The following is a 72089-nucleotide window of genomic DNA, read 5'->3' as shown; positions in this document are numbered from 1 at the left end:
TATTTGCACTATGAATTGTTTTTTTTTATTAAAATATATGATTTCTCAAAAATTTAAATTCTCAAAACTTGAAAATGTATATTTTATTATTAGTTTAATAGTTTAAAAACAATTATGGAAGAAATGTAAAAACAAAAATAACTATTTTTTTTTATAATTTCTTAAAAAAATTATGTCTTTCTTTATTTTAGGATATTAACAGAAGCTGTTAAAGTCACTTGTGAAAACAAGTTTGACAAAAAAAGATTTTAGTTTAAACAAAAATGGCAGTATATGAAGAAAAAAATTATAGTGTTTGTAACTGTGAAACTAAAAGAAGTAAGATTAAAATAAATTTCAAAAAGTGTTAAAATTTTATAAGTTCTACATAAAATATTTCGTAATAATACTACTTCATTGATTTATTTTTAAATGTAAAGAGTATTAGTATAGTTTTTTTCATTTACATGTGTTATTGTGCAACAAAAAACCTTAAATTTTCTTGTAAAGCTAGATTAAAGTTGACAAAAAAAACTTTAAGGATTTTATAAAACTAGACTGACTAAACTATCAATTATGTTTATTATAACTAATTATTTCGAATCTAAAATACTAAAAGTAAATATAACACTTTTGTTATTATATCACTTAGATTTTACTTTAAGTTTTTATATGCCAATTGTAAACCTTCTTTTATAGATTGCTGTGTTGACTACTGAATTAGGGGGAATTAAAATTTGTAATTTTTGAATTTCAATAATGTTTCAATTTATTGTTGTAGATTATTTTAAAAACAACAGTTACTAACTGTAAATTTTTCAATAATAGCTTAGATTTGTCTAGAATTTCAGACTAATAAAATTAATTTTAACTCCTGATCCTGAACTTATACAAACTTTCCGTTTTGTTAAGGCATTTTTAATGCTTTTATTATTTTACTCTTATTTCTATAATATAATGATGAAGGACATGTAAGAGTTTAACCCTTTTTTAAGTAACATCATTGGTTATATTTAAGTTAATAGTACATGAAGTAGAGAGAATTTCAAATATAAGCTTTAACTTATAGTAAGCAACGTGTAATATTAAATGTAAATGTATTTATAGCAATTTGTTTTTGAAAACTTACGCAAAAATGTTAATCTAAGAAAAAATGTATTTTCTCTACTTTAGAAGTATATTCATAAATAAGATATTTTTTAAAGCTTAAATTGCATAATCAAAATATTATAAAACTCTTAAGTATGCGTTTGAATAAATCAAAGCTAAGTTGTTAACAACTTAGAACAAGGTAGGCAAACTGCAGCCTTCAAAACCAAAGTCTGCGGTCCGCGACATACTTTTAAGCTCAAAATATATCTTTAAAAAAAAGCTAATAAGAAAAGTTTTTGTGGTAAAAGCTTACAAAAGGGACTTTAACTTAATAAATACTCATTATTAGTGCTCTACTATACCATCTTTTAGTACATTTTTACTGAAAAGTAGGGACTTAATGTTGATTACTATAAATATTTAAAAGTAACTGCGGCCCGCAGAAGACTCTTATACACAGTGACTCGTGAGCAAGTCATGGCCCGCGACTTGTAAAAGGCTGCCAAACCCTTACTTACAACTATTCTTATAGACTGATTGAAGTAAAATGTACTAAATTAATTATCTAAGGTAAAAAATAATATATTTTGCAACAAACATTTATTAGGTGATTATTATTCGAGCATCTACATTCCAAAATGTTATCCGTGGTAATGTGAATATCTTTTTACATAAAAAACTTGGAAAAAATTGAACATAGATATCAAACTGAAAGCAATTTATGTCAACTTATGCTATTTTGAGGTTTTGTTTAAGACTTATTTTAGACAAATATTTACTTTTCAGTAAAAAAACTAAATGCCTGATAAATTATATATAAACTTTATTGTTCGACTTTGCTTGCGTGTTTAAGTTCATTTGTTTAAGTATTATAAATTTTCGGCTGTTGTCTAATTGTGTCTTATATAAGTGTCAGTTTTGAAATTAAAATTTTTTTTCAGTTGTAATTTTTTTTTAATAGTATCATACTTGGAACTTAGCTGTATGTATAGACAATAAAAGTATTCCCAACTGTAAATTTTTCTTGTTGTTATTAAAAAAGTTGTTAAGTTTGAAAGGTTTAAGGGTAGTTTTATTTAATAAAAGTTATAATCCGCCCATTTATTTTATAATGTTCTAATTGCGCGGTATTAACTTTTATTAAACAAAACGCAACTCTTTAGTTTATGTATTACTTGAAGCCACAGCCTTCACTTTTCCTCAATGAAGCTGTAAATAATACTTTCAATATAATGTAGGATCAAACTTATGGCAAATTTTGATGCTACAAAAGTTTTAAGAGACTAATAATATTATTATATGTGCATATATTCTATCTATGAGGCTATAGTTTAATTTAATGAAAAAAAAAAAAGAATTTACACATTATTTGTATTTAAATTGTAAATTTAAATAAAAATAATTTAAACTTTGTAAGCTCATCATAAGTACTTTCTTACAGTTTTTTTAAATAAATACGTCACAATTGTTATCAAAATATTAAGATAAAAGTTACAGAACGTCTGTCATAACATTTAACATGTTTCTGTAAGTATTTGCTACAAAGGACTAAACTACTAGAACTTAATTCACTCAATTTAGTCTATAACAAAAAATAATCGAAAAGGTTTATTTTTTTTTTTAAATGATACGCAGTAAAAACAAACAGAAACAATAATTTTAATCTAAAATAAAAAAAACAGGGTTATCTTTTTTTAGTTTTGGAGCCATTCATGGCTCACTATTTTCTCATATGTGATATTGTCATCAATTATTCCTTTCAGCACAAAATACACAAAATTTTCGAAAACCCGTGAACCATATTTTGTGTTCACCGTAAAACTCTCTCGAACGCCTTTGTCAATATCGAACAAGTCTTTGCCTTCAACTATTTTGTACATAGTCAAAACCAATGACCACAAATCTGAATTTTTGTAAGTAGTTTTTGAAACAATTCCCGGTGACTTGAGTCTCGGAGTGCCAACATGCCATCTTTTGTTCATCTGTTAATTAAGGTATTGTTAAATATTTAAACATAAGTTTAAATTGGTGAATAAATATCACACATAAGTTATTAGTAATTATTTTTTTCAAGTCTTATTCGAATATAAAGCAGAATTAGAAAAAGTATCGAGTTTTAGTGCTTCAGTACAGTTTTTTTATATTGATACAATAATATTACATTTGCTTAATATTATTGCTACAGTACTGTTATACATACTGCTACAATAGTGTTATTTCATTAAGTAAATTACATTTTAAGCTTATTTCTTTCAACAATTATACAAAGTCCCTAAAACTTACGCCAATGTTTTCGCAGTAAGTGTGTCCGAAGTCTATAATTTTCACATCAACGTTTCCTTTTGTTTCTTTCATCATCAAGTTTTCTGGCTTTATATCCAAGTGGTAAACTCCCTTGTTGTTTAAGTAATCAATTGTTTCATAAACCTAAATATTCAAAACAAAATTTGTGTTTATTTTCGTATATTCGTTTTTTTGAAAAAGATTTAATTAGCTTAATTAATTATGTATAAAACATAACTTCTTAGTTACATATTACTTGGTATAAAACCAACTATTGGCTTCACCACTTATTGAAAGTAAAATAATGTAACTAATTCTGTTCATTTTTCATAAACGTTGCATATAAAATTGACTAAAACCTTTATGAATATCTGCTTTGCATTTTTTTCATCAAATAACCTATTCTTATGTTTGATCCAACTGAAAAGGTCCTTGTACTCATCTAAGTAATCCATAACAAACACGTAGTAACGATCAAACTGATACCAGTCAATAAGATTTATTATATCTGAATTAGTGAAAGTAGATAAAACATGTTGATAATTAATTCTAGAAATTTTGTAGTTATTCATTAAAATTACCATTGCTTACAAAAGTTTGATCATGTTCTAAAAACTTATAAGTTGCAAACTAAATACTCAGTAGTATCTAGCAGACTAAAGAATTTTGAAAACAATAATTAACGTTTGTCTAAATACAAACGTCCCAAAATTAAGTAAACATTTTAGTTAGTTATTATAGTGTAATCTTATTAAAAATAGTTACTAATTAATTGCTTAAAACAAATAGTGTCTTAGAATTGAATATTTGCGTTTGTATAAACTTTACTTAATTTTAGTTAAAATACCAAACAAAACTATACTTTCAGCATATTTCGTTGTTTTGACAACTTCTAAAACTTTTAAGTGTGCCTTAATTTCATTCTCCATTGAACTTCCGTCTTGCAAAGAACGTTTTTGATCATCTGTATTTTTGCTTGTAGAAGTATTTTTATTATACTTTATTGAAACTTTAAGGTTTCCATTTTTGTTTCTTCCTACAAAGTTATTTATTTGTTTTAAAGTAGTTAAATGAACTTACAGTTTCAAATCAAGAACAAAAAGAAAACTTTTTTGTACACTAATTTTGGTTGTATTTAGTGTTATTTATTTAGTTGTTGAAAATACGTTATTATTTATATTTATTGTTTTTAAATCAAAAAACATTAATATATATATAAAAATAGTTTACCTTTAAACACTACTCCATTACCACCTTTGGCGATCAAACTTTTAATGTCATAAATTTCGAAGAACTTTTTTTCAGACATGGAATTAACCAATTCGTCATCATCTATAGTTACGCTTTTATTTGCGTTGTTTGAAAAAGTGTAACAAGTTGTATCTTTCTTTTTGAACTTCTCCTCAAAAAAACTAATTAAGGATCTTACTTTATTTGGCATTATAATGTCTGTTTGTGCATCAAAAATAAAAAATGATTTATTAACTAAAAGTGGAAATCGACAATCAACATTAAGATAAAAAAGAATTATATTCTTTAAAATACAAAAAAAAAACTTTAAGATTAAAAACATTTTTCTTGGAAGAAAAAAATATATTAATGTTTAAAAATACAATACAATTTAAACATAGTATTATTGTTAACCCAAAATAACTTAAATTCTAAAAAAAAAGATTCTAAACTGAAGTGTACTTCTTTACTGTAAGTACTTGTTTTAAGCTTCAAATGATGAGTAAACTGTATAACATGTTAACTTCTTTGTGATTATCAAAATAAATAGAAATATCAATAATTGTATCCTATTTTAATCTAACAGTAGGTGTTCGATATGAATATTTAAAATCTTTATTGAAGTAGTAACAGGGTATAAAAAATGTTTCAGCCTAAACTCAGTAGTTAAAAATAAATTATTTATAATAGCTATAATTTATAAATAGTTTACTTTTTACGTCACTTATAACCTGTGTTTAACAATAAACATAGAAAATTTTATTTTTTGTTTAGAGTAAATAGTTTTTAAATATCGTTTCATACAGTGTACATAAAATTTATTGATGAAATTATAAAAGATACTTGAAGTATTTGACTTTAATCCAATAAAGTTTATTTCGTAATATTTTCAGTAGTTTTAGTTAATGAAATATATTTTAGTTTATTCAAAACTTCGAGCTTAAAAAGTATATTAAAAGGTCAAATAGATGAACTTAAAGGTTTTGTTAAAGTTCATAAAATAAGTTCCAACTTAGCGTATAATTAGTTAATAATGTTGACCCTTAAATATTTTTATTGAAATTGATATTATTAGATTTCGATAATAAAACAACCAAACAAAAGTATAAATGATAATTAAACTATAAATTTTGTTTATTTACGAATCAATAGAAAAAATTCTTTATATAAATACTTAGTGTAAGTATTAAACAATTGCTTTTAACAATAAGATTGTAACCACAATTTATAAATCTTAAAAAAACAAGTCTTAAATAAAAGCTTTAAATTAGCTAAACTCTTGATAATTTTGAAAAAAATAAATAATCTTATAATATAAAAAACTTTCTGGAAGTGTATTATGATAAATATTTACTGATTTTTTTTCTTCAAAATACTTTAACTTAATGAAACTAGGTTTAACTACTTAGCCAAACTAATTCGGACGAGTTAAAATAGTTTTTGTAATCAGACTTCATTACATTAAACTGTCAATTGTTTCATGTTTTAAATAGTTTTAGATCTATACAATTATTAAATTGTAAGTTTGTTTATCACAAAATTAAGGTTATAATAAAGATCAACTACTTATTAAGTTTAAAACAAATAAATTTACGAATAGTGAATTTGTGTTAGTAGAATTTAAATTGCATTAAGCTATCGATTTTTTAGCTGAAAAACCATTCATGTTTCAACACATTCTCGTAGGATATACTTTTACTGAATACACCTTTCAGTACATAAGTCACAAATTCTTTGAAAGCAAAAGACCCGTGTTCTCCACCCAAAACAAAATCTTCACTGACGTCATCATCCGTTTCAAACAAATGTTCACCTTCCACAATAGAATATATAGTGAGAACTAACGCCCACAAGTCTGCACATTTGTAAGATGTTTTCGAAATTATTCCCGGCGACCGCAAGCCATCTGTACCAACATGCCAGCGCTTGGTCATCTGAAGTAGAGTAAATAAAAACTCCTGATTCAATGTTTTTTTTTTGTTTAACGTAAAAACTAATTAATATGTTTTTTAAATCTAAGACGTTCATTATCTAATTGTTAAACAACTATAATAATTCTTAAGAAAAAATATATACTGGATACAAACGACAGAAATAGAGTTAAATAGTTTTTTGTTTTTAACTAACTAGCTTATTAACTCATGTTGTCTTAGATAAGCAATAGTTTTCTGTGTTATAAGTTGTAAAAGTTGTATCACTTAGTTTAACTTAAAATTAAAGTTATTCAAACCATGCGATCAAAAGCTTTTTCAATTGTAACTACTAAGTAACTGAATGTAAAAATATATTAGACTATTCCTTAAATTTATAGCTTATAACTTTTCACTTGACATAGTTTTTTTCGGAATTTTTTATATGGTTTAATTTTAATTGCTATACTTGTATTCTCGTTGACATAAAGTTTCTAAAAACTTTTAATTTCATCAAAAGGTTTAATTATCACTAAAGTATTGAACTAAAAACATAAAGATAACATATGATTTAGTATAAAATAACCGAAAACTTTCAAACTAACATTTGTATTCCAACAATAGCTGTGTCCAAAATCAATAATTTTGACGTCAACTTTTCCCTCCGTTTTTTTAACAAGCAAGTTTTCTGCTTTTATATCTAAGTGATAAAATCCTCTAAAATTGAGATAATTAATAGTTTTGAAGACCTAAAAATAAATACAAATACTGAGACTTAGTTAATATATATTTTTAATACTTGAATTCCTTAAGTATATTGTTAATTTCAGAAAATACTGGCATAAACTAATGAAAAGAAAAAACAAAATAACTTCAATTTTTTAAAAGTAATACAAAAATTTAGCTACATTTAATATACAATAAGTGTCAACAGTTTGCTATTACTATTATAAACAATTTTGAAACCTTTTTGAAAATTTTCTTTGCAAAATTTTCGTTTATATGTCTTGGATTATTTTCCAAAAAGCTTAGAAGGTCTTTATATCCATCCAAGTATTCCATAACTATAACGTAGTACTGTTTAAACTGATACCAGTCAGTAAGTTTGACTACACCTAAAAATTAAAATTTCTTCGTTTTTTGTTTGATATACCTCAACCAACTTACATTGTAGTTTCAGAAATTAAAATAAGAAAAAAAAAGTGTTTGATATTTATTTTATTTTTACAAAACTTTAATTTATTTTGTATAAATATATTTTTAGTTGTTCAATGACAAACAGACTACAAAAAATTTTCTATATCAACCTAACTTTTAAGCTAGGTTACACTGAAGACTTTTTAAAACAAAAAAATAAATTTATTTTTTTAACTTATGTTTATAACGTTGTAAAGCTTACGTTTGCTGTGTTTGTTTCCTTTGACAGTGTCAAGAGCTTTAAAGTGCGATATGATTTCATAATCTTGCAAAGACCAACTTTTACTGTCATCTATCGTCTCAGTACAACTCTGGTTATATTTCAACGCTACAACAGCATTCGTTTGAATGTTTTTTCCTTTTAGAATATTTTGTTAGGAGGAAATGAGTACCTTATGAATGTGATGCACAAAAAGTGATAATTGGTTTTTGTTTTTCTACTATGTGCTTTAAAAACTTCTGTATGTTTGTTTGTTGTTGCGTTTTGTCAATATTTATATTTCAATGTTAAATTACTTAGTTAGTAAAATATAGTAGTTAAATAAGCTTTTGATATATTACAAAAGCATTTGGTATAATTTATTATTTGTACTGTTTATCTATGTACCTTTAAGCACAATTCCATTTGACCCACTATCTATGACACATCCAATTTCGTAATTTTTAAAGAACTTTGTTGAAAACATGGAATTCAGCAGTTCATTGTCGTCAATAGTGAACAAATAGTCACCAAGCCAAAAACTTTGACAATATATAAACTTCTCTTTTGACTTATTTTCAAAAAGTTTTACTAATGACGATACTTGACTGTTCTTTTTATTCTCTGTTTTACTATAAAAACAATAAAATTTAAATATATAGTACAATTTCTAAAAAAATAGAAGTAGTCTTATATAAATATATGAGAAAAATTAATCAGTTGTGCAAGGAAAATTTAAGTAATCATGTTCGTAAATGTTGTCTAAAGAATAGTTATTTAATTTGGCTCATGTAAGTTTTTATTTTGATTGCAACGAAATGTAAAACTACCGAAGTTAAATTAAGTACATACTTAGTTTTTATAAACCTAATGATATACTAAGACAGTTTTATACTAAATTTAGCACCGATAGATATTCATTTAATATAAGTTACTTATTTTGACGAGCTCTACCATTCGTTTTTGATTTGTTTTCAAAGTGCTTAATTAACGACTTCACTTGACTATTCATTTTTTTTTACTGTAAAAAGATATTTTCTATTCATAAAACATAGTATCATTAGAATAAGTGTAGAAGTAATAAATTATAAACAAATAGATAAATGATGAAAACTTAGATTTTAAAAAAAATGTATAAAAATGTAAAAAATGTGTGAAAGTATATTTAATATTTTATGTGTAGTTTTTTAAATTGAATTTAAATAAGTATAAAACTATTAAAACTATTTTTCAAAAAGTCTAATAGTACAAAAAATTAATTGGCTGTAAAAGATTTATAAAAAAATAAGTGCCTTTAAATAATCAAGTGGTACTTTTTACTGTTAGTAAAAAAAAATTAGACTTAGATAATAAACTAAGAGTTTTATTAAATACAATAATCTAAAAACATTTTATTTAAGCTATTGAAAAGTCTGAAAATTGTCAAATGACTTTATGTTGTATTTTCTTTTATCATAATAGTACTATACTAAGTACCGTGAGTTTTCTTTCAACTGATTATATTAATACTAAAGATTTAAATATTTAAATGTTAAAATAGTTGTTTATAATAGCTCGTAAGAAATTTTATTGGCATGTGGTGTACGACTCGATAAACAAAAGGTTACTTTGTATACCAAGTCTTTAGACCAAACTTTTTAAGCGCTCTTTTTATCGTTCAACAAACAATAAATTTATTTTTATCTATTAATGAAAACAATAACTTTTAAGACATTTTCTAAATATAATTTTTGTTATAATAAAACTTCTCGTAAAGAAGTAAACCATGATAAGTAGTCTAACACTGCTAGACATGACTCAGTTTCACATTAGTGCGTAGCATATCTTATTAAAAACTTTTATAAACTAAAAAATATTTATATATGTTACAAATAAAAGCATTTGACTTTTTACAGACTAAGTTTAAATACAATTATATAAACCAACGATTCTTTTAAGTACGTGTAATTAGATCCATGAAACTCTAGTGGATTATTTTTACTTATTACATTGTTTTAAAAAGATAAATAAGCTTTCCTTTAGATTTAGATCATGAGTTTTTCTAAACGTATATGAAAAAATGCTTTCAAAATTAGCAAAAACTCCATTATAGCTTTTGATTATTTGTAAATAAACGAAATCTGTATCAGATTAGTGTAGAGTTAAAATCAGCTGATTAATCGTTTAAAACTTTCATTAAAACTAGTCTTGTAATTAAGCTATCAAAAATTTGAATACAATTAGTCTGGAAAAATAACTATTGTGTTTTTCATTTGTAAATAAGTAAAAAGTATTAAAGAAATTATTACATAAAGTCTCGTTTATTAATCCGCTATAATAAATAAATATTATTAGTAACGTCTTAATGTAACTGTTCTAGTATTACAATTCCATAAGCTAGTTTAATTTATTTCTTTTACATCGTTTAAGGTAAATCACAATACTATGTTACGTTAAAAATAATGATAGCATAGAGCTCGTAATAAAATAATCAAAATGAAGTCCAGTCGAAATATAACGATATGGTTACCTAATAAAATTTTTTGAGTATATTTGTCAGATTACTTAACTTGACAAATGTTAAGTTTTCCTACAAGTTCAACAAAAATGCTGATAACAATGTTTTTAGAGATTGAGTTAATTCGAATATACACATAACACTTTTTTTTTTCTTATTAACTACTTTCAGAGAGTTATAACAATTAAGCAAAATCTAATATTTACAAAACTGTATGTTTTGAAGTCTTTTAACTGACTTCTTTTTATTTGAAAAATAAAATAAAAGTTTTTCCGACTTAAAAACACTTTACTGAAACTCGGCTTTGTCTACTCACACTCATGTTTATTGCCGTCCACTGTTTAATTTATTTATGTGCTTAAAAAGACTTGATCTTACTTACTTTTTACATCTCGGCTATCAATTTTTTTATTTGCTTTACTGCTTAAATTATTAGTTTAACTTTTTAAATCGTTTTCTAACTGTTTCAAAACATTTTTTAAGTTGTCTGAAGGTCTAACGGTGAAACACCATTAAATAATTATTTTAAGTACTACTTAGAAACTTATTTTTCTAATTCTATTAGCAGTTTTACACTGTCTGTTTTAAATTTGATTTACACTTTTAGATTTTAATTTTAGTTTTTACAAAAAGGTTTACAAACAAAGTTTTTTGTTAAAAAAGCTTTGAGGTAAACAAAGGATAAAGTTATTTATTTTTTTAAGTTATTTAACGTACTGATTAGTTCTTTAGCTTACTAAAATTATCTTTGAGAAGATTAATATATATCTGTTTTTCTTCCCCAAAGAAGAGATTTCTGAATATTTAGATTGTTTTATTTTGTAAAGATAAAAATTTAAGTTTTATATCAGATTTCAAACAAAAGAATATTCTATGTTTTTTATTAAAACTTTCATTAACTGATTCATAAATTCTAAATATCATTATAATGATAAAATAAATAAGTTTAAAAGTAAATTTAGTTAAACATGGTAAACTAGACTACTTTACCCTTTTGTTTTTAAACCAGTTTAGCATCAAGTTTTTGGTTATTTGTTTTAATGATTATTGTAGTATTGTTAGTTTTGAATATAAAAAAATCTTTATTTAAATTCACGTCTACCTACTAATGCCTTACTCGTAATCGAACTTTTGTAAACTGGTACTTTTAAACTAACATAATCGCATTTGTAATATTTAATAGTTGTCTACTTTTATCTACGTAACTTTTAGAAGAAACTGTGATTCAATTCTATGAGTAAATATTCTAAAGCTAAACAAAATTCTTACTTAAAACATCTAAAGAGCTTTAAAACTTATAATGTATATTAAAATATTTAAATAGTTTAAAACTGTTCACTAAAACAACAACCAATATTTACAACCATATTTATTTATTAGAATTGAATTGTAGAAAAAACAAGATTTTTTCTTAATTTTGGAGCCATTCATGATTAAGTATACCCTCTTCTGTCAAGCTATCATCAAACACACCATTCAGCACAAAAGTCACGAAATTTTTGAAACCCACAGATCCGTAATCACAGTTGACGACGAAATCTACATTCACGTCATCATCATTAGAAAACACGTCATTTAATTCGATCATGTAGTAAACGGATAAAACAAGTGCCCAAATGTCAGCATTTTTGTACGTTGTTTTCGAAATTAATCCCGGTGATCTCAACCCTTTGCTACCAACCTCCCATTTCTTTGCCATCTGAAAAAAATTGGAGAAAGTTTTGTAAGTATTAGATACTATTATTATTTACAAAAGTAGAAAACTAAATAAAGTTTATATTGTTGTTTTCACTTAACTCGGGGGTGTCTAGTAACAACTTATGATTAAAAGTTATAACAAAACAGTCTTGTTTGTTGTAAAATTAATTTAGTTCACCGAAAAGCTTTTAATGTTTGAGATAATGGTTGTTTAATTTTAGTGTTTACTTTTACAAATTTTTGCTTTTAAAAATTTTATACAACCATCAAAGTATTTGAAAATGAAAATAGTGGATAACTGCTTGAAAATTGACACACCTTGAGATACATAAACAGTTTGAAAAATAATTTTCAAGAACAAGATATATATATAAAGTTTACAAGTTCAAGTTAACATCAACTATTGCTCGCGAGTTTTAATACTAAAATAAAGTTACGACTCAAAATTATTTTAAACTTACGACAAAGTTGATTTCTCTTTTGTTTAAACAAGTGGTATGAAAATCGTTTTTTTTTTTAAAGAAAAGTACTATTTGTTATTTGACTGGTTACTTTCGATAAACATGTTTTAATATCCAATGTTAAATATTTTTTTTAGAATTTTACTAAAAACAATCTAAGTTCCGGTTACGAATTTTATCAAGTAATAAAGTTGCAATCAAATCCAAACCGGATTTAGTGATGTTTTAAGTTTTAGTATTAAAACTTACATTACTGTGTTCACAATAAGTAGTTCCGAAATCAATAATTATAAAATCAATTTCTTCGTCAGTTTCTTTGGCTAGTAAATTTCCAGGTTTTATATCCAAGTGATGAACACCATTTTTATTGAGAAAACTTATTGTTTCATAGATCTAAAAAGAATAGAAGTAAGGATATAAAAGTCAAAAGAAAAGCTTTATAACGTCAAAATATATATACTTTTTTTTAAGTTTTTAAAATAATAATTAACTAGTTAGTTTGTAACATCTGTTTAGAATTACTAAATATATATTTTAAAAATTGTATTTAAATAAAAACTTTCTTTTTTAAATTGACTATTTAAATATAATTTAAAAATAAACCTTTTTAAACATTGATTTTGCAATATATTCTACAATAGACCCTTTATTTTTCTTCATCAAGTGATAAATATCTAAGTATCCATCATTATAAGGCATTACCGTAACATAGAAGTCCTCGAATTGATACCAATCGATTAGATTGATTACATCTAAATGTTAAAAATCATTAAGTAAAATTAAACATTACGTAATTGTTGTTATATAACTTTTGATAATTTCTTCAAACAAGTTATAGTTTTTACTTAAAAAGCCTATAGTAAAGTTATTTTTTACTTGAGTTTAAAGCTATCGACAACAATATATACTACTATATACAACATTATTTTACTAAACAAACAATTCTTCAAACTTACGAGCTGAACTTACAAGAATAGTTGTTAAAAAATTATAGATGTCTAAACATTAAAATTATTTGCTGTTTCGATCATTTCGTTAACAGTTTTAGTTGTTTAATCTATTTTCTATTTCTTATATCAACTTACATTTACAATGCTTCGTCTCTTTAACAGCTTCCACAGCAGCTGAGTGTGATATTATTTCTGAATCTATTTTATTACTTCCATTACCGTTTTCCAAATCTAGATAGCTTTGATTGTATTTCAACGCAACAACAGCATTTGTTTTGATATTTCTTCCTTTGTAAAATTTAGTGTTAATTTAGTAGTTACAAATGAGTAATTTAAGCTATAAGATATTAAGATAAACAAGTTAGTAACTTTTTAGAGTGTTTTCAAACTGCTAAACCTTTATTTTCATTTGTAGATAACGGTTAGATAATAGATTAATAATTTATTAATAATACACATTTTTTGTTAAAATATTTCAAGTAGTAAACAATACTAGTTTTCACTGTTTAACTATTTCTAGTAGAACTTTTCAAACAGTAGCAAAAATATTAACTTGAAAGATAAAAAAAATGTAATACTGTTTCGTATACCTTTAAGTACAACTCCATTCACTCCATTTGCGATCAAACTTTCAATGTTGTAATTTTCTGAAAACTTTTCAGAAAATTTTGAATCAATTAGCTTGTCGTCATCGATGAGAAAAAAATTGTCATTGTGCCAAAATGTTTGACAATTTTTTTTAGTTACAAACTTATTTACGGACATTTTAAATAAAGATTTTTCGTTGTTGTGTTCCATTTAAAACTATTATTTGTTACTAAAAAAACAACTTATAATACATCAGATAAATGTTTTAGTTTATTACTAATTATTAACGGTATGCTGTTAGAAATAATTTAAATAGCCATGTAAGTAAATATAAAATAATTTTCAAACTTTTTTTAAACTATTATTTTGCGTTTTTTAAGTAAGTGTCTGCAGTAACAGATTTACTTTGAAGAAATATTAAGTATACCCCAATTATACAAGCTATTTTAGGTTACATTTAAAACTAAGGTAACTTATTAAAACATAATAAAATCTCAAATACCAAAATTGTACTTCAATTCTTTAAAATAATTATAATGCTTAAAAACTGATAAGTAAACTACCAAAAAAGTTTAAGTGGTACACAAGATATTAAGTTTATATGTAAATTACTTACAAAAGAATTTACCCTTGGCCATAATAATTACAAACTATTTATTAAATTATCTTAGTTATTGTATGTTTTATTATAATTTGAATTTTTTTAAAGATAATAAAACTTTGTTTCAACAAATTTTATGTATTAAAAGCGCCAAGAAAGTGCGTTTCCTTTAATAACGTCTAACAAATCTTGTATGGATAATATAAGATAATTAAAAGCAAAAGTAAACTTTTTATAAATTAACAAATAGTGCAAAATAACTACTTTTTTTTAATCCATAATTGATACTACATACTTTAGAAAAGGTAAGTTTATATTGGTAAATCTAAACTGTAAAAGACTGCTAACTATGTTAGTTTGCTAATTTGTAAATTAAACATTTAAGTTCTTTAAAATGTCATGCGTCTAACAACTTATTCCTTTTCAGTATCTGTCAGTAAATTACTGTTATTTTAATTTTGGTTTTACAAACTAGCTGCAGCTCATAAAAAAAAAAGTTACATGTTTTTTTAAGTTTAAATACAAATTTGGTTTTACAATTGTTACAAACTCAAAAGACTTTTATGACGCGCCTCGAGTTTTGGAAGCATCAAACACAAAAAAACCCGTTTGTCGGAAATTCACTAAGTTCGTTATATGGTAGAAACTAAAATGAATCAATTAAATTAAATATTTGTAAGTATATCCAAAAAAACGAACAATAAAGATAGAGTTATAGCTATTTAGCTTACGTTTACTTTTTAAATCAATCTAGTTACATTTCAAAAACAACCATCTTCATAGATTAGTTTTTTTTAAATAGGGGGTTCGGACGTAAAAGTTAATAATATTTAAAAATCAAAATATGTAGTACTTTAAAGAGTTTATTCAAACATTAAAAATACAATTCTTTAAATACATTGGCTTTGAAAATGTTTCATTTAAACAAAACTTAAACATATAAAGTTATTTATTTGCTTAATCAAACTATTAGGTACAGTTTGTGCAGAACAAAGTTAAATTAACATAAGCTTATTATTTTCCTGTTTCTCTAAAACTAAGACTTTAATGTATATGATCAAACTAATCCATATACTTCGTATTTAAATACTGAAAATAGTTAAAAAATAAAAACAACTAATAAATGAAAATATTGAACTCTACTGCTGTTCGTCAATGTACATAAATTTAATTTTTTCAAGCTGTTCAAATGAAGTTGTAGAGTACTTTTATAGCCATAATAACACTAAAAATAATACTAATTATCTTTAATTTTATGTTTTTAAGACTGTAATTATAATTTAGATACTGTTTACTTTCATAGTATTATACCTAAGTACTTAAATTAGAAGTTTAATAACTAACTAGCTCTTGTGTTTAAATTTGTTTGATTTTGGATTTAGAAAAGGGACTTTAATTTAAAAACTTAAATTTAGACCCTGTTAAATGTTTTAATGTTTTTATGCAAAACTAACGATTAAATCCAACTACTGATACAACCGTTACGTAAATCTATAATTCATTTTAGGTATATATTATATCTTTCTATTTTAAAACTATTACTTTAAATTTACAATGTACATTCATGTTACTTACTCAGTACTCTAAAGAATAATGTACGTTAAGTAATAGAACTAAATTTGAAACTTACATATGTATAGCTATTATTATTAAATTATCGACGCTTTTAAAAACCTGCTGTAAATTTATAAAAGTTTCTACATATAATATGTTTGTTAACAAAGTTACAGTTTTTTACAAATGTTTTACTTGCGTTTATACAAAGTCAAGTATATTTGCATCCATAGCCTATTCTACATTGAATATGATAGTTAATTAGTTTTTTTTTTTAAATTTAGATCTGAACCATACTATTAAAAGAGGATCTTTAACTATATACAAATTGATTGTAGAAATATTAATCGTTTTATTTAAAAACCTAACATTTTATAAAGTTTATGTTTCTGTTTGCTGCATTAATTAATGGTTGACTATATACTTTATACTAAAGTTTCTTAAAATGGGTCTTTCAGGACGATTTGAGGGAGTAATCACTAAGAAAGTGGGAAAAGAGTAAACAGGTAATTAATTAGTAAAGGAATACTTAGAAAAATGAATTTTTCAAATCTTGTTTTATACAAATAAAGTTTAGGCTGAAACCGTAAGATCACTTAGTTTAAGTTATCTAGAGTTATTTAATCAAAAATTTGCACTTTTTTACCATAAAGTATTTGAACATTAATAGATAAAATAAAAGTTTCTACCTTTTAGCACTAACAAAATTGGGAAGAAAAAAACTACTTTTTTATAAAATAAGCTGTTTTTATTCCGTTTATATAATAAAAATTATTAAACAGTTATTTGCTTTTGTAAAAACAATTTATACAGAAGTTGGTTGACAAACAATAAATAGCATTCAATATTAAAGTAACATTATGAATAAATTACTGAAACCTAGTTTTATAAAATATGTGACAATTTTTTTTAAGGATTTTCATAATCTTTTACTAAGTTTCATTTATATATTGTAAGTTCTGTACAATTAACTAATTAACCATTATATAGTGTTTAAGTTTATATAACAAAAATTTCAAAAATTTATTAAATTTTTACCTATGATTCATCAACTTTTGCTTAGTTTATCTTTTAAATAATTTTTATATTGCAGAATTACAGTATGAAAGTCCGTTAATTGGTGAAACTGAGTAGCTGTAGTCTTTATCATAAATTTAGTATTTAACACAAAGTTTGTATAAGTTTGAAACGTTGTGTTGTACTTCAGTTATTAACGGTTGCATATAATTTTTTTTTAAATCTTAGAATAAGTAATGTTTAATTCTTACAACTTTACTACTTATATATTTACCTTTGATTTTTTTTAAGGTGAAGCAAAAAATACTGAATTTGCGTTAAAAAGTTCTTAAATTTATTAAATATTTATTAAATACTTGAAACTTTTGTAAACGGTTTACAGTTCTAGATGTAAAGTTTTTGTAATGCACATAAAGAAGATAAAAAAGATTATTTAAAAGTTAAACACAACGACAAAAGTAGATATTACGTATTTAAAAGTTTATGATTACTTTATATTAAAGAACAAATAATTTTATATAACAAAAACCTTTCTCTTTTTTTTTATGTGGTTTCTTCAAAAACGTTTCTTTGAACTTAAAATACTCTTTACAGTAATATCTATTCAAACCATAATAAAACTGATTTATTTACTTCGTAATTTAATCATATTTTAAACAAAATCCAAAAAAGGATCAAACTACAAAAAGCTAAATTAGAAGTTACATATTAAATTCTCGCTTTCAATGTATTTTACTCTAGTTTTATTAAAAGACGTGTAGTTAAGTTAATAGTTTGTGTTTGCAGTATTTTTATCATATTAACTTTAATTTTATATATTTTCCTATCAAAAAGTAACAGAAGTTAAAATTATAAATTAAACTATGTGTTGTGAAATACTTTGACTTATAAATTAAAAAAACAAAAACCCATGTTAACTTTTCATCTGTTTAGTTGAAACTTATCAAATTTAAAGGACACTTTTCTAATAAATATAAAAAAAATTTAGTAAGTTTTTATACAGTATAAGCAATTTGTTTTCTTAAGAAAAAGTTTTGTTTTATTTATGTGAAAAAATGAAATATTTAATTCTATAAAATTTCTACAAAATAAAGTATACTTAAAAATTTCAAGTCATGAAAACTTAAAAATCATTTAATTGCTGTTTACTGTGAGATAACAATACAATACAAACTAGTTTATTCAAATTATATAAAGTGACTAAAAGGTTTTTACACGTATGAAAATAAAATGAGATGTTAGGTAACTACAGTAAATAAAATGTTATTTCTATAAGTTTAATACTCATTATAAACAATATAAAATAAAAATTTATGTGCTGTTAAAGCAATTTAATTTGTTTTTTATATTTACGAAAGATTAGAGAATTGAAAACAAAAAAGTTTTATTCACGGCTTTAGCTCTTACTTTGTCAAAGAAATTATGTAACGAAACTAACGTTGTGATGTGTAGAATGATATGCTAAGAAAAATATTTTCATTTAATCTTCTCAAAGAATATAAAAAGAGAAAACATAAAACTAATAACTTAATAAGGATGATCTGTGTTTTTTGGTATTAATATTTCTACTAGTCAGAATCAATAAAATTATTTTTACTTAACGTTATAATGAGAATAAAGGGCTTAGAGTCTTTAGTTTTTTATACTCTGAAAATAGCTTGTGTTTTATAGCTATGCAAAGTTAAAAAACTGCAAGAGTTTTTTTATACGAGTATATTTTTAAAAATGAAAGTTTACTTAATATAAGCAAGTTGATTTGTTTTAAGCGGATAAATATGCTGTAAACTACTTTAAGATTATATAAACCTCAGGATTATTTATTTTAAATTAAAGATAAAATCTAACAGACTATTTTGATTTTTATTTAAATAGATAATGTTTGAACAAGAATTACTTAACCTTTTATTTTGAGAGGCTAAACAATATAACAATTGTTTCTCTTAATATATAAATTTGTCTACTCTGCTAACTACGTTGACATTAAGTTTTGAGATAAAAATTATTTTAATTTACAACTATAACTATGGTAACTAATGTTAATTAAAGTTAGATTCATAAGAAATCTAAAATGTTTTTGAGTTCTTTGTTGCCACGTAAAAAACCGAAAAAAATTTCAACCGAATCAGTTTTTAAATGTTTGCTAAACTTTTCTCAGATACTATTACAAACTGTTTTAAATAAACACCTATGGTTTGGTTCCTCACAAAATAAGAACTTAAGTTTTTAATTTTCAAAATATTTCTTCATTTAACATCAGGGAAAATCGAAACTGCGCAAAATAAATTGTAACATATTTTATACTCTACACAAAATAATATAAACTTGCCAATTAAAAAAAAAGTTTAGTCAATAAAAGCTTAGTCTTAATTAACAAGAAATCGATTTCAACAAATAAGGCAATATTATAATCAAACTACTATTTAACATAGTTTAGGTTTATTAGTATTCTTCATAAGATCTAATTGACAAAACTATTCAAACAATGTTTTAAAACACTGTGTTTTCTTAATTACTATTGGTCTCGTCCACCGTCTATAAAAATGGCCAACCTCTACTCCAGAGTGAGTCTTAATTCGGCATGTTAAAGTTTTTATTAAATTGAAAAAACATCAAATACAGTAAAAATTTTAAAAAAAATTAAAACACTCAAAATTTGTTTTCTTTTCACAGTTTCTTTGGCGAATGAAAATCTTTTTAGAGTGTTGCTTGGATACATTTATAAGAAAAAAACAAATTGACAACAGTAAAAGGGTTGAACATATTCTAATGAGTTTCCGTTCTAGTACTATCTTCAAAGTTTGATAAATACAGACTTTGGTATCTATGCCCTCAAAAACTTTTTTTTTCTGCGCTATCCTATTGGTTTTATTTCATTTATTTTGTTTGAATGTCATTTAAATTGTTAAAGTCATATAAAAAGTATCCAGTTATTAGAGTACAGCTGTGCTCTAAAGTATGCCTGTGTATTAAATAAACGCGTATTGTACTTGCATAACATTTTTTCTGTAATTCTGCGTAAGCTTATATATATTTTATAAGTTTTGTCTATATATATATTTTTTTTTTTTCAAGTCTAATAAAATATGAAAACCTACTGAATTTTTCGTACAGCTAGAAAGTACTTCTAATAGCTTAAATGCATATTTATTTATGTTAGTTAATTTTGTTAAGTTTTTTATCAAACTGATGTATTTTTTCTTTGTTTCGAAAGTGAAGAAAATGTCGTCAACAAAACTGCAATACATTTTAGGCCTTGTATTTTTGTTAAGTAACTCTGTCTCTAACTGCCTGACAAAGCAGTTGGCCAGTAAAGGCGCAAGAGATGAGCCCATTGATAAACTGGTTCAAATACTTCACCATTGAAAAAAAGACGCTTTGTGAGCATGCTCTTAAAAGGTTTTTAAATACCCTTTTGAGTTATTTTTGATCAAGCAAATATTGAACTAGGATTGTCTATGTGTACTACTTTCGTAACTTTACTAGTAGTTTCCTCAAGTGGGACGTTGATATACAAACTCTTGGTATCAAAGGTGATACAAATGTCTGTGTTCAGCGATTGGTATTTTTTCAATTTTTGCGACAAACTAAAAACTGAAGTTAATAATCCGATCACTAATTAAGTATGATATAAGTTCTATATCTAGCCATTTACATAAGGCGTATTCTGGTGTTTTATAGCTAATAGTACTGGTCTAAGAGGACAATTAGTCTTATGGTTTTTGGCATTTCGATTTGATTTGTATAATGTAACTTATGGAGTAACATTCTAAGCTGTTACATACTAAGCAAATAAAACTTTTATATTTTTTTGTTAAGAAATGGAACAAGTTGTATGATGCCAACTTTTTTGATTAACCATGTAAGCTTTGTTTTCCTTTAAGGAATACTTTTGAAAAAAAATTATTTTATCAATCTCCATGGAATCTGCTCAAACACTAAACCACTAGTCTTCAACAGTGATTGTCATTTTGGAGTCCATAAATCTTAGCTTGAAAAACTATGTTTAGTTTTTTCACTAGCTATGCTGGAGTTGATAATGAACAGCAAAAAAAAAAGGTCTTAGGTGGTTTTTACGGTCGTTTATTGGGAAATCTTTGTGAAACCCTGCTCTAGATATTATTATATGAAATTTGAAACTTGTTTTAGAGATTCGCACATTAGAATACACGGAATTTTAATTTTGCAATATAGGGTGCACAGATTTTGATTAGCTTGGAAACCACTGAGTTATATATTTAAATTAGTCTATCTAAAATATTATGTCAACCAAACATTATAAGTATAAAATTTTGTAAATAGAATAAAAGTTGTTTAAACATATATAGGATTTAAAGGTTACCTTAATTTAACATGCCAGTTTATTCATATTAGTTTTTTATAAAAATAAAGGTATGGTGTCATAAAATATTTTACAAACTTTATCAAAATACTATAATGTTGTTAGAAAATTTTAGAAGGTATTAGCAAAATATGTAAGCCATTCAAAGGAAGGTTGATCAGCTGATGCGGTTGATCCTTACAGTTTTTAAAATTTTCAAAGATATACTAAAGGTAAAACTTATTTAAAATATAACTTAATAAGATTGTTCCAATTATAAGTTTCTTGAAATGAGACAACTTAAGAATTAGTGCTTCCATACTAGTCTATTTGTTTTCCGTAAAATTAAAGATTTATTGAATTATTCTTTTTTGTAAATTTAAGTATACTTTGTTAGATAAGAGTATGTATACATTTTAAAAGTTATGTCTACAACTCACCAACTTCTGTCGGAACAAAAAAATTGTATTTGTTGAAAGTTGCATTTTTTATTATTTTGAGAAACGCTATGATGCATCTACTGGATCCAAAAGCATTATTTTTTGAGACGCGGTAGAACACTGGTTTTAGCATTTTTTACAAATGTTTTGGTTTGACAAGGCACCCAGACACACTGGGTAAAGTTGAGGTGCATAAATATTTCAACTTGAAACTTTAATTAAACATTCTTGAGTTTATGAAAAAGAGAAAAAAAATTTAGGCATATTTTTGGAGAGTTTTCAAATTTACACTAGACAATCCAGGAAAACTTTGAAACTTACCTCAGACACTAGGGTAAAATTTCTGACATAATTTTAAACACCTGTAGTTTATAATAAAGAGAAGAAAAAAAATATATTTGTAGGATATTTTGATCTTGCTTAGCACAGATAAAAATGATGCGTCTTAAGCTTTTTGTTTATTCCAGTTTTATGGGAACTGAGTCTGGTTCGGGCTAAACCTTATAGAAATCACTATATGATGTACAGTTATAACTAACATTAATAACAAATTGCTTTTGATTTTTTTGTTTTTTTAAGTTAATAAACCAAAGCATAAAAGTTCATTACAAGTTTAAAAAATCGAAAACTTAAAATGTAGTTTATAAGTTGATCTTTGCTATATCAATTTAAAAAGTATCTGTTTTGAGATATTTTAGACAGTTTTGCTATTGATAATGACTGATAATAAGTCGAAACGGCGTCTAATAAACAAAAAATTTGCTATGTGTACTCTTTAAAATGATTTTAAAGTTCTATAATTGTTTTTTTCGTTTTTTATTAATAAAAAAAGAGAATTAAATGCTGGTAGAAATTCATGCTTATACGTTTTATATTTAAGACAATTATGTACGGCCCGAATGTTTTATTGAATAAATATAGTTTGTGGAAAACTATTTGAGTTGTATTTTTTTTCTCACAAATATTTCTAAAGTTTTTTTTTTCATAGACGGTAGTTCTTTCAAAATAGCTGTATCGCAATTTTTTTTATTTTTTAAATATTTGTAGTATCTATAGTCCTGTCTGCAAAATATTGTTTTCTAGTAAATCTGACCCGCCAACTAACTACGTTGGCTATCCCTTTTTTATAAAAAGCACTAACCTTTCTGCAAGATAGCTAGTTTGCAATAATTTAAGAATGAAATCCTTCAGATTGTTAAGTGTGACTTACAAGATGATAAGTCACTACTAAACAATACATAAAGAATGCTGTGGTTAGTAAAAAAATCAACTAAAATAAATAAAAATATTTTTCTAATTGTCGGAATGACAGATTAATAGACCTAGTTTTAATTTGTAATTATTTTTTTTAAAAAGAGTCAAGTTAAGTAAAAGACTACATTGCGAGATAACTGTAATAAGAGTGTTCATTCAAAATTCTTACAATTGTAAAGTACAGCTTTTAGTATATAACAAAATGTAAGTATTCTATATCATACAAACCTTTTTTCTTAATAATGAAACCAAATTCAGTAAAAGGATTTATTTTTAAAACATTACACGATAAATACTTCATGCAAATTGGTTTCTACAGATAGGACATGTCTTATGATTAACAAACCACTTTTCAATACACTTACAAAATACATGTTTGCAATCTAGACGAACCATTCTTGTTCCGAGTTCAATATCCTCTAAACAAACATCACAACGATCTCCCACAAATGGGGCATCGGCTTCAAAAATATGAAATTGCTGGATCCTTTCACTAGTCAAGCCAATTTTTAGTTCACGTTTTCTTATTGCTATTTTTTCCTGAGCTATCTCCATGTACTGTTGAGATTCCTTTAGAAGTCTCTTGATCTTTTTGTCTTTATCTGCGCAATTTATTTCTTCTTGAAGAAGTTCTTGTGTCCTTTTTTCCATCTCATTCCTGTCGCTTGCCAGCCCACTCGAGCATGCTGATTGGTTCTCACACAACTCAACTACTTGATCAACCGCACGTCTCACTGCTTCGAGACTTTCAAACGAGAAGCTCCTAACAATTTCAAGCTTTTCATCGTTTAGCTCGAGCTTTTCTTTAAGTGCTTCAAGTTGCATTTCGTACAGAACATTCGTTTGTTCTTCAAAGTAAATCATCTGGTCAACAGTTGTAATGCTGTTAAGTTCTTCCATCCACAAGTCATAGCACTGCGGGCCAATAGAGCCCACATTTTTTTCAAGTATCTGAAGTATTTATGATTGTTAGTTTGATGAATAAAAACTAATCAAACAGTGACTGGTACAATAATGTTTTAGTAATGATTAAAAAAAATACAATTTACACTACGAGCAGACTATTATCATTTGTACAAAATAATTTTACTCATTGTGAGTTTTAGTTTTTGTTATATAAATTTTGTTTACTTTGATTGTAATTTATCTGCCATTACTCATTAGTCTTTATGTTTGTATTAAGCATTTTTTACATGAAAATGATAAAAGTTGAATCATTGTAGCAATCAGTTTTTATTTATGTATTATCAATTAAAAACCAACTCAAGTATAGTACTACTATTAATTAAAAAAAAAAGTATTTCTTCACTTTAAAACCTGATCGTTGTAAACAGTTTGATATTTTGTTAAACTTTTTTAGAGTAAAAACAAAATTTATGGAAATTTTAAGAAGTTCTTAATATTTTTCTTAAAATCTGTTTATTATCTTAACTCATAACTTTAGCAGGGGTGCACGACTATTCAAATTCAGACGACTCAATTCCGACAATTCAAATTCTTAATAAAAGATTGAAACGACTAAAAATAAAAAAGTAATGTATATTTGTCTAAAATAAAAAACGAACATGTAAATCATATTAATATCTATAGGCCATTTTTTTCTTTTTGTAAAAATATAAATTTTTTTTTTAGATATAGCTTAAATAAATCAAAAAACATAATTATTTTTATTAATTTAAAATATCTTGAAAAGTATTTTAGATTTTGAAAAAAAAAAGTGGCTTTAGATATTATTATGATCTACATATGTTTTTTTTTATTTCAAATTTATATCACTTATTGAGATACAGTCCTTTAACTATTTTTTTTAAGAACTTGAATTGTCGGAATTTGAATAGTAATGTAATGATTAGCAGCAAACCGTTAAGTAGTAAGTACACAAGCATTAAAACAAAAATCACAAACCAAACTAGCTTCTTTCGAAAATTCAAAAAAGCTTTCACCAAGGTTGAGCGGTCCGGTAGTCATATTTGATATGTAATTAATTGCTGTAAAAAACTATAATATTTATTAGTTAGCATTTAATAGTATCACATAAAATAGCTTATTTTATATTAAAGGAGCAAACCAAACAGGCTAAAAATATTTATTAATAACTGATATATTTAAAACAAAAATTACAAAAAATAAATGTCTTCAAAAGCAAAACTTATATGCATTTAAATTTTTTTTACCTGCATCACTTAACTTAAAGTTTGCATTATTAATACTTATTAAATTATTTTTGTATAAGTATTTTCAGGAACCTTTAATGATCTAAACATTCGACAGACTAACTTTTTTGATTAAAAGTTATCAAGCATAAAGGCAATTTTCTTTTACTATGACCAATCAAGAAAATAATTAAAGTTAATGTTATAAATCGAATATTTTTTAGTGTTAACAAGGTAATTTATGTTGCTCATGACCCCCTATGTTTCCTTATCTGTTGCCACTTTTGTGAATTTATTAAAATTTTTAACCAAAAATAAAGAATTAAAACTTAATAACAAAAATAGTATCGATAGGCATAAAACTTATTACTAAAGTTTACTATTTAGAAAATATTTGCAAAAATATTTGCTTTTATTAGATAAAATGACAAACTTTAGGACTTGAATAAAAAACAAAAGATATATATAATAAAAAAGTTCAACACACTAAATAAAACCTTTTGAATAATAAAAAATTCTTAATCTTGACATTATCATCAATTTTTTTTCAGGAGTACAACTATTTAATGTTATCAAAAAAATTTATAGAATATATGAAGAGTTCATGTCTTTTTAAACGTCATTTCTATCTTTGGTTGCATTAAGTTTTTAGTTGCAATTTTTAAAAAGAATCAAAAATTTTTTCATTAAAGCTAATTTGTTTAAGTCCTGTCAATAAAAAAGTTAACGTTAAAAATATATCAAAAACATCCTCTAAAAATATATTTTAAAATATCAAGTATAAGAAATATATTAAAAACGTAATTTTTTTATATTAATGTTATATGTAAAAATCATAAAACATCAAAACATTGACATTATTAACAAATATTTTTTGAAAAACTTATTAAAATTTAATTTTATAGATACTCACTTGTTAAAATAAAAAAGTATTAAACTTTTTCTTATTAGTTTTAAACTAGGAAAATATATAAAGTTCATTTAACAAACTCAACATAACCTTGAAACAAAATTAATCAAGTAGTTAAACTTACATATCTTATAAATCAGTGATATACTTAATAATTTTTTTAAACAACCCTTAAATTTGTAAATTTAATTTTAAACAGCAGAGATAATAGGTATTCTTTAAATGTTTAAAAAAAATACAAAAAATCTTCATATTCTAAAAAAAAAAAGCTTCTAAAAATAATAAAAGTTAAAATCATATTTAAATACAACTTGAAACAAACTTCGTTGTTTGAATAGTTCTTAGGTAACACCATATTCAAGAATCTTGTTTGAAATTTTTGAAAAAAACTATTTGAAATTCATTTGTAACAAATTCAAGACAAAATCTCACTTAAAATCTAGAGAAAATCTGTTGTGAAATTTTTTTAAAAACCTAAAACATTCCTGAGTTTTTGATAAAAAAAAAAAAAACTTTCCTGAGTCAGCCTGAGTTCAAAAAATTTTCTAAATATCCTAAAGTCATTAAGAGAACTTCGAGTGTGTGGCAACCATGTACAATATAAATCTTTCAACTAAGCTAAAACTTTATCTAAGCAGTTATAAAGTCTTTAAAACAAGTTTTTAATTAAAAATAAAATTCAAAAACCATATAAAAAAATTATTAATTCAGAAAAAATTTAAATTTATTAAGTTTTTTGTATTGTCTTTAATTCTGCAAGCTATTTGTCTTATTGTTTATTGTTTTCTGATTTCGTATATTCAAATAAAGGTTTATATATTCAAAACTTCTTGATAAAATTTTAAAAAAGATTTGATCACTGTTTGAAATATTCTTCATTTTTTGTATATTTGGCAACCACAAAGATTCAATCTTGCAATATTCAATTCAGAGAGTCTGTTTTGGTTTAAATTAAAAGTTGATGCTTTTTGTTAGTTTACTTTAAATCTCATCTACTTAAAAATTCAACAGGTTGTAGTTCATATATTCCTTTTGTCTGTGTTTGCTCTTTTTGAACACAAGAAAATGTAAATTTCTAAAAATTGCTAATATCTGGATGAGTAATCACAAGTACTTCAATATTACAAGAAATTATTTTTAACATTTAAAAAAGAAGCTTAAGATTTGAAAAATATTTTTTTAGAATGCTTGGTTTTATATGTAGGAAATATAACCTAATTGTATAGTATTTAGATATATTCAATTCGTTTAATTTTTATGACACTAAAGTGCTAAAAAGTACATATATGTTAAAGTTATCTCTCAGGAGTGCATATTAAGTATAAATGAATATTAAAGGTTAAAAATGCAGGGTCTTTAAAAGCTGTAAAATTGAAACAAAATTGATTTTTTTTTTGCATAGATGTATACGATTTTGCAGACTTGTAGAAACGTACCAATCTACGTGCCATCACTACTCACTTAACATGAAAAAACAACAATAATGAATAAAATTGATAAGACAAAAAAGATTTCTTTTATTTTTTTAATTTAATTTCATATTTTGATTACCTTTGAAATCTTAAAGTTGTAAATATAAAGAATCAAACAAAGTTTGGAAACACAAAAAAAAAAGAATAAGAGTCTTTTAAGGTTTTCAAAGGAAAGTAGGTTACTTTTTTATAAGTTTACTTTAAAAAATAAGCTTAGCTTAATCTAATAGTTTACTGTTATTTCTATACTTAACCTAACTCTTTTCTAATATACATCTATAATTAAATTATTACAAGGGAATGCTATAAAAAGTTAAAGTAAATTTGTAGATTATTTAAAGTTAATTTAAAACATCAATCATAATAAACAGTATGAAAAAAGCCAGGTAGAAAATGCTGCAATCCAGGCTGAACAACTGTTATTATAAGTAACAAATGTACTTTTGAAGCAAAATTTTTTCGGTTTTTAATGATAGGTATTAGGTTTTATTAACACCTTAAACAATAATTAATAAACGAGTAGTAATGATCACTTATTACCTTAAGAATTACTTTTTTATAAATAGTTTTAAAGTTTGACCTGTAAAATTGCAAAATGTCAAAAATCAGATTTTTTTTTATTTGTTGTAACTTAGTTCATAACTTATTATTTTGGTTTGTTACTTGACGATTTGTGACCACTCTTGTTGTTGATTTAAGTAATAAAAAAAACTGTTTATGAAGACCTAGAATGACCTATTTTTAAATAATCATTAAAGTAAGCTGGTATTAATTTACTTTCAAATTTAAAATACACCTAATTCATATAAATACAGGCCTTTCAACAACTTTTTTTTACAGTTTTTGATATTCTAATATTTTCATCTTATTTCTTCTATTATATGCTTCAGCTGTGATTATGAGAACATTGATATGATTTTACAGTTTTAATTGATTTCCCTAGTTCAACAATAACAGAAGCAACTTAACCACAAATGAAGTACCCTTAAAAACAAATTTAAATACAAACAAATTAGTTGAACAGAAACACCATAAAATATCAAAACATACAAATTATTAGTAAATTGTTTTTGTAAAGGTTGTTATAGTATATTAAAAAAATGTAAAACTCTTAAAATAAAAAAGTATACTTTTCTCTTTTTAATTTTAGATTGAAAAAATATATAAAATCCATTTAACAACCTTTGAAATAATCTGGAAACAAATATTTATCAAAGAATTAAACTGGTATGTCTTATAAATCTATGATCCATTTTATAAATTCTGTAAACCTTTCTAAAACTTTTTATTTTAATTTAAAAAAAAGGCAATTAATTTTCTTGAAATGCTTAAAGAAGAATAAAGTACAAAAAATCATCATGTTATAAACAACAATGCATGTAAATAAATAAAAGTTACAACCATATTTAAAAGCATGTTTAAACAAACTATATTTCTCTGGTAAAACCATATCCAAGGAACATTTTTCTAGAATAAATCTTATTTGAAATTTATTTGTAACAAACTGAGGACCAACTATATCTAATTCAAAATCTAAAAAAAATATGTTCTGAGATTATTAAAAATACCTTAAACTATTCTGAAATTTTAATAGAAAAAACAAAATTATTCTGAGTCAGCTTGACTTTAAAAACAAAGTTCTAAATATCTTAGAGTTATCCATGTAACAAGATATCAAGTTGCACTTGATTATTGTTTAATTTTGATGGAAAGTTTTAGGCTTAAATCTTTCAAGCAGTTAAGAGAAAGCTCGCAAGGTCAAGTTTTATACTGATGCAAGTTTAATACAGTTAACAAAAGCGAAAATAAAATGCAGACAAGAAAATACTGACGTAAGGTTGTAAAAAGTTAAGAACGCTGATGTATAAGCCAGCCACAGAAAGTAGTGATAGATCCTAGCCACTGCCTGCTGCAAGAAAGATGTTGTTCATGTTGAATAGACACTTATATTGTTTTCTTTTGTTATTTAAAGCATTTGTTTAACAATGTTAATTTTTATATTAATTCTTATTTATATCCTAAGTAGTTGAATCTTTTTTTTTATACATTAAAAAAATATTTTCCTGTTAGATTGATTCGTGTGTAAAGTTTTGACTACATTTAAGTAGTTTCTAAAGTATGATGTTATTTATATTTCTATTAGTGCTCGCAATTGTTCTTTGTTACAACATTGTCATGCCTAGTTTTATATAGAGTAGCCCTAAGTATTATTTATATAATTACTTAATATAGGTTAGGTTTATTATTTAAAGAACCTACATCCATAGGTTACATCCAGATTACCTTAAGTGTGTGGCAATCAGGTACAACATAAATTTTTTAACCAAGCTAAACATTTTGCCAAAGTAGTAATAAAATTTTTAAAATAAGTTTCAAATTAATAAGAATTCTCTAAAACCGTTTAAAAAAATATTTTTTTTATGTTATTTAAAAAATAAACTAAATAAGTAAGTATTTCAATTTGTCTACATGTTACAAGCCATTTGTCTTTTTGTGTATTGTTTTCTGATTTTATATATTGAAATTAAAATTTTATATTATCAAAACTTCTTGATAAAAATCATAAAATTATATCATAACTGTTTGGAATATTTTTCATTTTTTGTACATTTATCAACCACTTAGGTTCAATCTTGCAACACTCAACTCAGAGAGTCTGTTTGATTTAAAATAAAAGTTATGCTTTTTGTTAGTTTACTTTGAACTTCATTTAGTTTAAAATTTAACTTGTTGAATATATTTCTTTTGTCTGTGTTTGCTCTTTTGTGACACAAAAAATATGTAAATTTCTAAAAAAAAATATTTCTGATTGAGTCAAAGCAAACACTTCAACATTAAAAAAGCCTCTTTCACTTTTTACAGTTTTTTATTCTCTCACATTTAAGGATGAATATTTTTTACAATGCTTTGCTTTTTGATATAGGAAATCTGATATAACTAGTGATGTAACGGTAACCGGACCCACAATTTCAATTTTCAAATTAGAATCCGGCCAGAACCGGATCCGGATTTTTTTTTTAAATTAGAATCCAGCCGGAACCGGATCCGGACTTTTTTTTCATATCAAGATCCGATCGGATCCGGACCCGGATAGTGAGTCCGGTACATCACTAGATATAACCTAATTGTGTTAAGTTCAGGTGTATTCAATTCGTTTAATGCTTACGACACTAAAAGTGCGCAAACAGTACATATATGTCAAAATTATCTCTCAGGAGTGCAAAATTAAGTATAAAAGAATACTAACTCTAAAAAGGCAAGGTCATTAAAAGCTAAAGACCTTAAACAAAACCGAATTCTTTCGCACACATGTATACGTTTCTTCAGATTAACTAAGACACTTAAAAGTTAAAGCAAAAAGTACTAATAAAATCGGTAATTATAATAGTTTTTTTTTAAGTTTGTTACATTTTATTACTTTAATATTTTTCCTCTATCAAATATTTAAAAATGAATACAGAATAATGTGTTACTATTAAAGTAATCATTAAATTGAGTTTGTACTCCATATAACTTTAATATTTTTTTAAACCCTTGAAATATGTTCATATAAGGCGTATTAGGTGAGTAATTTAAAATAAAGGTTCGATCATCATACCACAGCTTTCGGTAGACTGTTAGTCGGGTTTCGTTTTTATTAAGTATGATCAAGCTGCTTTATTATCTTGACCTTGTCTACGAAAATCTAGTCTTAAGCTCTTTAGACTTTCGCTGAGGTTTTCTTTGAATGCAAGATAATTTAATAGCTTAATTTGGCAATTAACAATTATTCCTTTACGTTAACTAACAACATTTTACCAAAAGTAATCGAGATTGGTTAGATATGTAATTCTATTTATATCTTGGTCAAAATCTAAAGCTATTTTACATTAACTTTTTATAATTTTACTAATTCTAACTTTTTTTCTAACTTAACTACTTATAAAGTAGTAAGCTTACCAATATTATTAGATATTAGATTATATGTGTTAGAAATAAAAACAAATTTATATGAAAAACTAGTCAACTTCAATGTTTTATTATATTAAAAATTATATAATCTACAATTATTTTCCTCGAAGTTTGTGTTTAACTCTTTTATTTGGTTTTAAAAACTAATGCATTTTTATTATTTGATTTTAAAATGTATTTATTCTTCGGCTGCCAGTTAAAATTATTTACTTTGCTTTATTTACTTGCTTTTTTTAGAACTTTGAATTTGAATAAAAAAAATTCCAAATGTTTTCGAATGATTTTAGATATCAGAATATCTGACTTTAAAGTATCATAAAAAAAATATTTTTAGTAATTCTTATTAAGTTTTTCCTATGAATGTTTTATGCTGAAATTCTACAATATGCAGTAATTGTTGTATTTTAATTTTACTTTTAGTTTTTGATATTTTTTCTATAAGTAAGTCGTTTAAAATCATATCATCATATAAACAATTTATAAGTTAAATTACTTATCTGTATAAGCTGTTTACCCAGTAAATAAAACTTTTATAAAGTTAAAAAACAATTTTATGCATTTTTTTAAAGAAAAAAACTTAGGTTATTCTTAGTTTAAAAAATAATTTCTCTTTTTCTAAGTATTTTATAAAAAAAAACTCTTTTTTATAAATCTAAACTATAATGTTTGGAGTCGTCTATCAAACAGCTTTCAGAATTTCTAACAACTGTTTAAAATAGATTAAGTTTCAAATCACGATACTCTTAATCAGTGTTGCCATAATTTAAGTACTATTAGCTCGTCATGCTTTAAGAAAGCAAAAATCGCTAGAGTAAATTGAGTAAGTAAAAAATTTTCAAAAATAGCTTAAATAAAATGATATAATAGAAGTTCTTCCTACATATAAATTACTAATTTTAGGAAATAAAAAAAAAATTATAAACAAGTTTTGACGTGTTAGCAGTAGAAAACTAAAATTATTTAGTTCTTTTAAATTACATGGCATTTTTAACTATAAAATAAAGTAAAATATATAAAACATATTCCAAATGTTTTGATTATTTTTAATTATTTTGATGAGCAATTTGTATAACATGTTTATAAACAACTTAAAAAATATGTTTATTTTTGTATACATTTTAGACCACAAAACGAATAGACTTGTAGGAATTTCTATTTAAATAAAAAAGTTTTATGCGGTTTTTATAGCATAATTTTGTATCAAACATATTAAATTAAGCTCAACAGTCTAAATAAATAATTCAAACTTATTTCGTAACTCAACTAAAAAACTATAATTTTAAGATGCAGATGATAACATTTAGAAATATTCTAGTCAATAAAGTACACCAATAAAATTTAATATTAGTTATTTGGATGTAAAACATGGCAATAGTTAAAAAAATTATTTTAAGCTTAAAGAAATTTTGTTTAAGTATTACAAATACGTCAAATAGTTTAAAAATATTTATATACATAATTATCTAATTATCTAATTTTAGTTAAATTTTACTGTTAAAACAAGATATGTCAATATCAGCTTTAAAAACTAATCATTGAACAATTTACGTGTTTTTTTACTTCAGCTGTACTCATTTTCAAGTTTAATTTTTTTTTTTGTGTAACATTCTGTACATAAAAGTTAACTGTATTTTAATATTTGAAGTCATGTGCATTTTGAAAACAGATTATGAATTCCTTTGGTAAATCCTCTTTTTCATTGACATTAGTTTTGACCCCAAGGCTATTACCGGATCCCAGCAGTGCTTTTAAGTATTATTAACTTTTAATTTTTGTATACTTTCTTCATTCAAGTTTAATTTAAAACTTCTAATTGTTAAATATTAACATCAAATAGTAGCGTTTGAAAACTATAATGGTATATAAAAAAGAACTATAGGAAACAGAAAGAAAATATAAATCATTCTTTAATTTAATATCGTTTAACATAAAAGTGTTGTAGTTTCAACTCTGTGAAAATAAATATCTTCTTATCTTTTAATTAGGTATAAAATGAACTACACTTTCATTTTTTTTCGTAACGATTTAGTATATTACACTATTTGTAGTCAGAAACTTAAAGTAAAAAACTAAACATAATTTTAACTAGTTTTTTTGTTCTAAAAACAACATAACTTAAACTAATTAAGTGATCAATGAGATTAATAAGCAGTAAATGTAGAGCAACCGTTTGACTGAACTCAAAAAAAAAAAAGAAAAGAAAATTTTTATTTTAGCCATATAGAGATTAGAAACATTTTATATTTAAGTTCTTTAGTTTTGCAAAACTCTGATTTTTTTTATATTAAAGTAGTTACTAATTTAAAAAACATTATCGCGATAATTAATATTTTTAAATTATGATAATAGATAATTCTTTACAAAATATTTATTTTTATAAACTTTCAGCTATTGAGAATATTTTATTAGCTTTTATGATTGCTTTTGTCTTACTTTCACATATTTTCTAAAAGTTTCATCGCACACTTTGGTAGATGTCTTTAGTTTAAAAATGTCTGGATGTTTGTCTATTATATCTTTTTTCACAGATATAGCTTCTTGTTTTCTTTTGTTTGAGAAACTTAAAGTGACAAACTAGTATAACTGTTAGTTTGTTTTTATAATAGGTTAATTAATAGGAATCATATTAAAATATTTCACTTGATATTTTATTTTATTGTCTAAAATAAAGTTAATTTTTTACATTTAATTTTTTTAAGTTAACAAATAGAAAAATACCAGTTTTTCTATTAATTTGTTTAGAAATCATTTCGTCGAAAAGTTTATACTAAAATAAACTGGGCGAACTAATGGTAAATCAGTATCATCTTCTAAAGTAGTGATTTACCCGTAGTTCCGTTTTGTAAATGATTAAACCTAACATATATACACGTCGGTTAATATGTATATGTTCGTTTGTTGAAATATATTTATGACGTCGTAATAGACAATCGGTAGAAAAAATGGAGTTTTGATACAAAACTGGTAAACAAGGATACTAAGAAATTGTTTTTTCAAATTTAGTTTGTTATAAGTGTAATTTCTATCTTCTTTATAATTTATAATCTTTAGAATACTTTTAGATAAATTTAAAGATAAAATTTAAAGTTAAGCAAGATAAAATTTAAATAAACCAAGATAAAAAAGCAAGATAAAATTGAAATAAGTTTTTATTTTGTATAGGTAAACAAAAATTAGACTTTAATTAAATTTAGGAAGCAAACCTTTATGCTTTAAAATGTATAACAATTAAAATTTCTTTATTTTTGATTATTAATAAGTAAAACTACTTAATATGTTGTTTTAATTATTTAGAAATATTAAGCAAAACTTTTTATTTTAAATTGCGTTGAACATAAAGTGATTTTAGTTTTTTTTTTTTTTTGAGTAACAGTTTAAGTCTGTTTAAGTCTTAGCTTATTTTTAAACTTACGTAGGTATCTGTTAATTACGATTACGTAGGTATCGTAGTTATCATCATTAATTTTTAATAGTTTAATACAAAACTTTAACTAAGAATAACTATGCTAGTGCGAAACAAAATGGTTGTTTAAAGTATTTACAGAGCTGAAAAACTAATTATGTGCATTTAAATATGAATCTAATAAAAACAAGAGCCTAGTACTCAAAAAGAATATTCACAAAAAAATATTTTCAGAGCAACGCATAGTCTTTTTCTTTGTTTTGAAGCCATTCATGATTTAATATACCTTCATCCGTCAAGCTACCATCAAACACACTATTCAACACAAAAGTTACAAAGTTTTTGAAATCCACAGATCCATGATTACAACTGACAACGAAATTTTCTGTGACGTCGTCATCATCTGGAAATACGTCATTCCATTCGATCATGTAGTACACAGACAAAACTAGTGCCCAAATGTCCGCATTTTTGTATGTTGTTTTTGACAGTATACCGGGTGACCTCAGCCCTTTGCTACCAACCAGCCAACTTTTTTCAATCTGAAAAGTAAATATTCTTATATAACAGTAAGTAGTTTATTATGTAAGTTGAATTTATTAGTTATAATAAACAAACAATAAAAAATTATTATCGCTTATTGATTCAAAATATTAAAAAAAAAAAGTAGATTATAATAATTTAAATGCTAAATCAAAATAAGTGACAAACTAAACTTTAGTATCAAAACTTACATCGCTGTTTTCACAATAGCTATGTCCGAAATCTATGATTTTAACGTCAATTTTTCCTTTTATTTCTTTGATGAGTAAGTTTTCTTGTTTTATGTCTAGGTGGTAAATTCCTCTATTATTTAGATAGCTAATTGTTTTATACACCTGTATGGTAACAAATACAAAATTTAAAAATCTTAGAAAATCTTTTAAAGTGTATATAGATTTTATTCTAATTTGAAAAAAATATTTAAAATGAACTATTTTTCTATATTGGTTTTGTAAACTTTATATTGTATCACTTATAGCTAAACAGAACTTAAATAAACATGTAATTAAACTAAATTTCATATTAATTTTTAAATGAAAATTAAAAAACCTTTTTAAAAACTTTTTTTGCAGTGTTTTCCTTCATGAATCCATTATTTATTTTCATCAAATAAAAAATGTCTAAATAACCCTCCAAATACGGCATTACCATAACATAGTAGTCGCCAAATTGATACCAGTCTATTAGTTGGACTACATCTAAAGGTTTTTAAATTCGTATGTAAACTTATGAAAAACGTTTAGTTTTTTTGTGATTACTTTTCTTTAATTTAGTAATTACCACTTATAATGATTTTACTCAAACAAATTGACCTGAAAAAAAGTATTTCAACATCATAGCAGCAGAAAATTTATTATTTTAACTTTTCATTCAAGATTAAAACCACTTATATATTTTCATTGTTTAGTTTAATAAAACTGTCTTACTTTTAGACAATTTCGTTTCTTTTACAGCTTCCACAGCTGCTAAATGTGATTTTATTTCAGCATCTATTATATCACTTCCATTATCGTTTTCCAAATCTAAATAGCTTTGATTGTATTTCAGCGCAACAACTGCATTTGTTTTAATGTTTCTTCCTTTGTATAATTTTGTTGTTACTATCGTTAATTTTAAATGAGTAATTCAAACAATTTACAATAAGATTAATCTATACAAATTGAAAACACTGTTACTTATGTTAATCAAAGCGCATAAGTTTTTTTTTAATTTTTGCTAAAATACTTAGTGTTGCTTTCTATTAAGTATACTTGTTTGTTATATATTTTCAATTAACACTGTACTTTTTTTTCTTGTTTACTGTCTTATATACCTGTTAGTACAACTCCATTGGCTCCACTTGCAATTAAACTTCCAATTTCGTAGTTTTTTGAAAACTTTTCGGAAAATTTTGAACTAATTAATTTTTTGTCATCGATGTGGAAAAATATCTCCTTGTGCCAAAATGTTTGACAAGTTTTGTCAGTTTTAAACTTATTTTCAAACATTTCAATCATTAATTTTACATGATTTTTTCTCATTACGATTCTTTTGAAGTATTTAAAAGTAACTTATAATAAACTACATAAGTTTTTTAGATTTAATTTCGTATTAATTGTATGTAACATGAAATAATACAAGTAATAATGTAAGTAATATTACAACCGTTTAAGTAAACGTAAAATAATTTTAAACTTGTTATGAAAACTCATATGTTGTTTTTTACAAGCAAAAACTTAGCATTAACAAAAAAATTTAAAAAAATATCAATTTAATTTTAAGTATACTGGCTATTTTAGATTATATATAAACTAAGATTACCTAAAAAACTGTTATAAAATCTATTAAGACTTGAAACGTTTTTTCGTTTTTGATTATTTATAGGAACGTGAACACATTCAGAAACTTTTTAAAATGTACACAAAAATAACAAAATGCCAAGTATAAGTTTTAACTATTTATAAAATAAGTTACCCTTGGCTTTAATACTTACAACCTTTTCTATTTATTTAAGTGAGTTTTTGTTTTATAACTATAAAACTTCGTTTGTAGAATTTTTATGTCTTAAAACAGTTAAGAAAAAGTGTTTGTTTTTATAACGTCTATAAATCCAGTCCAGATAATATACGCTATTTAAAAGTTAAAGTAAGATTATAAACAGTAAATACTTATATGCTTATTTATAGTTGTTTGGCTGCTAGTTTCATTTCAAGTTATAGACGAAAGTTATAAAAATAAAATTTAGACTTTTAAGAATTCTTGTTAGCTAAATCAAAGTTTTAAAACATGGCTTAGAAAAAGTAATAGTATTCATGTAATAGTTTAGTCTGTTTAATAAGTTTCCATAAAAACTAAAAAAAAGTTTTGCTACCATATAATTATTTTTGATTTAAATTATTTTATGACTATCACTGTTATGTAAGACAGTTTTTGTAATTAAAATACTTGGAACGAATAAACCATAGATTACAGTTAAAAATGTAAAACTAGTAGTTATTTTATTAATATTTAAGCTATAAAACTTTGTTAAACTACGTTTAAGTTACACAAAAATATTTATGTTTAAATTCTTTTTTGATTTTTTCATAGATTTAAATTGATTTTCCTAAGTACATAGTTTAACTAAATGCATCAAATAGTGAAATGTAATTAGTTTTTATCAACAAAACTCATTTTTCATACTTATTTTTAAACTAAACATGCTTATAGTAATTCATCAAAGTTATAATAAACTGCTAGTTATGTTAATTTGCTATTCATGTAAGTTGTATCTTTAAGTTATTAAACAACTCACGTGTTAAACAACTTTTTAAATTTAAGTACATATTTGTCAGAGATTTCTTATTAGTTCAACTGACAATAAACAAACAAACAAAGTATTCTAAGTATTCAGTTTGCAAGTTATCATTTTGATCAATCAGTTACATTTTATTGAACATTAATTTTTACAATAGTAATTGTTTTTTATCGAACTTTAGATGTGATTTTTAAAAACAGTTAAATATAAATAAAATTAGTATATTAGACGTTTGTTTACACCAGGGTTTCCCAGCTGGGCCTAGTGGCCCCCTTGGGGGCCGTGACAGATGTTCAGGGGGCCACGAGAAAGTTCAGGGGGCTAAATAGAGGGCATGAGCAGTAAAGGAGCCACAGGGGAGCCATGAGATCTTAATTTGAAACAAAATACTTTAGAGTTTATGATTAAGAGCAAAAAAATGTCTTAGTTGTTTTTGCTGGTAGTTTTAAAACTTACATTAGATATTCTGAAGTTGATGATGAATAACGAAAAAAAACTTCTTAATTGATTAGTTAAAGTTATACTGTTGAAAGAGGCCAAAGCCTTTTTTATTTTTCAAAGGGGGCCGATTGACACAAAAGTTTGGGAAACCCAGATTTAGACCTTGATAAAACGAATTTTTAAACTCTTTTACTTTTAAACAATTTGTTTAAACCAAACTTCACCTAAAGTATTTGTTTTCTTATTTAAATTCAAAGGTTAATTTTGTGCAAAACAAATTTAATCACTTTTTTGTTGTTACTAACTTATTGTTATCCTACTTGTTCAAAACTACGGTCATAATGTATACGAGTGAACTATTACGTACAAATTGTACTTTTAAAATAAAAAAAAATTCTTAAGTATTCCACTACTATTTCACTAAAATTATCGCCAGGAACAACATTTCTGTTTTTGAACATTTATATTTATATATTTTAACAAATTTATTGGTTCAATTTGTATAACACTTTAACAGCCATAATTATACTAAAAAAATAATAATTTTACTAATCTTTTGTTAATAATTATTAATACTGCATAACTTTTATAGTTTTATACCTTAGTCTTAAATTAAATTTAAAAAACTAACCAGCACACGTGTTTAAATTTGTTTGATTTTAGATTTTATAAACAAACTAGTACTTTAATAAAATCTAATTTTGATCTATTGTTGAGTATTTGAAAATCCTGCAATGAAATTAAAAACTAGATCAAAATAGTGGTATAACTATTTTTTATGTATATTTTGTATCATAAGTACCTATTTTATGTTTTTGAGTTTTATTTTGCTTGATACTTTCTAATCTTTCACTTTTTTGAATTAGATAATGTACGTCCAGTAGTATAATAAACTTAAAACTAAACACATATATAGCTGTAGTTTAAAGAATAACGCGGCGCTTCTTAGAACTGTGAAATTATAAATGTTTCTTACAAACTGTTTGTTTAACTACAAAACTTCCATAACACTATTTGTAGTTTTCAGAACAAAAAACTAAGTATTTTTTTACTCTCAATCGACCTTACATCGAGTGTAATAAGTAGTTATACTATACACCTTAAAATAATTAGGGTGCCCGGTTAAAAAAAAAATTAGATTGGAATCTTATCATTAGAGGTTGATCTGTCTTTTTTTTAATAAAAATTGATAAAATTTTTAATTGTTTTATTATGCGAAGCGAATAATATAAAATCAAGAAATTTGCTTCATCTGTAAAAAAATATTTACCGGACGTAACATTTTAACAAATTTGTTTAAGTCTGTTTAATTACTAGCAGAAATTTACACTTGATAATTCATTGTCTAAGGCTTTTTCCTTTTAAACTGTTATCTTTGTACAGTATGAGAATCAGAAAAACTAAACATTAGTAGTTTTATGTATAATATCGTTTTTTAATAGTCTGGGTACATCCTAGATTAATTATTATTACATTTCATTATTTGCTGGTTACAAAAATAATTTTTTTTAGCTTTAAATGTATCAATCTTATCTCAATTTCTAGTTAAAAAAGTAATAAAAATAATTTTTACTACTTACATAAAGTTTTAGATCACTAACTTAATCAAAACAGTTGTGTTTAGCTTTAAAATAAATAATAAAAATAATTCATTATCAAAACCTTACTCTAGGAAAATATATTATTAAAAATCAGATTAAAAAACAAAGTTTTTACAAAATTTGTTTATTAAAAAATGGCAGTCACAAAAAAGTTCAAAAATAAAAAAACAGACGAATAAACGTAAAGGCACTGAGTTAAATATAACATTTTGAAAATTTGATTAATGAAAGTTTTATCATTTCATTAAAATTATTTGAAGCAGCTAAATTCAGAACAGAAACAAAAGAATAATCAATGCGAATTATAGATCAATTTTTTTTTAGCACATACAAACTTGCGCACCGAAACAAATAAAGTTCAAAAAACAGGTTTAAACGGTTAGAAAAAAAAAACGTTTCGATGAATATTTGATTAATAAGATAACATTAAACAACTATTTAATTAAACAATTTCTACAGAGTTGTCTTGAAAAGTATTAAACAATAATTTTATTTTAGAGTATCAGTATGATAAAAACATCAATAACAAATATATTAAACTAAAGGCGTGTAAAATAATTGTTGATGCTAAATGAAATTACCAAAAAACAATTCTTTAACTCGGAAATAAAAGCAGTGGTATTAACAAAGATAAAAAAAGCACAAAAAACACAAATCATTTTAATTAAAAAAATATTTTCTGAAACTTTACTGATTGGCAAAAAAAATTTATGATTTAAAGGTTTAAATTCTTTTCAAAACTTGATCAAAAAATTTTTTTTTTTAATTTTACCAGAGCTTTACATTTTGATTAAGATTTTATAAATCTAAAGTTGATAAGTATCATAATCTTTGTTTTAAAAGTGTTTTAAAAACCAATAACATACTTTTTAGACTTCAACACATTTTCAATAACATTTTTTAAAATAAAATTCATCATAAACGAACCTCAACAAAGTCAACTATTACCTGATCTTTGTCACTGATCAAAAAACTAAATTTTCTCAATTCATATCTAATTTTGATGATATTGCTAACAAATTGATATCAAAAGTAAATCATGGAAAAAAATTATCATTATTCCATCACCATTGTCACTTTTTGAAACAAACGTACAACCACAACCAATAAAAATCCTGACGTCACAAAAAATGTTTGAAAAATAGTTAACGTTTGACAATTTACCAACGCATTATTTTTAGTATAAAATTTTGAAACAGCATCAAAAAAGTATAAGCTTTATTCGTGAAGATCCTTACAAAAAAAAAACAGTGAATTCAAAAGACGCCTTCAAATTTTTTATTACCTTTATTTTCGTTGTTAAACTTCAAAATGAATCATTATTATAACAATACAAAAAACCACAATTAAATCACTGCCACACTTTAACGCAGAAATCAACACCACCGCTGAACACTCTTCCCCTGCAAGCGGCCAGCGACACGACCGATCCTTCGTGTCTTATCAGCGTTTGCGTGCAAATCATGTTTTCCATGCTCCACACCTGGCAAATTGATGGAGAAGTTGTTATTTTTGTTCACTTTTATGTTATTTATCAGTAAATTTAATAAAGTTTTGAATAGCTTTCTCGTATACCTTTTTTAAATTTGCCTCACTATTAATGAGTTTTTAAAATTTAAACTTAGATTTTTGTTAGTCTAAAATAGAGATAACTCTACAACATATATACTAAACTTCATTGAACATAATAATATGTTTAACAAATCTAAAGCGCTTCATTATGTTTTGAATATAATAGTTTTTAAGCCTTTTTTTAACATGTGGTCATAATATACTTAACACACTGAATCAAGTTTTCGTTGACAGAGCTCTGTAGACTTTAGCTTAATTTTAATATTAAACATTAATTTAAATCAATTTTAATTTAATAATACTGTTCACCTTTTATAAGACTTATTGCTAACAACACAAAAAACCAACCCTGATGCTTTTATCGTACGAAGCGCTGAACACTTTGGTCTGTTCGGGCGTGCTTATCACAGTGAGGGCATATATTATTCCGCTGTGACCCACCAGCTTGTGGAGCGGCTCATACGTTCCTTGTTTCCATACCTGTAATAAATTGATAGTATTTAATGTAGCAGTTACTACTTCAAACAGGGTAGTGTATATTGAAATAGTGTTATGTTAAGTAACTGATATGTAGGTAAAACAAAAAATCCACATACTACGTTTTTATATTATATTTTTCTGTTCATAAAGAGCAGTTACACTAAGTTTCTAGTTTGTTGCAGTACTGACTTAAATAAACTAAACATAATAAAATAATAATATTGTAGATTTTCTACAATACAAAAAAAAATTAGAACAAGGGAAATAACTAGTTTTAACAACAACTGGTGATAACATATCTAACATTGATTGATTTTTCATAAGTCCCGCATATGATATGGTGATTGGTTACTGCAATCGAGTATACCGATCCCTCATTGGTTGATAGAACTCGTGTGCACTCGAGCGTACTAACATCCCAAATCTGTTTATGAAAAAATGTTCTAATATGGAATTTATGATATAAACACAAGACTTTAAAACAAAGGTATAACTAATGTTTGGTTAAATACAAAGTAAATGTGCTATAATCTCAGATCAGTTCTTGGTGTTTTATTTATTGCAAATTCATAATAAAATTGTAAATACTTAAAAAACTTTAACAAAAGTTTTATTCAACTACCTTTTGTATTACATACTTAGTTTTTTGCTTATAAAAAAGTATGGCAGAAATTTATAGATCAAAAAAATAACGAAATTTATATAATATGTTTTAAAATCGATAAACAAACTAAACCTGCAGTAGTTGATACAAAAAAAAGTTACTTATTTTAAATGTAGTAGTGATACATTATTTTTACTAAAAAAACCTAACCTTAATAGTTTGGTAACTGCCGCTGTATATGAACCCTTGGTGGGCAACCAACGCCCTAACCCAGTGGTTTAATCCTTCCAACTCCTTTATTAGTTCTATACTGTCGTTTTTAATTGTCCACACCTGTTTAATTAGAATGTTTTAGTTATTTGAAAACTTACTAGATTATTTTAAAATATAAAACATCTGCAAATGCACCTCTTTATTAAACAGCAATAATCAATGAAAGTTTTAGTTAGAGTATGATATATAATTCTCGAATGCTGGTCATTTCTTAAAAATACCATAAGTAAACTACAAAACAGTACATTTTCAAATTAATAAAAATAACATTTAAAAACATTTATGTACAAAAACTTCAAGATTATTAAATAGAATATAATAAAATTTATAAAAAATCAAATACAAAACGAACTTTTTTTTTAAAGAATTTTAAAATAAAACTTAGATAGATTTTAGTGAACCACTGAATAGTTTATTTACACTTCAAATTTATGTACAAGCTTTTATATTTAAAACAAAACTAACTTTAATTGATTTCAGTGAACCACTAAACAGCTTATTTCCGCTACAGACCAATGTACATACAGCATTTTCGTGTGCTGTTGTTGTACTTATTTCTTCAAATGTTGATATGCTCCATATCTAAAAATAAACACGACTTTTTTAATAACTAATTTTTTTTCTGTATCTATAGCAATTTGTATTTAATCTATAAAGTACTAAAGTTTTTTTTGTGAGTGTTTAAAAATTATCAGTTAAAAAAAGGCAGCAATTAGATGATTTTTTTTTGTAAAAAACTTAAAAATAACACTTTACAACTATGGTAGCTATAAGAATAACATGCTTCAACAATTAAAACAAGAAATAGTTTATTGTATGAAAATAACCTTAATACAGCAATCACTTGATCCACTGTACAATTTGTTTTCATGAGTTGTCAGCGCAAGTATTATTCCCTTGTGGCCTTCCAATGTCTTTAAACATCTGTAATTTGTAGCTGTGTCCCATACCTTAAGCAAGGAAAATTAATTTGATATTGACTAAGTTTTTGTTTATACTTGTTTTAGTCAGTAAACCTATATTTAAAGTATTTTTCATTAAAAAGTTTCAATTTAAGCTTTGAGTTGCTGAAATAAAATATTTACTCTTACTTATTAAAAATTTTAATAAATGTTATATATTAAACATTAGTCTGCTATTGTACTTGATAAAAACAAACAAGGTCTTTTACTAAACAAAAATATATTTTAACAATTTCCAGCAAAAGTGTTACAATTGTTATAAAAATGTCATATAAACATACTTTTATAAACATAAAACTAAAAAAAATTTTGAACAACGTAACTTTTTACAACTCAACCACTGAGTACTTACTTAAACTAAAATTTATAAAAAACAAATGTTCGAATTCTACAATTGACTATCACATATATTAAATTATAATTTTATCTTTGTTTATAAAATGAACTTTTGTGTTAATTTTAATTTTTTTTTTATGTTTCTTTAAGTAGTCTAGGTTTTGATGCCTAGGTCCATCATGTGGACAAAAAACTTGCAATAAAAAACAAACCTTGATAACTTTATCGCTTGAACCGCTGAACAAATAATCATTGTAAGCACACAAGCACCACACAGGCCCCGAGTGACCCACAAATGTTCCTTTGCACTTGAATATTTGTTGCGGGTCGAACACTGTTGAAAACATAATTTATTTAAATATTAATCTCTAATGTAAATAATTAACTATCTGATTATGGTTCGGTTTTGATACAACTTTATATATAGATAACATAGAAATGTTCGCTGTAGGTTGAAAAATGTAATTGAATTTTTTTTTAAACAAAAAACAAGTTTAATAAAGATATACTAGTGTCAGTAGAGGCTTCTTAATGAATATATTGATTGTGTGTATTGTTTTTAGGACTGTAGTAAAGTTTTGATATAAGGTGAACTAGTTATGCTAACTAAACCAGAATGTAATGATTACTCAGCAAAATGATATCGAGTAAACATTGTATGCTGACTTTTTTAATATGTAAATGCACTCAAAAACTTGTATTATCTTATTTAAATAAACTTGATGCCAAAAAAAAAGCTAGCTCATGATTTTTTTAGCTTTGATTTAAAAACTGAAACATTTTTGTCCAACTTTAAAAAACTTTAAGATGATTAAGTCAAGATTTTTATTCTTATACATAGAAATTTAGAAAAAAAGGTTTCCTAAATGAATTTTTTATTTATAATCTACATATTCTACTTCATGTACATTTCTTTTTAAATTGATGATTTTAAAATGTATGTATTACATAAAGTACATTTGAACGCAAAGTATGTAAACATGGATTGCTATACAGAATTTATTTACATTGGAAATATCGCGTACAACAAACTTTCACAAATAATTTCGCTTTTTACTTTAAATAAACATTGTTATCTGCATGACAATCAATTAAACTCTACTCCGTGCCTGGTACGAACTGAATTGGAAAGTTTCAATAAAATTTTGATAGACGTATGAGATTCTCTTTTCATATGAGAATTTCTTTCAAATGTTTTTAAGGGAAATTTTTAAACAAGCTTCTTTTTTAAGCTCAAGTCTCAATGTTTTAAACTATAAAAGTTACTTGAAAATTTTGTTAGACATGTAAGACTCTCTATCAAAAATATTTGTCCACTATTAATAAATGCTTATTAATAAGAAACTTACATATTTTAGAGCATGAACGTTTTTAAAAATATTTTACCAACAAACCTTTTTTAATAATAAATTGAATTTAATTATAATAACAAACAATTTATATCTTGTGAATAATTTTATATAAGTACATGAGTATTTGAAAGTTTTACAACGTTTTTTATTTGATGTTATAAACTGTTTTTTTTCAAAAAAACAATCTACTTCATTGAACTTAGTTCCAGAACAAAAGTTAAAGTTTCAAAATATACGATTTATATTCTAAACTTTACTTTTCTAGTTTTAAAATCAATCACTTTAAAATTCTAACTTCCAAAAACTTTTTTCTTTGTGAATACTTGATTAATATATACATTTATATTTTTCCTTTAAATCAATCATTTCAAAAGTTTTAACTTGCGTGTATAATCAATTGAACTTTTTTTAAGAACGTGGCTTCAGTAAAATAAAGTATTATTTTCATTTACGCGCAACAGTATGTACATTTGCTTGACAGGTTTAAAATAAACAACTTAAAAGCTCCTTTGTGTAAAATTTGTGTTACTTTTGAAACAAATAAGTTAAATATTTTGTTTTTTTACTTCTTGCTATAGCAACAAACTTGTAAACGCTAAAACTACAGTAAATTATTATAGCAAAAGTTTTTTTTTCTGTTAAAAAAAACTTATACAAATGTATAAAATCTAACTTTTTCATTTATAAGTTTACTGAAAACAAACTAACTATCATTATCATAACAACGTTTTTTTGCATGTATCCTATTTTTCTTATGTCTTTACAGAAAATTATTAACTTCACATATTTCTTAAGAAGTAGCTTGGCTAATACAAATTGTATTATTTACTGACGATTTAAAAAACTGAACTAATTGTTTACTCCAAACTCTGAAAAAACGCGAATACTGATATTTTTTATAATAAACTAACCGCCGTATTTTTCATTTAACTTTTTCATTTACAAGTTTACTTAAAACAAACTAACTACCATTTACATAAAACCATTTTTTACATATATTATACTTTTGTTTTTTTTTTTTTTGATAGGAAATTATTTTAATGACATATATGTCCTTAAGAAGTAGCTTAACTAAGTACGACCTGTATTATTTACTAACCACTTAAAATACTTAACTTTGATGTGAACACTGAAACTTTTTATAATAAACTAACCGCCGACGCCGGTCATTCTGAGCCTGGTGTTGAGTTCTTGCAGTTGATTGTTCATCAGTTCGTGCTGCTGCTTGAAACTTATTATTTCGTCTTGCAGCTTCGATTGGTTCAGGTTCAACATTTCTGAAATAAAAAAATAGTTGAGTTAGTTTACTAACAAATACATGAAAAAAATAATTCAGTAATCGTTACTTAAATGATATGACATATTGAAAATAAATTGACTTAACATTAATAACTGATAACTTGAAAATTTAACTTGATGTTTATATGTTCATTTCGAACATTTTAAAATAAAAATATATATTAACATTCTTAAAATAAAATAACTTGGGACTTGAACAAAGTAGAACTATTGCTTATACAAGATTAAATTAATTGTGTTAATTCTGACCTGTATAGAAAATTTTCGGGGATGTACATGAATTAATTACTGTATCTTTTTTGATTTTTAATCTTTAACGGATAATAAACTACACGTTAAAAACCGTGTAAAGTTAATAAAAATTTTGACAGTTTCTAGTCTTTGATTGAAATTTATTTATTAGCTTTAAGCATTTAGGGCATATAGGTTTAAAGTTTGTTTTCTATTTTCAAATTTTAATTAAAATACTTTATAAGCTGCTCTATAAATTCAATGTTCTACGTGTATATTTTGATAATTAACTTGGGTCAGAAGGTCTTTTACGGCATGAAAAAATAAAATTTTTATATTACTTATAATCCTTTAATGAATTGTAATTGTAGACTTTAAAATCAAAGAATATTATTTTAAAAGTGTTCTCTTACTTTAAATTTTAATAATTGTACCATATTTAAAATGCTTAATGCACTTTTTATACATGTTTAAAAAACGAAAACATTGGCTCGTTATAATAAATCAATAAAAAGCTCTTTTTTTTTCATTTACAATCCTTTAATGAGGTGTAATCGTAAGTTTGAGGCTTATAGAGAACAATAACTGAAATGTACTGTTTCTTTCTAAGTTTTAGTTAAATACCATATACGGTACTGATGCATTTTTCTAAATATGCTAAAAACTAGGATAAACATTGGAATAATGTCAGGAATCAATAAAAAGCTATTTTTCCCCAGGCATAATCCTTTAATGAAATGTTAGCAAAACACCAACTGACAATCAATAAAATTAAAATGCTGCAAGCGGCAATAAATTATTTAAAATATACAATTAATTATTCACTAAAAATAATCGAAACTAACTGCATATGTAGCGAATAGGATAAGTTAATTATATATTGTTTTTGTTTAAATTAATAAAAATCATTGCAGACCCTTATATTTTTTTTACCTTTATTATAAAACTTCTGATATGAGAGTTACATATACCATTAGTATATTTCAAAAAGATTTTTTTTCAATTCGAGCTACTTTAATATATTAACAACTACATCTATTACGTGGAAAACAATACATACACGTTATGAAAACTAGTTTGTTAATATAAAAATATTTTGTACTTATCCTTATATCGTACATTTGCAGCAATCAATAAAATGAAATTTATTTGTATAAAAATAAAAATGCGGCAATAGATTACTTGAAATAAATAAAAAACATATGCTTACCTATTTTCATATTAAATCTGTTTTCTGTGTCTTCTAATTTTTCATTTGCTTTATTTAGGAGCGATCTGTAATTCAAAACAATATTTAACCGTTTTTAATTTTTATTATTTCAAATCGGTTTAAAGTTATTAAATGAATATTTTAACCGAAAGGTTTAAAAAAAAACAGAACTGCAAATCAGTCTTTTTTACCTCAAACTAAATAGTTACTAACTTTTTTATATAACAATAATAAAATAATAAAACTTTAAGAAAATATTTTTACACAAAAATCACTTTTTATGTAAATACACATTTGTCTATTTTGTTATACTCTTTATATTTTAAAGTTATATTAAAATATACATATTAAACCAAAAAACAACCGTATTAAATAAACTTAAGCTGTAAATCTGAACATAAGGTTTCAAATTGTACTATATGCATGCAATAAACATTATTCAACCGGATTTGAATATAGCAAGACTTTTTCAATGCAAAAATCTAACGTATTGTAGATATTAAAAACCACATTAAAAAATTGTTATCATAAAAAAGTACAAAGCAATAATAATAATTTAAAAGCACTTAAATGCAGGTCATTACAGTTTAAATTTAATATAAAACAGATTTTATCTGACCTAAGATAATTGTTTTTTTTCTCAAAACAGGATTTATACTATGTTATTGCATTATTCAAACTTATCATTAGTGTCCTTTGACAGACATTAATTTGAAACACATAAAAAATTGAATATAATTTAAGCCAAGCTGTAATTTTTTTTTCCTTACCTGAGATAATTGTTATCTTCGTCTTTGTTCCTTATATCAACTTGCAATTGGTTTATTTTATTTTCAAACATGTTTAGAAAGTCCTTCATCATGGCGTATTTGCAGTTGTTCATGTGCACCGTCATTTTGTTTGCGTCTCCTATAAACTTGCACCTAAAAAATTTGATTAAGTTATTAAATGACTTATACAACATACCTTAAAGCTAGAATAAAACAATAATAATATTATACAAAATTAAGACGGGTTTAAGTGTAACATAGTAAAACTATTAGTTATCTATTTAGCATTTTTTGCAAGTAATGCACTTATTTCAATTAAAAATGATTTTTATTATACCGGAAAAACGTTAAAAAAAGGCGTAAGTAAATATCTGTATGTTTAAAAATTTTTTTACAAAAATTAACATCAAGTTAGAAATGTATTTAATACATTCTAGTATTTAATTCAGCACACTCATTTAATTTCTTATTTTAATCCTAAAAATTAGACATTTTATAAATCTAATTAGATGTGATCTTTTTTGTAATCAATATTTCTATAATAATATCTATTGTCAAATGGTGCTTTTTTTGTTTTGGTCTTTAATAAAAACTACACGTAAACTTTTTAATTAATACTTTCATTACTGTAAAATTATTCATAAGACGTTGTAAGTTATTTTTTGACTATTTAAAATTTAAAACTGCATATCTTAAAAAAACTTAATTTACAAAAATTAACATCAACATAGAATGTATTTAATAAATTTATTATTTAATTCATAACACTCATTTAATTTCTTATTTTGATCCTAAAAATTAGACATTTTATAAATTTAATTAGATGTGATCTTTTTTGTAATTAATACTTATATAATAATACCTATTGTCAAATAGTGCACATTTTATTTTTAAAGTGAAAGTCTTTAAAAAATACAACTAAACGCAAACTTTTAAATCAATATTTTTATTACTGTAAAACTATTCATAAGACGTTGTAAGTATTTTTGACTACTTAAAATTTAAAACTGCATATCGTGAGCGATACAGTCATCTACCAAAGTAAAATAAGCTGCATTTAATTGAATGTTGTACTGTTTTCAGTGGAACAACTTTCATCTCAAGTTACGAAAAAAAGCGTGAAATCTTTAAACTAAATTCACACATTTGAACAATAAATGCTTTTAGTTCAAGTAATTTAAAAGAAAGCAATCTGGTAATTTGCATGAAATTTTAGAACAATAAAGTGTAAAGTATTTTAAACGGTGTGCAAATTGTATTTAACAATAAAATAATTTATAAGACAGAGTTATTTGAATTTAAAACTACTAAACTTAACTTTTATTCTACGTTTATATTTTTTTAAGTGTTTTTACTGACAATTATGTATGAAGAATAATTTGCGTCAAAATTCAAATAAATCCAGCCTTTTCTCAAGTAATAACTTCTATTATGTTATTAACAGCAAACCTGATAGTACAATATAACTTAATAAAACAGAAAATAGCTAAATTTTTTAATGAGATAATGATCTTATCTGCAATAAATTGCATAAAATCTTATACAGCTTAAACTTTTTGTAGGTGATTATTTATCTAACTGATTTTTCTATTGCATTTAATAACTTTGAACAATTGCACACATTTTATAATTCAAAATAAATTTTGAAGTATAAGATACTCTCTTTACATTTTTAAAAAAAGATTTACATTTATCTTAAACTGCAATGCAATTCAAACTATTTGCGGCTCAAAGTTAAAGCAATTAAATGTACATATTTTCCTAGATTATAAACTTTTGAAAAATTATTTTCCCATTGAAATAAATTTATTAAATAAATAGTTTTTGTCACCATACACTGGATCGTGTAAAAAACTATACGTTTTTGTTACTACTAATAAATCATTTGACCTTCATTTAATGAGTCCATACTTAAAAAACACATTTTTCACAAAAAAAAAGGTTTACTACATAAAACTAGATTGCTTAGTTTTAATAGATTGAAAATAAAAACTAAGTGAAACATTACTATATCAAGTTAAAAGTATCAAAAACACAATAAAACAGAAATTGCTTGCCCTGATTTTAAAATACTAATAACAAATTTTATTTGTAATTTAGTATGCTTATTTTTCAATGCTGCTTAAATAGCACTTTGATCGTATCGGTTTAGATAAGAAACATATCAAAAAGATGATTATATGGCAGTGCTAATTTTAAACTAATTGTAAAATAAAAAACAAGTTGCAAACAAAGCTTTATGTTCAAAACTTAGTAAATTCATAGAGTGAAATATTTTACTAAATTTTTGGTTATCATTTATTTACAAAAAAAAAAACAATAAATAATTAGAATTGTAAAACGCATACGTATAAACCTAGAATAAAGAATAAAACAAGCCATATACTTACTTTTTCAAGCTTAATATACTTAAAATAAAATTCAATTAAAACTTAAAAGATACGTACACCTGGTTCAACTTTAAAAACAAAAAGTATAAATGAGCTAATAGTAAAATATTTTTTTTTTTTGTATTTTAATAACAAATAAAAATTTACCACTAAAAACTATAAAAGTAATAAAATAAATAATTGTGTACTAAAATTAGATTCATAAATAACAATATAATTGTTTGACTAACCCGTACTTCTTATACTGGCACGTACAGTTGTTGCAGTTTTTAAGATGTTCTTCCAAGTTTTTCCTCAGCATTTCAGGACAATTGGGATTGTTCGGACATTTTACGGGGGCGTATATACATGTTGATTCGTGCGTTCTGCAAAAAAATTAATCTTTTAATTTTAAATTTATTAGTAGTCTGACGTTGACAGGAGCGAACTGTGGTAACATAATGAGGTTTAAGTAAGTTATGTAGCAAATAAAAAGTCAGTAAAAAGAAATAATAATAACTAGTCATTTTATCTAAATACAAGGCATTATTACATTTTAATTAGTTTGTTCTATGAGATTTGAAAAAAAAAAGTAGAACTATTTATAAAACAACTTATTTTTTACATCTAGAATTTACAAATAAAATAGCTTTTGACTAATTTTTTTAATTTAAAATTGTAAGTTCTTAAAAATAAATTAAATCGAGTCAATGACTATTCATTATTATTTAATTGAAAAATATTTAAATTTAATAAATAATTCTTGACCTTATTATAAAATTAATTTTACCATGCTAAAAAAGTGCCGCCAGAGAGGATTGAACTCTCGACCGCTGGTTTACAAGACCAGCGCTCTGCCACTGAGCTATGGCGGCAGCGAGTGAATTAAGTTTTAAGCATATATAAAGTTATAAAAGTTAAGGCGCACAAAATACACACTTCTTACTTTGAATTTAAAATCTTTTCTTCAAGTGTTTGTTAAATATTTGATTTTTGATAAGAATTTTTAGTATATGTTATGTAAGTACGATCTACTTATTTTAAAAAACTTATGTTTAACACTTTATTTTATTCGCGTTTTAAGAAAAATTTATTTGTAAAATAATTAACAAGATTTATTCTAACATTTAGTTAAAACATTAAACTTAATTGTTATATATAAGTAAATTTAGTTTTAAAACTTCTTGTATAGATATATTTTAATTGCTTTAATTATTTTGATTAAATAAATTTTCATACTACAACACACTAGCAAAAAAATTGAATTTACTCAAGTCTTTATAGGTATAAACATTGTTTTTTATATACAATAACTTTTGTAACCAAGTTTTTTGCAAAAAAACATAAACGTACATTTTTAATTTGTTTCATTCAATACATAAGTTAAACAAAACTCTTGAGTAATAAACTATTTTTTTACAAAAAAAAAGTAATATTCTTAAACCAAGACAATTTGTTTCAACAAGCGTTTAACTTTACTTAATATAATTAGTAAAAAATGGTAAAAATTTAACAGATTTTTGTCGAACCATAGTCTTAAAACTATAGTGAATAATTTCTTATATCTCTACTTTAAAACTAATTAAAAAACAACTATAGACAAATAGTTAAAAACAAACTTTAGTTGTGAGTATTTAATTTTTTCAGTGCAGGCTGAGGTATCGATTTCCTTATTAGAAGTGAATTTGCAATATCTGCAATACACAAGTAGGTCTCCTATTTGGTCTGATAATGCCAAATTCGGTAGTATCTGTTTATGATTCACCTTTGTTATTACAAACATGTATATATATATATATATATATAATTACATAGTATATTAAATAATTTTTGAGCTTTGACATTTTAATAAACAAACTTGAATAGCAAAATAATATACAATTAAGCACACTAAAATTGGTAAATTTAGTTTAAAAATATGTACGACTTAGTAAAATTTACAAAAGTTGCCAACAAAAGCATGTGTTTACCCTATGTGTGTTTTATTATAAATCATACAGTGTAAACTTTGAAAAAGGAAAACATTTTACCTTCAATCAATCAACAGAGTGTAGTGTAAATTGTAGTTTAACTTTTATACATTCAAATAACAAAATCATATTTTGCACATACAAAGAAATGTAACTGAATTGATATACTATTAAGGTTGTAACATACATAGAAATATTTGAATATTTTCCATAAATATAAAATAACAGTTAGTAAAGTAAACTTTGTTCATCTAAATTTTCAAACACAGTAAAACATGTATGAACTCATTAGATAACTGTTGAAACAACCAAAAGTTCAAGCAAGTAAAAACAACATAGTTCTCCCTATATTCAAAACATACAAGTTCACAGAGGCGTGAAATTGCTTTTGCTTTCGAAAACAAAACTATAAAACTTGATGTACAACTTTTTTTTTAAATCTGTTTAAACAAGAAATTTTAAAACTGTTTGACCAAAAGAATATAGCTTCACAAATAGTGGGTGGGTTTTGAAAAAATAATTCAGATATAAAATTTGCACGAAGTTTTATGTACTTATATAAATACTTTGAAACCATTTGACCAAGGCTACTATAAAGTTCAAACAGCGTGAAACTACTATTGCCTTCAAAACAAAGCTGTAAAATTTTACATGAAGCTTTTTGTAGGCAATTGAGCAATATATTCTTAAACTGTTTTACTAAGACTACAGACTTTCACTGCAATTGAGCAAAAAACTACTTTCGCCTTGATAATAAGACTGTAAAATTTTGTTAGAAATAGACAAATACATGAGCTGGTATTAAAACTACATTTAAAAGTTTAACAGCCATTTGACCTTATAAAGATTGTGTTTATTTAGCCATCAAGCCAAAAGACAGTTGTTATCTTTTTAGTTGAGAGAAAAAAAACTGCGTTTCCAGATACTAATGTTAATGTTTAAACTTCTATGCATTAAATATTACATAATTAAATAATTTATTTGATTTACATTAAAATAATATTAAATTTTTTTTTAAATATTAAGTTGTTGATTTAAACATTAAAAGATAGTTAAACATCAATAAGCTTATAATAATACAGTATTAAAATGTTTAAATCAATAGCTGGTGGTTAGTTTTTTTATTCATAGAACACCAACTTAAATCTATTTAAAAAAAATCTTGACTTAAGATTAGTAGAATTTGCAAAAAGAATACTAACATTCAAAATGTTTAAGTATTTTTTTTAAAACAGCAGTTTATTTTAGATTTATTATTTTTTACTGAATAATAGTTTTAAGTTTGTAAGCCGTAGTTGAAACTAACTTAAGTATTGATAAACAAGAGCAACAACATTCTAATATATTTTATGATTGACTATTTTTTCCTTGTAACTTATAAAAATTTTTAAAAGTATGGGTCCGTTTAGTTTTGTTTAAACTTAATCAAAATTAAATCTTTGAAAATAAATAAACTAAAGTTATGTTTCTTGATGGTTTTTCAAAATTGTTATAGTGTACCCACGTTAGTGGTAAAAGGTTACAATAAATTATTTTTTCACAAGTATTTAGACTATAATTGATTATGAGTAATGAAAAAAAAAAGTTAAGTTTGTCAAAAATTGCTAGTATCAAAGGAATTCTTTACATGATTTTTATACATTAAAAAAAAGGTAAACATTTTTAAGCAAATTCAAAACAATGTATGCATTTTTATAGTTTTAAGTTGTGAAATTTAAAATAATAAATTACCAAAAACTAGTATCACGACATAGATCACCAAAAAACTAGCATAATAATTATAAAATTATATTATATATAAAAGTCGTCTAAAATATTGACAGTTTAAAGAAAAAATTCTAAGTTTCAAAAATTACATCTAAAATTAAAAGAAAATAGATTACAAACTAAAAAAAAATAATTAAAATAAGACCATTTGTTAACTAAAGATTACTAAAATGGTTTTTTGCTAATAAAAATGCAACTTAAAAAATAAAAACTTGTTGTATTTTTATATACATGTATATAAAGTTTAAAGTGATAATTCATGTACAGTACAGTATAATCAACAAATTAAATTTCAATTTGACGATCTGTTTATTTAACTATCAAGATAAGTGTTATCTAATTGTGAAGAGAAACATTAATGCATTTATAATTTCTCAAACAATTTTAGTGTTTAATTTGTGTAAATATATTAAATTTGTTTTGGATAACTATAAAATTTACAACATAAAATAGTATTTGCGCCTACACTTTATGACATACAAACTCAAAAAACTAATTTATTGATTTCGAGAAACCTATTAATTTCAAAATATTTTTACTATTACATCTCTAATAGATATAGACTAGGGGGTTTACTTTTAAAGCTGTTTTTGATTTTCCGGCTGGAATTTTATGTTTCAGAAACATCATAAAAACACCCTCTGCAAAATGTTATATGGTTATGTGGCTATTTATCACACAAACACTTTGTGAACAATTTAAAACTATCAAAAGAAAGTTTTATGGTAGCATTTATTTTTTTTAAGGAAATCTAAGAAAACTTACAAAAAGTGATAAAATTACATAAAATCAAAAAATTCCACAATAAAACTTTCTTTGAATCGTTTTAAATTGTTCACTATGTGTTTGTGTGATAATTAGCCACATTAAAAAAAATCAGCTTAAAACTTTAAAGTCGCACTTTTTGGATCCAATACTACATTTTGCATTGGGTTTTTTTTAGAAATTTGGTATGAAAGTTTCTTCAAACCATCTAAAATTTTGCACAGGGTATTTTATGATGTTTCCGGAAGATGTTTTAAGATGTTTTTCTTTTTTAACTTCATGATAAATATGCGTAAACATATTATTAGAAATAAAGTACTTTGTAGAAATACTAAAAAAACAAAGTTAAACTTCAATACATAGAGAGTGAATAGTATAACACTTAATAAAAGCTAAGTAGTATGCAATAAATTACTAGATTTCGACAAAAAAAAAACAAAAATAATTTAAAAGCTGTATATAACTTTTTGACTTACTTGAATACAATTATTCATATTTGCTTTTTTATATCACAGGGTTGCCACTCTTTGAACCAAAAAATCTTCCCTGAGTGACCAAAAATTTCCCTGAGTAACCTTAAATTTCCCTGAGTTTCCCTGAGTATTTTTCAAATCTTAAAAAAAAAATTTCTCTTCTAACACAAATTAATAATACCTCATTCTCATTTTTCTTCTTTAATAATAAAAGGAAGGTTGTATGTGTATGCTTCTGCATTAAATTTATGAAAAAAAACTGTTTTCAAAAAACGAATCTTAAAAGGTTTAAACCAATTAAAAATTAAACCTCTATTTTTTAACAAAAGTAATACAACACTAATCTGTATTCATTTTAATTTTTTTTACTGAAAACAAGTAGTTGTAAATAAATAACAAATAATTTTATTATTTAAAAAATAAGAACTAAAAGTACAACATAGTGTTTTTTAAACTACATAAGTAACTAAAAATAAAAAGTTTATTAGAACTTTTCAATGAATAGTTAACAACAACTTTCATTTCTCTAAACTGTTTGATTTTACTTTTAAGTAAATATAAATTTAAAACTTAAAAAAACTACAATGTTAATACTAAGAATATTTAAGAACTAGCCGCAAGGCTAAAAAAAATTCTAAATAACCACTTAAATAATAAAAATTACTACTTTTGAACAAAATATTGAAACTGGATTAACTAAACCTCATTCTAGATCTAGAAAAAAATTTCCCTGAGATTTTCAAAAACTTCCCTGAAACTTAAAGAAAAAATCAAAACTTCCCTGAGTTTCCCTGAGTTAAAAGAAAAATGCCAAAATTCCCTGAGTTTCCCTGAGATTCCCTGAGATTTTCTACAGTTTGAAAATTCCCTGAGATTCCCTGAGTTCCCTGAGTGTGTGGCAACCCTGATATCATTAATTTTACACATATTACATTATCAAAAAATTTACAAAGACTTCTACAATTTTCCACAAATATATTTTTTTATTAAATTACATGTATTTAGAACGGTTTTCGCGACTACAACTCGATACTAATAACCTTGAAAAATGTACATGATTACTTTTCACATTTTAAGTTAACATTTATTTGCGTAACTTAAAACTAGAAATTAAATCACATAAAATAAGATTTTTGCAAAAGTGCACATCAATCAAGGCTGAGAAATAATTTCAAAACCAACAAGGTGTTAAACAAACAAAGTTGTTTTACAATTTTACTTTGTGTTCTCCTTTTACTAAACACACAAGTTTAAAAGGAATTTGTGGTTCAAAAAATATGCTTTAACATACTACTTTACATAAAATTTCGAAGTAGTTTTTGTTTTTAAAATGTGCACCAGTATACTAAAGTTTAATAAAAACTATTTCACTTTCCATTTTTATTTAATTTTAATATCTTTTTAACTTTCATGCATTTGATGCAACAATTGTTTTATGGAAAAAATACCACTTTTTAATGCAAAGTTTTTTTTAAATAACATAAAGTAAGCAACATAAGCTTTTTGGTTATAAATTAAATAGCTTTTGACGCTTAATGCCATAACGCATCAAAATATAACGGTAAAAAATATTTATTAATTTTCTGTCATTAATTACCAAACTGTAAAAGATATACAAGTTAAAAAAACTCACAGGCTTTCATATTAAACTTAATGTAGAAAAATGAACATTTATTTAGTTATTAAATTATTTAGCTTATACTTTTATTGTAACAACATTTTTTATAGGAAAGAGATTATCATGATAATGAAACTATATGATAAGAAACTTATTTGAAGGAACTTATAAAAACCATAAGTATCGATAGTTCCTAAACCTTATGTTTCGAACAACATAAAGTTCCTCTTTGAAAGGAAATAAACAAATCTACTTTGTTTATGTTTAAAGATCAGCTGATTTAGAAAAGTAAGCATTTAATAAAGATACATAACACACAATTGGCAATACAAGCTTACAATAATAAAATGCCATTTTTTATTAGTTTTTCCTAATAATTCCTTGTCTTTTATTTTGAAGCTTTTGGAGAATATTTATTTTGGTAATATGGGTTTGTTGTTTAAAAACATGCTTTTAATCCAAAAATCAGTAAAGCGAATCAGTTTATAAACTTTTAATTTAATGTGAAGTGAACACTTCAAAAAATGGTAATAAAAAAATTAATTAACGCTTTTAATTTCATTGAAACGGTACAAAATGTTTTTTTTTCATAAAACCTTTATAAATATTTTCAAAAATTATATAAAGCTAATTCAATATATTTTTTTACTGGGAAAACATGAAACCTAAAGATTAATCTTACATTAAAAGATCAAATATATGCCAAAAAAACATTTTGAAATAAATAAAACTTTCATTAAAATTTAATTAAACGTTATTTGCGGTTGTAATACCAACAACGTTGCAATTATACCATATTACATAAACAAGTTTTACTTTGAGAAAGAAGATTACATAAAATAAAACTTTTATTATATAGCACATTTGCAGGTGAATAGTCTGGACTAAAAATAATCCTAATACCAACAAATTGTTGAACAAATACAAACAAATACCGAGTTCTCCTTTTTATTTAACAAACAAGTTCAAAAAGCATGAAAACAGTTTTTTTCGAAATACAAGCGTTAAATTTTCAACAAATTACATTATTTTATAATAATATTTTTCAAAGTGTAAACTTGTATACAAAAATTATTTTAGTGTACTAAACAATTTAGATATATGAACGTAAACGTACTTCAAAATTTATCTTTGTTATTTATGTATACTCACTCATAAACTAAATACTGTTATATTGTAACAAGTTTTAGTAAAATTATTTACAAATAAAAGTTTTAGTAGTAAAAAATACTCGTTTTTAAATTTCAAGTGTTCGCAGATATTTTCTACCCAAGTATTTTTTTTATCAACAGCTTTTATAATTTTGAGAAACATAGTTTTTCGAGTAAACTTTTTTTTTGTTTTAGATTTACTTATTTTGGTATAATAATGATTTGCTTTTTTTTCTTAATTTCAAAGGTTTTGAGAAACATCACATCGTTAAAGCTACAAGTTCATAATACAATTTAAACTGTAATTTGAAATAGAATAATCGATATTATAGTTATGTTCCAAGAAAAAATACAAATACATTTTAATACTCCGAACTATATATAAATATTAAGTAAAAGTGAAAGTAGTCTTTTAAAGTTTAGTGATCTTAGAAGTTTACAGACATGTAACATCAATATACAGTACTAAAAAATACTTTTCAAAATTTTATTTGATGAATTACTTGATTTTAAAAGACGTACCATTTTCTTTATAAAGTCTACAAACTTTTCATTTAAAACATCGTAAAATACTTGAGACAGGGTTCGTGCGCGAATTTTTTTTCATTTAGCCTGACTGAGACCAATTTAGCCAGACATTTTTTCAAAGTAAGGAAAATCCCCTTTAGAAGTCATTTTTGGTATTGGGGGGGGGTCTTGATTGAAATATTGTAGTCTCTGACTTCAACAAGCTTTATCTCAAAAATATTTTAAGCTTTAAAAGTCTGCAAAAAGCAACTCATTGTTTATTTACAACTTAATAATATGAGACTAAATTGTGAAAAAGGTGATTGACCCCTTATGCCCTTAAGATAACAAATTCAGTGATAAGTTTTATATTAAAAGTTATATCTATTCTATTACTAATGTAAAAATTTAATATATATTACTAAACACAATTTTTAAATACAATTAAGCACTAAGTAAAAACATTATAACAAGAAAATTTATAATAAAACGAAGTGCATTGTTGTGTTTCATTAAAATTTAAAATGAAACGTTTACACAAGTATTAAAATAAGTAAAAAAAAATATTATAGTATTTTGATTTTCACTTAAAATTGATACATAATTATAACTACTAAACTCTAAATAAATACAGTGATTGTTGATGTCGTATCAGATTTAAAAAGCTTACACTTGAATTAAAAAAAAAAACATTTAAAATTTTGTTCTTGTAAAGAAAAATGAGTTGTACCTAAAATTTGTACTCCCACAAAACTTAGTACTTATATATTAAAGCTAAGTTTTAGTGTTGTGAATATCTCTAATTACTTTAAACAAACAGTAAAATATATGAATAAACTGCTGAGAGTTTAATCTAAAAAGTATTTGGTATAAAGCCTTTAATTAGAAATTTAAACAGTTCTGAAATACATAGCTGATGTAAACAAATTCAAACAAACAGCTAAGTTGTTGAACTAAACTGTAATGTTTAAACTGTATTTTTTTTATGAATTTTAATAATTATGACGTATATAATCTATCAGACTAAAATAATGAATTTTTTTAGAGATTGAACAAAATGTGTTGAGCATTTACTTTTACAAATACTGACTGACTTTGTCTCTAAAAACTAAATATTTATTTAGAAATAAATTCACATCTCAATTTGATCATAAAAGATTTCTCAATTATTAAAAAAAACTAATTTCAAGCATATGAACTGAGATAAAATGAGATTCTCAAATTTTTAAATAAAAAAACTGATTTAGCCTGATTTTTTTCAACTTTTTTCAAATAAACTGATTTAGCCTGACGCGCACGAACCCTGTTGAGAATTTTATTTACTGTTAAAATAATTGACTTTTGTAATAAAAATTACACAGAAACATTGTCATTACAAATCTACACGACATTAACTTATTATTTATCGAATAACATTTAAAATAACATGAATTATCTTATTAGAAAAACTTATAAAAACAATGGATAGTTTTAGTTCTTGATTTTTTTATATATGCTTTTAGACAACATAAAGTTCCTGTTTGAAAGCAATGATAACACGTACTTGGTTTTTGTTTGAAAAACAGATTTAATAGTATAATAAGCATGAAAATAATAAACAATAGACAATACAACCGCACATAAATAAAAAGCTTACTTTCGGTTTCTTTACGTCATAATTTCAGTTTCTTACATGCGCATTTAAAACTTTCAATAAAATAATTCATGCGCTTTAAAAATATTATCTAAATTTCTGGTTAAAAATTATTCATATCCTTAAAGCCTAACGGCTCATGTTTAGTAAGATGTGCACAAACACTAATATTTTGATGTATAAAAAATACTGTATAAAACTTTAGTAGAAATTCAAAAAATGTTTTATTATAATTAAGTAGTGCCAATTAAAAGCTCTCAAAACTTACTTTTTGATAAAAAAAAACACCTAATACAGTTACACATTAAATTCTAAATTATAAAAATTGCAAAGTTTTGTATGCATTAAACATACTATTAATCAATGTGATACAAAATCCAAACTAGCAGTATTTTTAGTTAGTAAGTTATTTAGTGAAATACAAAATAAAAAAATGCTTTGTTACTATTTTTAACATCTACAACAGATTGTCGTAAAGTAAGCAACTTTAGCTAAAATGGATAATAAAGAAAAACAGGGAGAAAAAGTAAACCATTAAACTAATTAACTATGGACGATATTTTGAAAAGAAGGTGATATTTTTAAATTTATGTCAAGTTGGCGATAGTTAAAACCCTGTTCTACAGCAATGTACGATACAAATAATACTATTTAAATTTACAATCTAACAATAGAGAATTATTTGTGAAAAAAATAGTTATATCAAACATGTAGTGAGTCTAACTCTGATTTTGTGGACAAAAACTGTTTTAATTTTAGACTTCGATAATATTAGTTATCTCGAATTACAAAAAATTTAAGTTAAATTTATTTATTCTAAAACTTATAATTGCATTAAAAATAACAAGCTATATCAAAATCATATATAAAAACCATCAGCTAAAAATATTTAATTGTATCTATAATAAAAAGTTAAATACATCATCTAACTAACGGTGGACATTCTGATTTTATGGACGGGGCAGTGAGTAGTGGTCATGGTGCACTTCTTACAAAACGAATGCCCACACGACATTATGAACGGATCGGTGAACACCTGCTTGCATATCTTGCAGAACAGTTGGTCGGGTGGCGTGTCCACAAAGTTCACTTTCCTCGCCTGGAATGTACATAAAATTATAAAGTGTAATGGTTTGTAGTGTTAAATTTTGCATTTCTATTAAAGTAATAAGTACGTGAACATGAAAGTTTTAAATGCTTTTGTTAAAATCTAAACAAGTATACGGTAAATTACTTATTTAGTATTTGTGTTTAGCCCAAATGTTTAAAAGTCATTTACAAAACTTTAAGTAAGTATAAATAAAAAGAATTTTTGACTAGAGGTAAACTACTAAAAATATAAAATTCTATTAAACAAAACAAACTTATATTTAGATATATTAATGAAACACAGCGTTTTACAAATACAATTGTTTCACTATTCTGTTAAACAGTTCTGTGAAACAATTGCATTTGTAAATCGTTGTGTTTTATTAATATATACCAGCACCTACAATTCGTTGTAGAGAGCCTCTTTATTTCAACATTTACATAACAACAGAAGTATATATAATAAATAAATATATATATTAATAATATTATTCTACTTGATTAAAGTTTATCATTAACTGATGATCTCTTTTTTAAGCGAAACATTTTTTTAAATATATATTTTTTTTAATTTTAGAAGTTATGAAACTAAATTATAGCATAAAATAAATACATATGTATATTGATATATAATTTTTTTGAGATGTAGAAGTGAAATTATTTTTTGGTTAAAATAAGTAACGCACAATTTAAGTAATATTTTACAGTAAAAGCTTAAGTTTATTTTATAATCAATTAACAGTTTGTCAGATTTTAAAAATGCACAAGTAACTGACATTTAGACACGTAAAACCAAGTATTCTATTAATCAAAAAATATTCTCACTAATATAAACCACAACTTTATATTATCACACATAAAAAAATATATTGTGGTTTACTTGGTGTTTCGCAATCAGTAAAAAAGTTTAAATGAGTTTTTAAATTTTCTTTCAGTAAATGTGTAAATTAGGTTTTCACATGATTGAAAAAGCAACGTTAGTAAGTTCCAACAAATCAAAATTAAAATGAGGTTAAAACTTTTAAACATTTTAATACGTTTTTAATAAACTATTTTAAATATTAATCTCAACAATCACTAAAAATATATTTGTTCTTTAAACTGTAGTCAAAATGAATTCAAAATTTTACATTTTCCAAAGGAAACAAAAATGTAGTTGAGACTAAAAATATTTTTTTTATCAAAATTGAACATAAAAAAAAACTAACCACTTCAACTCTTGATGGCTGCTGATTAACTTGTTGTTGTACTGGCAGTCTGTTGGTGTGAGATGACGACAAAGTTGATGTTGATGAGGATTTTGACTGAAAATAATTGAAACTGTCGCTTCTGGTCAGCGACTTCTGAACTGGTATTTGTACTGCAACCTGTTGAAAAGAAAAACACTTTATTGTTTTTGTATTTGTTTAATCTATTGTGTTGTTTTTAGATTAAAAAAAACTTACTGTAAACACCAAAAAAAAAACTTATATAAAAAAAAGCAAAAACCTTAAACGTACAGTTAATTGCCAAGACTGAGGGGTTAATTTTAATATAACTTAATACATATAGTAGCGTTGAAACTAATCTACAAGTTGCTTTTTACTGCTTTTAAATAACAATAACAATTTTTGAGTTATATTCTATTTAAAGTAGAGATCAAACAGGTTCCTCATGGAAAGAGAAAACTAAAACCTTGAATAAAGAAAAATTCATATTTTTCTACATTATTGGCAACAAGTACTTTAAATTTTCAGGATAGTAACACATTTTTTTAAAATAAAATATAAAAATTTTATGATCATAAAAAGAAATGAAAGTTTAAATGCTTTTTTTTCTGTATCGTCAATAGTTTTTAATATTTCTAAAGACAGATATTCTAAATGTTGCAAGGAACATAATCGAAAAATTTAAGATTTTATCCCAAAAAACCTAGGAGAAGATAACTTTTAGTGTTTTTTGTTTATGTAATATTTAATTTTCTCCTCCTATAAGAAACCTATTGTACCCTCAGACTTTAACCAGCTACACTTATTTAATTTTACTATTCAAGAGAAGGAAATTGTAAGTTGTAGCTTAATTAAAATTCATATAGAATAATTAAAAAAACAAAAAAATGTCCTTTTATTTACTTTTTAATAAAATTTTTATTTTTTTATCTTTTTAAATTTTCTTCCAACATTTTGAAAGTTTGAGGTTTTTAGCTCTAAAAATGAAGAAGACAGATTTAATGTGAAATAGTCTTTTGTTGCTGTTTAATTTGGGCCTCCAATAAGGAACCTATTGTTGTCTACGACTTTGACCTGCTAAATCTCAAAATAATTTTTGAATTTTTTAAATCTGTAAAAATCATCTTGTAGCTTAGTTAAAAATATATAAAATAAGATCAAAGTGTGAAAAAGTAATTTACCCTATGCCCTTAAAGGAAGTTTTTTAAAAATTATTAAGTTTGTTTAAACTAACAACAATAAACATTCTTATTGTTTCAAAAACAAGTTTTTAATTACTTTTTTTTATTTTGTTTTACAAAACAAATAGGAACTAACAGGTTCAAAAGATGAAAAGCTTCCAGCAGAATTTCGGTTTGAGGAGAATTCGGAGTTCAGTGACACTGTAACATAAAAAGTAATAATTAAATACGAATGGTAGACAAAACAAATTTGTTTAGAAATACAACAAAATTGATAGACTGTTAGAAATATTTAATTAAACTACAGACATAGTTTAGAGCAGTTCATTTAGAGCAGTTTATTTTGTAGATTAGAATGACTAAAGAAAACTACTAGATTTTAAGTACTTATTATAACATTACTTTCTAAATAATGTTAAAAGCATAAAAATTAAATTTTTATTGTATTTAAATGAGTTTTAGTAGTCCTATTTTATATTAAATTTAAAATATTTAATAGCTTAACAAACTTTTTTTAATAAATTAAACATTGTTATGAAAACATTTGTTGTATGACTAAGCTATAGTCATAAGTTTATATATAGGGTAATAGCCACAAAAACTTTCAATCAATATCAAATATTAACATTAAGAAATACTTTTTTGTACTAAAAAAGGAAACATAGAAATTACAACATTTATTGTTTTTTAGTAAATAACAAAAACAAAAAAAAACAATATTAATTGACAAAAAAAATTACTCACATTGATCAATAGAAACAGTAGTGACCGCATCACTTATTGGCCCAAATGTTGTCTCAAATCTCTGTTTAAAAAACAATTTTTTAATGTCCAAGTTGTATAAATATACAAATATAAAGTAACTAAAAAAAATTGTGATAAAACTAAGAAGGCATTCAGTTTGAATTAAAAAAATATATTTTTATTTAAAACAAGTATTAGGAAAAAAGCAAATACCTAACATAAACAAAATAACCTTTTAAGACTTGAATAATAATAAGAAGTTAAATCATTAGCAATGGCTTAAATAATTACAATGGCAAATTTAATAATTTGTGTTAATAATTTAAGATTTTATGATTCAACAAGTTCTGCTAATAAAAAGTAGTGTTTATAGCTTCAGTTACGAAATAGAATTAATACATTTTGTTTGGAATTAATGTTGATAAATTTACAAAAATAGATTCAAAAGAAAAACAGTTAAAAAATATTTATTTATTTACAGTGCATGCTGAATTTTGAAAAAGAAAAAAACGATGTAAAACGTAAACAATCAATACTATCAACTCATAAAACAAAAAAACCAATAAAACATGTTTTTAACAATTTTTATCAAATAAAACTTACAGAAGTGCTGGATCTTCCCAGTGAATGTTGAGGTGATGGTTGGGTTCTGTAGTGAATCAGGTGGGTTCTACTCAGGTCGTTTCCAGACATTTTATCCAAGATATTCTACTTAAAATCTAATAAAATGTTTACAAGTGAGTTGAAATATACAAATATATATTCTATAGTGAATCAGGTGGGTCCTATTTAAGTCAATTGCAGACATTTTATTAGATGTTCTACTTTGACTAACAAAAAAATTTTAATGCCTTTACATGCAGTACATAACTGCATACAGAAAAATAAGATAACAGGATTTTGTTGAAACATAAGTTATACTTTTCTAGTACTTAAATAAAACCAAAAGACATAGATGGCAATATCTCCTGTTTATGTACAAAAGTTTATAAGATAGTTTTATATAAAATCATTATAATATAATTATGCATTTTTTAAATTTTAAAAAATAGATGCTTACAAAAGATTAAATTCTTTAAAAGTTATTGAAATTATTATATTCAGTGTAAAATTTCCTGATGTAAGGTAAATATAGTCATTAAAAATCAAGTAGAAGTTTTTGGAAACTATTGCTAAGCTTTTATTAAAACATACTTAACTCCTTTACTTTAAACCTTAACTACATAGTAAAATCTAATTCAAAATATTGAGCTCTAAAAATTTAAACTAAGCTTAAAATAAATCAAATTGTAAAAATAATTATTTTTTATACAACCAGTGATGTCATAAAATATTCAATTTTTATTGCTTTAAATTTTTCAACATTTTTTTTTAGATTACACAGAACATTTCCTGCCAGGATAGTTTGAAGATAATTGCTTAAAAAGTGAAAGACAAAACAAAATTTAAGTATAGTTGTAAAAATTTCAAGATCATCAGCTTTTATTTTTCTTCATTAGTTTGTGTTGGAAACTCTTTAAACAATTGACTATGAAGTTTTTTTTTTTCACTAGTAAAAATCAGATTGGACAGATAAAAGTTTTATTTTTAAAGTAAAGTCCAAACCATTATTAAGTTTTTAATGCACTGTTAAGAACAAAAAATAGGTTTTTGACCGTTTATTAAACAACAAGTCTGCAAAGTTTGAATTGGTCTATAAAGACTTGTTCGTTTTAGGTTCTTTGGGTTATGATATGACCTATACTTTGAAATAGGAAATATACTTGTACTTTTTTAGTGTAAATTTCATAGTGACAGTCATATTTTTTTAAATAGATTAAGTAGAATGGTAAAAACAAACAAATTCATTACTGTACATTGGGGTGCTTATAAATATGGCAATCTATGAGTTTTCACAAGGTTGCCACTCTTGTCAGTCTTGTCTTGAGTCCATAAAACTGCCCTGAGTCACTCTGTTTTTTTTTTCGTATCCTTAATTAGGCACAAACTTCTTACAACATTTTTCTTGTTAATAACTTTAAGAAAGGTTGTATATGTATGCGCCTGCATAAGGCGTTGACTAAACTTATGAGAAATTCAGTTTTTGAAGATTAGACAACAGTAGTCTATACTATTTTTTAGTTTTTTACTTAAAACAAGTATTTATAATTTATAACAAATTCCTTTATATATAACTAAGGACACATAAAACAATATTATTTTAAAAAAATATATAAGAATATATAGAATAACTAAAATCATAAAGTTTATCAAATCTTTATTATGCATAATTATCTCTAAACTGTTTCTGTTTAAAATGAACTCAACCCATGACAAATATTAGTTTTAGACAGAAACTAAAACTACGATGTTATTTTTAAGTACAGTGAAGAGATATCCACAAGGCTAAAGTTTCTTGAAAATCATTTTAACATCAATAAATCCATGTTCTTAAACAAAATTGTGTATATAAAATAACAAAGAACTTTATTTGGATCACCTAAATCTCATTACAGATCTAGTAAAAAAACTGACATGAGATTTAAAAAAAACAAAGCTGCCCTGAGTCATCCTAAGTTAGAAAAAATCATTAAATATCATAAGTTATCTTGAGTATCAATGAGACTTTTTAGAACTTAAAAATTCCTTGAGTTTCCCTGTAACAAACCTGTTTTAAACTTTAAGTTTTGGCTAATACAAAAAAACATATGTACAAAATTTAAAATGATTTGAAAAAACTTTCACTTTTGCAGAATTTTATTTTCTGAAAATCACCTCCATGCAAACTGCATGGGACTATAAAAATGCAACATAGAGTTTTAGCTGGAATCTTTTCTACATGTGGCAATAATAACAAAATCACATTGTTGCAATTTAAGATGACTTAAGGCCATAGGGGGAGTCCAACACTTTTTTTACAAAAATTTACTTTGGCTTTTATATGAAAGCTTAAAGTACAAACTACAAGCCAGTTTTTTTTATAATTCAAAAACATCATCTAAGTTTTGAAATATTTAATTTTTTGTATAAAGTTTCCAATACAACTGTATGGACCAGAAATTTTTTGGGGTCAATTTTCTCAGAAATTATAAAAATCAGTAAAAATCTATCTCCTTCTTCATTATTTTCAAGCAATTTTCTTCAAGTTTTCAGGAAATGAACCTTATATTATAAGAAGTAACATCACTTATGATTATAATTAATTAAAAAATTAAAGTTCTATGATAATATTTTTTTTAAAGTCTTTTTTTTTTTCAAAAAAATAGTATTTTTACTTAAAATTTTTTAAAGTCCAAATGTTTTTTTTTTTTATTGTATAAAGATTAGACTGTGAAAGTTTGAAAAAGATTGCTTGAAAAATTTAGGAGGAGATAGATTTTAAACAAAATAGTCCTTTTATGATGTTTTAGTTTTCCCCTCCCATAGGGAACCTATATTGCGATCTGTTTGGGCTAAGACTTCTAGGCTAATATTATGAAAAATCGAGCATCTAACGTTCAGCATGAGTTATATCACTGCTAAAATAGGCTAATATTTTGCAAATTATATCATGGTATACGCATGTGTCATTTTTATACTTTTCCATATTAAACTTTATTTAAAATTAATAAAACACATATCAATACGTGCCCTAGGCTTCGTAGTTATTGAATAACTTGTTTATTTTGAACAAAAACACTTTTAATATAGATTTTTAAGACCTCAAAGTTCAACTTATTTTTTTCATATTTTTTTCTTTTTTAATGTACACACATGTGTCATTTTCATACTTTTCCTTATTAAACTTTATTTAAAATTAATAAATCACATATCAATACGTTCCCTAGACTTTGTAGTTATTGAATAACTTGTTTGTTTTTAGCAAAAACACTTTTAATATACATTTTTAAGACCTCAAAGTTCGACTTGTTTTTTTCATAAATTTTTCTCTTTTAAAGTACACGCATATATCATTTTCATACTTTTCCATATTAAACTTTATTTAAAATTTATAAATAAAATATATATTAAATGTGTTTTTATTAAATATAAACAAGTTATTCAATAACTACGAAGCCTAGGGAACGTATTGATATCTGTTTTATTAATTTTAAATAAAGTTTAATATGGAAAAGTATGAAAATGACACATGCGTGTACTTTAAAAAAGAAAATTTTATGAAAAAATTAAGTCAAACTTTGAGGTCTTAAAAATATATATTAAAAGTGTTTTTATTAAATATAAACAAGTTATTCAATAACTATGAAGCCTAGGAAACGTATTGATATCTGTTTTATTAATTTTAAATAAAGTTTAATATGGAAAAGTATGAAAATGACACATGCGTATACTTTAAAAAAGAAAAATTTATGAAAAAAACAAGTCGAACTTTTAGGTCTTAAAAATGTATATTAAATGTGTTTTTGCTAAAAACAAACAAGTTATTCAATAACTATGAAGCCTAGGGAACGTATTGATATGTGTTTTATTAATTTTAAATAAAGTTTAATATAGAAAAGTATGAAAATGACACATGCGTGTACTTGAAAAAAGAAAAATTTATGAAAAAATTAAGTCAAACTTTGAGGTCTTAAAAATCTATATTAAAAGTGTTTTTATTAAATATAAACAAGTTATTCAATAACTATGAAGCCTAGGAAACGTATTGATATGTGTTTTATTAATTTTAAATAAAGTTTAATATGGAAAAGTATGAAAATGACACATGCGTGTACTTAAAAAAAAGAAAAATTTATGAAAAAAACAAGTTGAACTTTGAGGTCTTAAAAATGTATACTAAAAGTGTTTTTGTTCAAAATAAACAAGTTATTCAATAACTACAAAGCCTAGGGAACGTATTGATATGTGTTTTATTAGTTTTAAATAAAGTTTAAAATGGAAAAGTATGAAAATGACACATGCGTATACCATGATATAATTTGCAAAATATTAGCCTATTTTAGTAGTGAAATTACTCATGCGGAACGTTAGATGCTGATTTTTCATAATCTTAGCCTAGAAATCTTAGCCCAAACAGATCGCAATGGGAACCTATTATGCGGCCCGACTTTGACCTGTCATATCTTAAAAAATAAAATTTGATTTTTTTAAAACTGTAAGAAGCTAAGTAAAAACTCTAGAAATAAAATTAACTTGTAAAAAACATAGCTTACTCCCCCTATGGCCTTTCAGGTAGTTTTATGGTGGCATTTTTGATTAAAAAAGGAAACTCTAGAAAACTTACAAAAGTGCTAAAGTTACAGAAAAACAAGAATTGCAACCAAAAAACTTTTGTTAATTATCTTAAATTGTGCACAATCTATTTTTGAGATAATTTCCACATGCAAAAACTTTTCCAGCTAAAAACTGTAAGGTCACATTTTTGGATCTCACACAGTTTGCATTGGGGTAGTTTTCAAAAAATTGAATTCTGCCAAAGTTTCTTCAGCTCATTTAAAATTTTCAGGGTGTTTTTGTGATATTTGCTGCATGTAAACATCAAATAAATTAGATAAAACATTTTTAACTAAAAACTCTAAAGGTCACATTTTTGGATCCCACACAGTTTTAAGAAAATTAAATTCTGCCAAACTGAAAGTTTTTTCAATTCAATTAAAATTTTGCAGAGGGTGTTTTTGCGGTATTTGCCATGGGTAAAAAAAATAGCTCAAAACTAAAAGGTTTCTGTATTTATAATCACTCTACTGTTTATTTTACACATGTAATAATAGTTTGAGTGCTTAGTCCAGATTGATTTTATCTTAAAAAACAGCTATAATTGACTATATCTTAAACATTAATTTTTTTCAATAGTATTTTAAGTATATTTTAAACTTAAGCTGAGTTTTTATACAGGGTTCAATGTTAATTTTTTGAAAAATTGTTAGACTTCACCCTCTAAAAGCATTTAAATAAAGTTATAAATAGAATGCTAACTTTGTTAATAATAAAATGATTTTATGTATTTTATTTTATAACTTTAAAAAATTAAAAAGCTGTAATAAAAATCATACTTAAGCATAATAATATATTATATGTCATAAGTTGT

At 24.3% G+C, this 72089-nt stretch overlaps 2 protein-coding genes and 1 non-coding gene across 3 annotated transcripts; all 3 read right to left on the bottom strand.

Moving 5' to 3' along the window:
* Positions 1-35387: 35387 nt before the first annotated feature.
* LOC145835801 (serine/threonine-protein kinase pim-1-like) lies at positions 35388-37220 on the bottom strand. Its single transcript, XM_082943523.1, has 6 exons — positions 37206-37220; positions 37013-37076; positions 36627-36779; positions 36250-36398; positions 35892-36035; positions 35388-35699 (listed from the first exon to the last, which is right to left on the bottom strand). Exons 1-6 carry the CDS (start codon positions 37218-37220, stop codon positions 35388-35390), a joined length of 837 nt encoding a protein of 278 aa, XP_082799649.1.
* A 3903-nt stretch (positions 37221-41123) lies between these two features.
* On the bottom strand, positions 41124-66803 carry LOC145836711 (E3 ubiquitin-protein ligase TRAF7-like). Its single transcript, XM_082944523.1, has 17 exons — positions 66686-66803; positions 66083-66143; positions 65475-65539; positions 64158-64316; positions 62795-62959; positions 53596-53726; positions 52228-52362; positions 49608-49760; positions 48838-48902; positions 47252-47374; positions 44958-45079; positions 44275-44397; positions 43913-44029; positions 43385-43507; positions 42875-42994; positions 42439-42570; positions 41124-42001 (listed from the first exon to the last, which is right to left on the bottom strand). The coding sequence occupies exons 1-17, from the start codon at positions 66773-66775 to the stop codon at positions 41870-41872; spliced, it is 2016 nt and encodes a 671-aa protein (XP_082800649.1). The 5' UTR covers positions 66776-66803; the 3' UTR covers positions 41124-41869.
* Positions 52780-52851, bottom strand: Trnat-ugu (transfer RNA threonine (anticodon UGU)). The gene has a single exon. It is a non-coding gene; the product is annotated as a tRNA-Thr (tRNA).
* Positions 66804-72089: the final 5286 nt, after the last annotated feature.

Source organism: Thalia democratica, chromosome 1, assembly GCF_965202585.1.
Source record: "Thalia democratica chromosome 1, ktThaDemo2.hap1.1, whole genome shotgun sequence".
Classification (NCBI taxonomy): Eukaryota; Metazoa; Chordata; class Thaliacea; order Salpida; family Salpidae; genus Thalia; species Thalia democratica.
Note: the sequence above shows the minus strand (reverse complement) of the source record. Positions and strands in the feature narration are given on the sequence as shown.

What these genes read in the sequence shown, in the direction of transcription:
- LOC145835801 (XM_082943523.1), bottom strand. An exon ending in CAATGGAGTTGTACTAACAG is followed by an intron (nt 36,780 to 37,012) that starts GTATATAAGACA and finishes AATTATACAAAG; the next exon opens with GAAGAAACATTAAAACAAAT. An exon ending in AGAAACGAAATTGTCTAAAA is followed by an intron (nt 36,399 to 36,626) that starts GTAAGACAGTTT and finishes AAAAACCTTTAG; the next exon opens with ATGTAGTCCAACTAATAGAC.
- LOC145836711 (XM_082944523.1), bottom strand. Translation starts at nt 66,775, where the DNA reads ATGTCTGGAAACGACCTGAGTAGAACCCACCTGATTCACTACAGAACC. An exon ending in TACTGTTTCTATTGATCAAT is followed by an intron (nt 65,540 to 66,082) that starts GTGAGTAATTTT and finishes TTTATGTTACAG; the next exon opens with TGTCACTGAACTCCGAATTC. An exon ending in AGCCATCAAGAGTTGAAGTG is followed by an intron (nt 62,960 to 64,157) that starts GTTAGTTTTTTT and finishes TGTACATTCCAG; the next exon opens with GCGAGGAAAGTGAACTTTGT.